Source organism: Trachymyrmex cornetzi, unplaced genomic scaffold (genome assembly GCF_001594075.2).
Source record: "Trachymyrmex cornetzi isolate Tcor2-1 unplaced genomic scaffold, Tcor1.1 scaffold82, whole genome shotgun sequence".
Lineage (NCBI taxonomy): Eukaryota > Metazoa > Arthropoda > Insecta > Hymenoptera > Formicidae > Trachymyrmex > Trachymyrmex cornetzi.
This window is the reverse complement of record NW_017300158.1, coordinates 451002-523090: the sequence shown is the minus strand read 5'-3', so window position 1 is coordinate 523090 and position 72089 is coordinate 451002. Positions and strand designations below refer to the sequence as shown.

The following is a 72089-nucleotide window of genomic DNA, read 5'->3' as shown; positions in this document are numbered from 1 at the left end:
ACATTTATAGCGGTCGAACAACAAATTGTAATAGAGTTACATTTCACGGTATAAATAAATTAAAACAATTATATATTCATAAAAGTTTACAAAGATCCTAAAATGATGAAAAGGAATGTTGTTTACAAAATTAATTGTTCTGATTGCGATGCATCCTATGTGGGCCAGACAGGCAGAAAATTAAAAACTAGAATATTGGAACATAAGAAAAATATTATTGGAGCAACATCTTCTCATTCGGTTATTACGGAACATAGGCTGCATTATGATCACGACTTTGATTAGGACGATATTGAGATTTTGGATGTGGAAGGTTTTTGCCATAAACGTATAACATCGGAAATGTTACATATAAAAAGACAGGTTAATGGTTTATATTTGCAAACGGATACTTTAGCCTTGAGTAACGCTTACATGGAAATCCTCAACAAAGTTTAGATGTTTTGTTGTTCGCTATAAATGTGCACACGTATCTTAATGTATAGAAGCGTAATACTGTACTTGCGAGACTCACTTGCTTCTATTTTAATTGTGTAATTTAAAATCAAAAGATAGCGATGTGTTCCACTGTGAAATATTGTATAAAATGGATTCGGATTGTTGCGAGTTGCTTGGTTTCGTGAGGTAGAGTTTTTGTAGTTCTATTTTGTGTTAATTTCTTTACTGTTTTAAAATTTTAGTTTGAGTTATTATTGCCATTCAGCCAACCAACTGTAATGGATACTCACGATCTCACGAAATTATGGTAACCGCACATATGGAAAATTGCAAAGATTGGGATATTGACTACGATTTATAATATGCTGTATATTTTGTTGCGGTATTGCTGAGGATGACTCAAAATTGGAGTCGAAACGTACGAAGTTAGATGATATTTTTACTATAATAAACTTGAAATTTTAACAACCAAAGGTAGACTCCTATTGCCTTTTTACTAATCTTGTTTTATTGATTGATTTAAGGAATTGCTAACTTGTTTTAATTATTATTTTATTATTATTATTAAATAAATATGTAAAGATAGGCATGACTCGCCTATTCAGCTCTATCCATTTTATCTAAAAAATAAATAATTCTTTTAGAAAAAAATTTTTTAAATAAAAACACATTAATTTATATTGAAAATAGAATACTTATAATGATTTAGACACAATTTTTATTTTTCACAAAAAGCACCCTTTGTATACTTACGGGGGTCACTAGCGTCTCACGTCAACTTGAAATACCAGTCACAGGCAGATTGACGGGGTCGTCCCGCCGCACACAGATCTCCCCCACCACAAACTTTTTTTAGCGGGAGATAACAAGCGTCGGATTCATCGAGCTTGCGAAAAACTTGCACGAACAGGAATCGCTCCGTCGCTAGTGACCCTCTCTTGTATAGTAAGGATTAATTATTGAGTCATATCACTTTTGAAGTAAGAAAACGGTATTTTGAAATATTTGGAAATTATGCTATTACAAATATCAATATTTAGAATATACAAAAACGCTAAGTTATTTTAATTATTTAGCTTTAATTATTGAAATAAATTTGTAATAGTAAAACATATATATGTTAAATATATAACTTATATGTTAAATATATAACTTAATTTATTATGCAAAAATTTTTAATAAATTAAAGAGTAGATTACATTTTTTACATATATAACTTTAAACACAAATTTTAGAAAAGTGATTTATATTATCACTGTTATCAATTCTGATAAAAATAAATACGTTGTGTCCCAAGCAAATTGATTAAATAGATTTTCCATCGAGAAACTGTTTGTTCATTCTCTTCCTTCCGCAGAAGATAACCGTGTTATCAATACGATCACTTAATGATTATTAATAAATCGTCATCTCTCAAGGTTTAGCATTTCTAAATATAACTATAGGTGTATAGGTATATAGGATAGAACATTCCATGAACATTCCAGGTAACTATCACTAGTACACCGAAATGCCTTATATATGTTTCGAAATGCGCTACGCGACATTGCGTTGTAATTTGCGTTGTTTAGACACGACGGATATCGCACTCGTAAAGATTCGCAGTCTGATATGACTACACATTACATTTTCCTTAATGGCTTTACAAATGAATTCGTGATTATAAAATATTTGTGCTTCAAATTATTCTGATATTACGGAAGGCTTTATACATAATGATATCTGCATATCGAAACCAGACACTTCAAATATTATGAGTTTTATGCATCCCAATGCATTAAATATCTGAAATATGTGAAAATATTACAATAATATTTCGAATCAATAATTTATATTAATGATAATATAAAATCTCATAATGAATACTCGACATTAGCGTTTCTTTTATTCATAAATTTTTAATACATAATACTTAAGTATATGATTGTGTTAAACATAAAAATAAATTATTTTATTTCATGTTTAGTCGAACACAATTTTATTGTAACTTTTTGTTCCACAAAATTTTTCTTAAAAAGTATACTTTTTAGTATATATAATTTTATTATTAAACGCCTCTTGAGGTAAAACATTAACGATAAAACGATGCAGAGCGCCGTTAAGAGCTCTCTTGTTAGCCGTAACGCAAACGATAAAAGCGTGAATTACGTCATCCTGCGACCTTTTTACGCTCTTGTTTCAATATAACCCAAAGTTAACAAATACGTGTATACATGGTAACAAGTTTTTCGCTTGCCAGGCAAAATATATTAGAGTTCCAGGACAAAAGATCTCATTAAACAAATAATCGATGAATTGTGTAGGATTTTGTAGAATTTTGTAAAATAAAAAGCCGTATATGACTCATGAAATTTTTTCAAGTTGAGAAAATACGCGTCTAAACCTAAAGCTTCTTATATTTCCCGTGTTTTAAAGATACTTATTTCTTAATGCAATATAAATATTTATATAAAATTAATATTAATATATAAATATACATATAAAATTAAAATTAATATATAAATATTTGTAAATAATAAAGTAATAACGCTTCCTGTGATAAATAATACGATTTCCATATTGGCTTTTTAACTGCATCAGCATTTCGCGCATAGGATACCTTGATGTGCACAGTGACAACATGATACAACACACCGGTGTAAAATATTATGAAAATACATAATATCTGAGGATGGTTAAGCCGCGGATACGAGACCGTCGTGCTGCTGGGTATTGCCACCCGCCCGCCACCCACTAGGAAACAGGCTTTTATGGGGTTTTTATAACGTCGTGTTACTGCGTAGATGGTACGAGCTCGTGCATAACATTTGGCCCACCATGATCCCGGACCAAAGAGCAAAAAGGTGTAATAAAAAATGGCAGTACTGTGGTTTGAAATGCTTGCATTATGAACTGTATCTAAAATGGGTCTCTCGCCAGCGCCTGTCATTCACCTCGTTTTAGGGGTGCAAATACGTATACCGGCGCAGCGAGATAAAACGTACGTGACTTTTACATGAAAAGTGCACGCACATATCCTTTTTGAGGCTCGGTTCGTTTTTAAATTCATCCGAGTAATATTCCGGTCGCAAGCGCTTCATTAGCTTACAGATATGTTAAACGTGTAAAATTATCATATATCATCTACCTTGACATTTCATTTTTAAAGATAGAAAATTGTGGTGTACAAAATTGTGATTGGCACAGGCCCATCGTCAATCGAATTAATAATTAGTGCTAATGAGACATATATCTCGAAATAAATTGCATACGCGATTACAATCGATATTAAAATGAAATTATACATCCAATAATAATTACTAATACCAAGTTTAACTGTAATAACAAGGAAATGACGTAATGTAAAATTATGTTGTTTACGAAATAATTCCTGTCATAACCAGTATCTTCATTTGATAGTATTGATCGCACCGCGTATTCTATGCAATTCAGCAAGGTGTGCTATGTTGCCCTGCAAACGTGCGCCAATTAAATTCCAAAGTAATGGCTCGCAACAAGCTATCCATACGGTTTTCGTACATGCTGGATACGACGCAAGCAAGACAATGCACGCGACACGATACGTTATATGCCAATTAGAGGCCGGGGTAATTGCTTGCGAGAGATTGTGTGCTTTTTATGCACAAAACTAGGCACGTACGATTGGATTTCATGTTGTAACGATACTAATGTATGAAATGCACGGGGACGAAAATTACCGCAAGTCGAAACGTTGGAGATGTTGGAACTGCAAAACCATCGCGATATTTGGAGAAAAGAATATAATTATTGCAACCACGACGCGACTAAACGAATCCGATACAAATCTAATTAAAATTTCCACAGTTTATCTCGCATGAGAATTCTATGCAAAATCCATAATCAGATTGCATCGATATAACTTATACAAAGATTTAATAATCCCAAAGCTCAGTAGAAATAGATGAATACATTATAATATATCGAAATAAAAGTCTGACATTATTTTATTGTTTCCTTATTTCAAAAGTGATATAACTAAAAAAATTCAATTTTTCAGAAAAAGGGAAAAACTATTTTTCATCTTAATAGAAAATTATTTTCTAATTGATAATATTGTCAAGAATATATTCTTAGAAACACGATCAAATGTCATTTTTTGTTAATTATCGTTTTACAACCCTAAAAAAACGACTCTTTTTAAATTGCGATGATTTTGATATCTTAAAAACTTATAACAAATCTCCAGAATAATTGATCAAGAGTGATATAACTCGAAATATCGCGAACAGTTTATATAGTATATTTATCTTGATTAGCCAAAAATAATTGGCTAAATTTGAAATAAAACAATTTCTTTTATCAGATTTTGATCATTAAACTATTTTAATTTTAAATATTCTCTGTAAAAAACCGTTTTTTTTTTATTTATAAAATGTAAAAATGTAAATACTTTTGTATAAGGCATTATGATCTCTTTAAAAACGACGGAAATGGAATTTAATAGACAGATTGTGAATTTAAGTTAGGTTATCTTCGATGATCGCTAAAGTAATTTTTACTTAATTTATTTATGGTAATAATTTGAAAATTATATTTTTTTAGTTACGTCACTTTTAAAATAAGAGAACGATATATTGAATACATATCACACTTTATGCTTACTTATTTAAGAATTTAACTAAGACATACACTCTTCTTATTGATTAAAATCGTGTTTTTCACGTTTCAAAGATTTTAGAAGTTCTTAAGTACTTTTATTACCGTGCCAAAACTATTCATTTTTATTACATCATTTTCTTAAAATAATTTAAAAAGTAATTAAAAGTAACATATTGTAATTGGTACAAAAAAAGATTTCTAATTGTAAATTAAAAATATATTCACGTCTCCATTATTAAAAATAATTGTTTAATATATTTAACTTTTGTGTAAAAAGAGTTGAATAAAAAATCTAACTGCGCATAACGTAGATGTGCAAGTTCGTATATTTCGATCAAAGTAAAAATACTGTAAAGACCGAATCGTGGACGCTACAAACCTGTCGGTACCGATAAAAGTATCGTCGTTTTTTTTATCCTGCCTTTCCCTTACCCACACCTTCACGCTCGTCGATCCACGCAACATCTTCCTGCCGCTCCAGGAAGGCTCTGTAACAACCCTACCCCTGCCCGCTCTCCACTATCCTCGAAATCTAAATGATTCGGTTATTTCTGGAAGGTTGCTCGAGGCGCTTCTCTTCCATCGACCTCATTGCAAAGTGATTTTCCTCGTACCTGTAATCCTAAATTCGATCGATCGTGTTCCCCATGTCGAGATAAGTAGTGCGGAACGCAGATAGAGAGAGAGAGAGAGAGAGAGAGAGAATACTTACAAAAAGAGTAAGAAAATGTTTCGATTGCATTCGTAAAACAAGAGTATGGATTAACGCGTAAATCCATCAACGTTTGCAAGTTCTAATAGTTTTTAGTTCTAAATATCTTGTTTTTCTTGTTAGCAATTAAACTAGTGAGACAATGTAAATAGCGAATAGTAAATACAAAAAATATTGTACAAATTAAATGTAGAAATCTTGTAATAAATAAATTTACGAAAAATTAAGTATTTGTGGTTAAGTAACATGTACGATTTTTTATGTCTGAATCAATTCTTAAACTACTGTATCATGTAATATTGTCAATATAAATTTATTTAGTATATAATAATTATTCACACATAAATACATAATACACTTGTTATATATACATGTACATTTATTAATATAATGAATCCTGATCTTTCTCACAATCCACCAGAATCGCACCAGAAGTCTAAATAACTAAGTCTTATGTTTTTGACAAATATATATATATATATATATATAAATCAAGCAACTATGTCCCGTATAAATTATATTTCCAAGCGCATAGCTGTCACAAGCAGGAAAGGTCGATTATAAGAGAAATTTAAATTGTGAGAATGGAATAAAATAAAGAAGAGCATTAGGAAACAAGAATATTTATTTGCTTAACATTTAATTGCTATATTCTTTAACACGCGGCATCGACGCCTAATATCCTGAGTTTAAAAAAATGAATATCGTTTCAGTTTTAATGTGTCATTTGCTGTGCTCAGCTTACACCTATCCATCGTATCTATTGCCAGAAGTACAAATCGCAGGTGGATTGCGAGATCCTGATATATGTATGCATATATGTATATGTATATAGATATATATGCATTTTTTAGGCAGAGTCCAGTTAAATGCCTAGAATTGCCTCGCCTCTTCCATGTTGGTGTCCACTGCGATTCATTACCTCTCTATTCATCGACAGTACCGACGCAACATTCTGCCGGGCCCTCGAAAACCGACCTGTGTCTACTCCCGCTGCCTTTCGCCTCTCTTTGTCCTTTAACACCAGCCCTATATCACGTCCTTCAACATCACTTCTATCGCTTATATCATCTATTCAAATGCAGAGAGCTATTGACCTGTGGCAATATCCTTGAAACTTTACCTTGTTGCAAACAAGTACTTAACTTTGAGACTAAACGATTTCAAAATAATTAACGTGAAGGCAACCGTCTCCTCCTTTTTTACGTGAAAATATTAATTAATCGATGATTGCATATAAAATATATTAATTGAGTATTTTTCTCAAGCCACGTAATATATATTCTCTAGTTCACCGTATTGCGTCTTTTAATTATTCCCTCGGGACTGTCGAAATATATCACCAGCAATCATCCAGCGCTTACGGCGGAATAAAAGTACTAATCTTCCATCTCGTGAAAGAACGACGCCTTTAGCGAGAAACTTGAATAATAAGCAATTGTAAGCAAGGATGTTTTTTGCTTCTCCTGCAATATCCTATGCGGATCCGCATGTCTTTTTCGTCCTTGTCGAGACAATACAATAAACAAATATTAAAAACTATGAATTTATTCGTTTCTCTTCGCGGACTTTCTCTTTCCCTCTCTTTCTCTTTCTTTCTTTATTCGTTCGCTGCTTTTAATGAAATTCACACCAGCGCGCAGCAGATCGGCTGTCTACTACCCCTATAGCTCCTAACAACAATCCGCCCTTACTTACTTCCAAAAGCCTTTTCACGCAAATGAAAGTTTTTCGTCTTGAAATTACCTCGAATTATTCAGCGTTTAACCATGCTCTCTCATTTATGCATTTATTCAGTGTTCTGATATGGTTTACTTTGCGATGAATTTTGATATGTATTCCCTTTATTCGAACGCGTATATTTCTTCCTTTTTGACGCTTGTAAAACAAACGTTATCTTTATTAGCAAAATGAAAGCAAATTTAATATTTATTTAATCTAGCTTATTATTTTATAAAGTATTATTTTATATCTGCTTAACAATATAAAGAGCATAATTTATGATGTTCAATATCTCTCTCTCTCTCTCTCTCTCTCTCTCTCTCATTTCATTATAACAATTTATTATATTATTAAATTACTATCAATAAATATTATATATGTAAACAAATATTAATATGTATTACAATTTTCTAAGTAATTTAATTTAAAAACGTGTGTTAGCAGATTGTATTAAAAAAAAAGATAATACACAGCGATCGCTTTCTACCGATTTAGACGATTGTATATGTCTGTGCCATACGATTATTTATCGTGTCTTTTTCATCGATGAAAATAGAAAATATGTTTAAAAGAGAGAAAACGAGAAGATGCGGAGGCAAACGTGTGCAATATACATTCGTACTTGCGGTAGGTATACTTAAAATCTCATTTATATTGCTTTCACTATCTGATAGTACATAAATTCCCCGATTTGAAGGGGATTTTATGTGTTGTATGAATGCACCCGATCTATCTAAACTGGTAGTAACGCAAAGGAGAGAGAGAGAGAGAGAGAGAGAGAGAGAACATTCAAGCAGAAGAGAAAATTATTTATCCGTAATGAAATCATAAGTGAATGATTTTAATTTAAATTAATATTTATATATATACATTTTATTAAAATTATAAAATATTTATTATATGTAAACTTATACAAAATGAGACTGTTTTTGCACAAAGAAAAGCTACTTTTTTAATATAAATCGGAAAGGAAGGGATTTAAGGCATAAACTGTAATACGAAGTATCGAAATAAATAAAGGAAACCAATTCAACGCGCGTGTGGGGTAACGAGCCAGTCTGAGATAGTTTAAAACAAGGTTGGCTGCTTCGGGTTCAGGTGCTGTTGCAACTAATATCGTAAATCCAGATCGAGTTCGAGGAGAGAAGAGCTCCGTCGCCCTTTCCTTTACAGCCCTTGCGCTGCTAGTTCCATCTTTTGCATCTGCGCAATATCTTTATAAAGTAAAGCAATAGGATTATGAGCGCGGATTCCATGCGAATGGCAAAAGTGAAAACAGCCTCTGAATACTAAAGTGCTAACTTAATTCTAGAATATCGAAAGAAAATTTCAAGTATTCAGTACCAATCTTATTTGCAATGTCGATATGAAAATATCACTTTCATGGCGATTGAGCGTATTACGCATAAGTATACAGCTGTGTTAAAAGCAATCATAATAATACAAATAGTGAAGAAATTAATTAAGTGAAATAAAGTTTAAACTATAATATTATATAGACGTTAAAATACACAGCAAAACAAAAAAAAAACATAAAATTGCCAATTTCTAATATTTTATTTTAATTTAAATAAACATATTTAGGTTGCGAAATTTATAATCGTAAATAGTTTTTAATCTTTGATTGAGAGCATATTTAATTACATATTTATGTTTTAGATTATTATTTTACAGGTTTCTGTTTTACGAATCTATATTTGAAAAATTGTTATTTTTTATTTACGACTCATAGTCTCTAATCTTCGATTATTAGCTCAAATAATTATAGATTTACCAAGTAAAAACCTGTTATAATGGGATACAGTAATTATTAAAAAATATATTTATCCAAAATCAAATTATTTAATAATTTATTATAAATGATTATAATTATTATATATATGATTGAAGATGTGTTAGGAGAAGGAGATGACAACATGCTGAATACTTATACAATTCTCTACGTACATAAAGTTTATCATTTAAATAAATAATAATTAAAATCTACCATTTATCAGTTTAAGATTATCGAAATAACAAATAATTCGTAAATTATCGTTTCATGAATTAAAGAATATTTGAAAATTATGTATCCTTATAAAAATTAAATGTATATAAATTAACGAATAATCAGGGATTTATGAAATTATAATGTTTTTGTCAAATAATAATCAATTATAAATATCGGGCTTAATAATTTTTCATAAGTAATTATATTTTCAGTTAATCATTTGTAATTATTTACAAAACTTGGTTAAGATAACAATGCTTATGTCATTTGTACAAAATGCGTAATGTATAAAATTGTTTTGGAAGAACATATTAATATCTGATATCATATCTGTCGATCAATCGTTTCAATAATCTGCTGGATTGTTATCAGCACCGTACATAAATTGGAATATCACACGACGTACCGACGTTAACCGATCGAATTTTAATCGGGGTCTCCACAGAATAGTTGACGTGTGATCTCCTCGAAAATTCCGAGTAAAATACGATATACCAGAAATCAATTCCACAAACGTCATTATTAACATTTGTCTCATAATACTAATTATATTATCTATATAAGTAATAAAAACAAACTAGGCAAGATATTTATTTGTTCACTTATACAAATTAATGAAGAAAACGGGCAAAAATAAGAGTAAATAACTGCGTGGTTATTGGTGCGCTATCATAAAATTAAATTACATTTAAAAACAGTCACTATATATAAGTGTATAAGATATGTAAAATTTTAGTCACTTACATCGTGACTGTTTTTAAATGTAATATAATTTTATGATATCGCACCGATAACCGCGCAATTATTTACTCTCATTTGCCTATTTTCTTCATTAATTTGTTTAAATTTCGAGAGATTTCAAATTGTTCATTTATTATTGCTCACTTATGTTTAAATGCTAAAATAAATAGTATTATTATTAATTTTTATTTAATTATTCATTTTTAATGTATTGTTATAATAAGAATATTCTACAAATTAATACTTTAAAACTGTTTTATATTTTAAATAATTAATATCAAATTAACTTTAAATTCGGTATTCTTACTCTTTAAATTTTTTTAAATAAAGGTAATGTTTCTAGAAGAATGTATTGAGCTGACCAACGTCGCTGCGAGTTTACGCCGTGATCTTCAGACCGAGAAAATTGTTTTCGGTCAAACGAAACATTTATAAGCCATAAAAAGCCTGCCGTTGCATTGGGGCCGAACGATCTATTAAATTTTTATGAGCTTTTTGTCGGAAACCTCGCAGAGTGTCCGAGCAGCGTGCTGAGAACCGCCGTTAGCTCTAGATTTCCAGCCATGCCTGCATACAAAGGGTGTTATATAAAAAAGCTGATACACGAAAGTCGTATAAAGTTAATCCCTATCTGATTGAAATAAAATAGTCGTATTTTATGTACAATTTCTCATCGTTCTCATCAGTGATGAAATATTCCAATACCTCAACGGCAGCGCATTAAGATATCAAAGATCTAAGAAATTAAAAGAAGATGTCCCACTATATAATTCAAGATCTTATCAAACCGAACTAACATTATCGTTAATTTAAAGCATCCAATTAAAAATCTGATTAGATAAAATTCGATTGATGATTTAAAGAATGATTTCATTCTCTTTATCTCAATAAATGTCAAAATGCGCGATAGCGGCAAGTATAAATAAAAACTTTTTTGTAACCAATAATAAAGTATATTAAGTAAATAGTTTTTCTCTAATTAGAATTAATAATACCCAAAAGAAAGAGAAATAAATATCTATTTATAATATTAAATCATATTTTTAATTTCGAAAATTATAACAGGTTTTTAGTAAAATTAGTAAATTATTAGTTTCGTAATATTTACTGATGTTTTATAATAAAGAGAAATACTAACACAAATTATTCCTGTTGAAATCGATAATACATGGTAATAGAATTTCATGAAAGAATGATACCTCAATTTTTGTACAATAATCGAACAATGATGAACAAATATTTCATAATCCGTTTCTTCATTCTCAACTTCATCCATGTCTTGTAACGGATACTATGATTTGTATTGATCTTATCTATTATGCAATCAGATATTTGTGCGTAACTATTGTACTCAATGAGAATTTATATTCACGTGAGAAATGATATTTGTATATTAATTGCTAAAATAAAAAATTCAATATTTACTTGCGTTGTAAGCAGAAGGATACCCTGTGGAACTAAGTCTATTTCGAAAATGTTTACTTGTGTTAGAGGAACGAGAAAGTAAAGACAAGAGGCAAAGAGCGAGAGGATGAGGAGGAACGGGGAAGAGGGTGAATGCATCCAACTCCGCTTGTAATGAACTTGTGAATATTTAGTGGGGTAATTGCCCTTCGTAGCGAGTCTCGCTTGCGTCTACCGCTGTAAGGGGTGTCCGCCAAATCCGGAAGCAAAACCAATATCAGTCGGCCACCTGTGCTCTCAGCTTGCACTTCGTCATATATACGTTACGTGTGCACATCGGTTCCACATATATCGATAATTTGATTTCCTCGGGGACATCGCAGGACGACTGCCAGCCGTTCAGCTGACTCTACCCTACTTTTTCATTCCGTAATATGCCAAACAAAAAGATATCTGCACTTTTCACAGAGCTTCAGCGACGTTACTGAAGAAACACACACCAAATTTTCATAATCTTATATGGAGGTTTAAAATATAAGAGTGCTCGATTAAATATCCGTATTTTTCCGATACACATAAGACAATTTTTTTAATAATAGAACCGAAAAGAAATGAAAATTTATTATAATATGTGCTAGAGAGCACGTAGTTATATTGTATAGAACAGGAAAATAGAATTTCTTGCTATTTCCGTAAAATTGGATCTTTCGAAAAACAATAGTTTTGACAAGTTTATTTTACTAAAGGATTCTAGAAAAGCGGTCCTGTCACGGAAATTGCCTAGAAATTCCATCTACAAAACTCATATCTCAAAACTCATAGGAAAGGATCGCTTATCTTAATAGTTTTGAACTGATATAAATTGCTATGTAACATTGTTGTCAGAAAGTTAAAAAAGATAGCTATAAAATTTCTTATTTATGTCATTTGCACAAACATACTATAGATATACAATTTAAACATAGATTGTGTTGTTAAAGTGTTATTTCATTTGAACAAACCTATGACGTGATGTGTTAAATTCTCGCATTGTTTTCAATACGTTCTTTTTTCAGAATATGTTACTTCGCAAAAATCTAGATTTATGGTATCGTTTCTTAACTTCTCTACGCTTCGTAAATTCTAGACGCATATACTATAAATAAAATGCGAATACGATCTTAACGGTACAAGTGTGCATTATGTATTCTGATAACCGATTACTTCATGTTTCGTGCCAAATTGCTTCCGGTACACTGCAGTAAATATGATTTGTTATTATTTATCGAAAAGATTATGTCGCAGTTCTGTAACGCAATATTTTGTAAATCAGTATAATACGAAAGTAATGATTACAATTTTCAATTTTTCTATTATTTAATCGTAATTTTTAATTCATTGCTTTTAATATTAAAAAATACAATTAAAAAAAGCAATGGTTAACATCAGCAATTTAATATCAGCAATTGAAAAGCGATAACTCTATTCAATAAAACATGCCAGTAACTCATGTAATAAATGTACAAGTCCAAAGAGAGACATGCAACAAGACTGTAATCTGCCGACGAAGCCTAAGCTTACTGCACGTCTCGTGCAAAAGAGGCTTCCGCGTTCTTTGCACGCCATCTGAACGTTTTATAATCACTGCTTCTCTCTTTCTCTTTCGTTATCCCTCCTTACTTTTGCATTCTCTATCTTTCTTACTTAGAAAAATGTCTGGCTATTAATTCACCCTCGCCTCCTGCCGCGCATAACGCCTTGACGGAACGTACCACCTGGTAAAACAAGCTACATAAATTAAATGGTGGATTATGTATCCGAAATTTTCTTTATTTTCCGAACAACGGAGAAGAACGGCGCAAATGAGTAAAGGTTAAATACAGTTCGTGTTAAAATACAAAATTGTAATTATAAACTACGTCTGCATTTTGTGAGAAAGATAAATGCGATTTGATGAGAATTTATATTTAGCAGCTTTTTAAAAACATGATAATGATACAGAAGTGTTTCAAAATTATATTATACAGTAATATTTAAATTTATCTTTTGATTTCTCAATTAATAATACTTTTGTACATTTAGATAAACCAACAATCGATAACCACAAAAGTAGTATATCTATAGATATTTATTTTACATTTGTCAACACGATTAAAAAATAGTACCTTGGCAATTATAGGTTTTTTCGCCTCGGTAAAATTAACAAATGATGAAACGCTACCAGATCGATCATCGATACACACCTATCTCGCGGCGCATCTTATGACAACGACGGCAACCAATCGGTTTCCAATTTGATACAGAATAGAATCCATTAACGGCGTCCTCCACTGACGCTTCCACCGACCGGATACATTTCGGCGAGTGTCAAGGTGGGAAATGGCAGAAGTAAAGCGAGAAGCCGGTACGGAAGTGACGGAAGAAAAAAGGTATTGCGGGTGAGAGAGCGCGACGAGGGTACAAGAGAGAGAAACGAGGGATGAAAAGGAACATACGAGATGCGCGTAAGCGAGCTGGCTGGCAGCCGGTAGCTGACTCGTACCGATAAGAAGTCTCGATCCGCGTTCTCTCCCGCAGTTCTCTGTCCAACGCTTCGTTCGTACCTTTCCTTTCACGCGCTTCTTTCTCCAGTTCTCCTTTTTGCAAGGAGAATACGACATTAACTGACGGACGAAGAGCGACGTCGGCGCGACATGATCTAGCACGGAGAGCGGTAGCGGCGTAGGCGATGTAGCCGACAAACCCTATCGGAGTATTGAGCTCAAAACGAAATGGGGAATTTAAGTGTCGCTGTTCAATGATGAGATCTTTCCTAGTATCTGTTATCTCTCACTATTCTTCTTTTATCTTCAGTTTGTCATTTTTTACTTCTATATTATTTACATTTGAATTATTTCAAGAATTATGTGTGTGACGTTTACTTAATTTATATAACAATTACTGATGTATCAACTTTTATAGGAAAAATATTACATATATACGTTAATAAATACGATTTAACGATTTATGATAGATTTAGTGTATCCATATTGTGAACAATTCATATAAAGCATATAAAGAATGGAAATGTAGAAATAATTTACGTTTTTTACGGATATACGTGAAATAAAATAGATGTTATGTTTCCAAGTCAAGACAAGAAAAAGAAGTATTTAAAGGCTTGTAACCTATATAATTTAAGGTACTTATTTTTTAAATGATCATTGTTGTGCAGAAGATTTGTGCTAAATGTAGCAATTCCGGAAAAGTGTGATTAAGTAGTAAATTTTTTATGGTTGACCTATTCTCATTTATATAGGCGCAATTACTACTCTAAGTTTATTCGCTGCTGCCCGTTACATTTTCTGCACTTACATGTGCCAGTGCCAGTTTGATAATACAGACTACCTATTAAACTGTTGATGTTAAAATGCAGCAAAATGTTCGCATAACGCGAAGATTTCTATCATTTGATACGAGATATCTTGAACTACACGCTCATCTTTGATTTTAAAATACGTCGAAATTATTTCTTTATTACGATCGTATTACTTAGCGTATACGTTCAGTAAGTCTAACGTATACTTCTACAATACGAAGATTATAGGTACTGTAAAAGTAAATTAACTCTTATGTTCAAGCACTTTTACAAGTTTCTTCGATAACGATACTTATTGTGATAACTACACTTATTCATGTTTACTATACGTAAATAAATAATATCTAATATTTTATAATTTATTATTCTATTTTACAATAAATAATTAGAAAAAATATAAGATAAAGGAGACGATAATAATCTGACACACTTACACACAGATGGAATAAAGAATATGAAAAACGTCGAAATATAATTTTAAGCTTGCAAATTATAGTTTTAATTTTTTAAAAAAGAAAACATTAAGAAATTACAATAGTCTGTATTTACAAGATTAAATTTAAAGTAGAAAAAGTAAATTTAAGTAATTCTCTCTCTCTCTCTCTCTCTCTCTCTCAACACTTGAGCTGTGTTAGAAAAAAGTAATAAATATCTCATAATTTGTAATATATTCTGATGTAATTCATATTTCATTTCTTTATAAATTTTTGAATTTTGCATGAAAAATAATCTATGTATTAATAACGTAATGCCAAACAAAATATATCAGCTAGCAAAATTAGAACATGTAGACTTCGAGATAGACTGGTCTATCACGAACACTTGTTATCATTATTATCGAGCAATCTTCATCAAATGGTACAGATATCGCCTGCTATTTACTAATTAATCAATTAAATTAAATAGACTTATATATACATGCAATAAGTGTAATGGATAATTTATTTATAATTTATTAGAAGAGATATGTATAATATAATGTCATATAAACCATGTAGTGATAATATAATACAACAATTTAATACAGTAGTAGTCCACATATCGTTATAGTAATATGTAATTAAGTCGTTACAGATATAAACTGATTATTGAGCCGTGCATCCAGCTTTGAATGGAAAATCGCAGACTTGTTTTTCGGGATTGAAGTGTAAGTCTTCAGGACACTTCATTACAATCGGTCGGCCATAGTCACAAACGAAGTAGTGATTGCAGTTGGTGGGATGAGGAATAAAAATGATATCGTCTCCTTCTCTTGGTATTGGGCAACGAATTTCTTGTGCTTGGACATAAAATACACCCAACAGGCACATCAAAAGTGCAACGGAGAATATGGCTAAAATATATTAAATCAATGAGAAAATGTAATGTGTGTGATAAGTAATTGTTTTATAAAATATCTTGAATTATTACAATTTTGTGCTAAGTACAAAAATGAAAACGCGCGTGATATCAAATGTATATAGTGATATTATTAAATGTTTTTATTACAAGTTATATGAATTTAAAAAAATGTAAATTTACAAGGAAGTATAATAAAAATTTCTTAGTCTAAATTATATATACCTATAATTTTATTTAGATTATAACTCTTTTCATGAAATTTGCTATATATATTTTAGAAATATTTCAAGGTAGTTCTCTACCCGAGTTGGAATATCAATTCATTTACGATATTTACAGAAAATATGTTCTACGTTTATTATGATACATTTTGAAGTACTTTATACAATAATAATTATATTTACTCATGAATTTAAAACTTTTAAACATTAATTATCACTTGAACAACAGACTTACCTTTCATTTTGCTGCTTGTTATTCTTTATTTTACTCTTTATGCGAATGTTACTCTTACGCGAATTTACACTTGATTGTATATTCGACTATCTGAAGCCTCTTTATATATCCGATCAATAGATCCTTTTTATCAGTCTGGATCACTTAATCGTTCTGAGATTCAAATCCTTATCAGATACGCGTAATGATATCATGACAAACCTGCGACTTAATATTTCACACAATCGTGAATAGCGACAGTTTCGTTAAATCACATCTAGGTTTGTTGTACATCATACCCAGTCAAAATGTTAAGAAGACGAAGGTCGAGGTAAGCAAGTAAATGAGAAAAGAAGGGATTTATGAAGAGTGAAACGAAATGAACGAAATGTAGGATGAGTGCGAGAGAGTAACGGAGAATGAGAGGAAGCGAGAAAGGAGAAGGATGCTAGCTGACACTCGGACAATGCTGGCGTGGTGCTGTCGCGTTCGGTTCCTGGTTATGGCGGGTGCACAATGCCTATTGTCGGGCAACCCACCATACAAACGTGTGTGCTGACGCTTTCACACAACGGCCAGCTCTAGCTCTCTACCTCTATCTCCTCTATCTCATCCGTTCGCTCTCTCCGTCGCCGTACTTTCGTTTCTGCCAAAGACGAACACAAAATCTTCCTCCTCGTCATTTCCTCATAAACTCGCGGCTTTCGGCAAGACCAATAATATATGTAAAGAATAATATACATTTTTTCGAATAATATCGTAGAAGTAGTGTAAAATGAGTTCAAAACGATAAAGTAGAAAGATGTGAAGATAGGAAAATTATATTTGATAGTCGTCGCTTCCACGACACTGCATCTAAAATATCGTCGCAAAATTGCGGGTGACATATATTCCAGTTCTTGCTGTTGCTATGATATAAAAATGTAAAGAATTATACGAATTGCTTAATATATTTATAACTTTTTATTTTATTATTTAAAAAGTGCATTAATTAGCTATAAATAAATTTATATAAATTTATATTATGTACTCTGATAATATAATCTAATATAAATAAAATTAAAAATTTTTTTAATTTTTGATAAAACACTACAAATTTTTCATGGAAATTATATTTTTATTAAATAACTTTTCCTTTCTAGCGTAACTAAATTACTAATTATTGATTTAATTTATACAAAATATCTGAATACATATATTGACAGTCTAAGATAACAATGTCGATTAAACTGATATCGTTATCTTAAGAATTAATGTCAATTTGATGTACTATATATCTACACATCTATATAGAATAATCGCATTATCAATACTCTTACTCTCTCAGTATGATTACTTTATTTACTTTAATTAAGTTAGTCGTATTTTAAAAATTATTTTCTATCTGACACATTCAATTTTATAAATTCTGTTTTAAATATACTAATACAATTTTAATAATTCACTATTATTGATTTAAATTAATTATTATTGACGTTATTTACTGCAACATATTGCAAATACGTATTGTTGTTATAATACATAAATATTAGAATAAGATGAGTTATGCACAGAAAAATAAAAAATGAACTTATAATTTCGTCATAATGCTTTGAATTGATAATCGATTGTTCGCATAGAAGTAGACAATTTTTAACAATAAATTGTTATATCTGTACGCTGAAATAATACGATATCCAAGAAATAAAGAAAAAAATCTTTTCATACGACAAATAAGAGGAAGAGCGGATTTCCGTTCTGTCACTTCGACAAGATGTCTATAATTTGAATTCAATCGTTTGCAAATCACGATCTCGTTCACGTCTTACTCTCAATTGTTCGGAACTGCGCGGAAATTGGGTTTCCTTTAGGAAATGAGACATTTCAGTCGACACGGAGGAACGATTGTTCGAAAATGGTTGGACGCCTACAAACGAAAAATATATCGTTTTCTTGAGACGTGCCAAAATTTTGATTAACTCTCAGTCATAAAGCTAGTTTAACGTATAAAAGTATATATTGCTTTGTTCGTGTTTAGACTTTAGATCAATTTTTATCGTTACTGAAAGAATAGTTACTGCAAATAATCTAATAAATATATTTAATAAATATATATTATACAGCCGTCAATATTCATATATAAGATAAGTGTTAAAATAATTATAAGGTTATTAATCGCTACGTTGCTGTCGATCATAATGTTTAAAAATATTATGGCATGTGAAAATGTTAGCGTTAATATTTCTATTCTCTATCGGCTGGGCAAAGAAGAAAGAAAGAGAAGAAGAGAACTCGGTCTCCTATACTCGCCGTATTGGCATACACGCCGCCTGCGTTTTACGGCCATATTCAGCGATTTTGCATATCGAGGCCAGACGTGTGTATGTGCGTACATTATAGGGCTGGGAAAAAAGGAAGAAAGAAGGAAGAGGAGAGACCCATCGCCGTCCTTTCTTCTCCAATGCCATCAGAACTGCTGCAAGCCCATTCACCTTTTCCACATCGATTCACATATATACGGCAATCGCAGACCTTCTTGAGAGCTCAATTTATCGCGGAACGGCCTCCGCTGCCGCATCGGTACAAAGCATGCTGGTGTGCAGGACGTATACCCTCCTTCGGATCAAATTGTCATAATTGAATAACCAAAGAGATAAGCGAGCTCCGCTTTGACTATAAGTGCGCTCGCGTAACTTTGGCAACGACCTCATATACGGGTCGATTCATTTAACCCTGGAGTACTTCGAGTCCACTTGGTGTTCAATTCTAAATTCTCCCTCTCGTATCATGCCTACACGAATTCCTTTTTACGATTAAGTCGATTAAACTGACCTATATGTTACATTCGGCATTCCATTTATTTTAATATATTGATACTTAATATATTGAAATTGATTATATGGGAATTTAAAAAAATGATTTTAATTATCAATGGTATCTTACAATAATTGAATATGAAATTACACATATTAAATATTAAACTAAAAGACTAATTAGTATTTAAAATTTATGTAGTAAAATTTTATCAATTATAATTTAAAACAATATTTAAAAGACTGTTACTTTATATACAACTTTATATACAATATGTAACAAGAATATTCTCAGAGGATAAAGCAGGGATAAGACAACCCTAAAATTGTACGATTCATTCCGGCGATCAGAAAAGAAAGGCGGTTCAAAAGAAACACTTGATGAAGCTGATGGAAAAGGTTGATACGAAATAAACGAGATCGGATGGAAGCGTAGGATGCGGATATCGGGGATAGCTTTAACGGTCTTCTGTTTAGCTGACTTCGCCATTTGCCGGCATGTCGATAATTGCCACAATGCAAGGATGAAAAGCTAGAAAAAGTACGGTGCAGCTAAAAATCGGAGAAAATAGCTAATCGAATGATGAGTTGATCACTAATTTTACCTTTAAGACTTGTATATATACTCATTACACACGCGAAGCAAAGTTATATACTTCAATATCATTATTTTTATTTCCAACTTTCTCTAGAATAGTTATAGGTATATATAACAAAGGAGGAGAATTTTATCAGAAACTCGATAATTTTTATTTTATTAGAGATATAAGTATAAATAATATGAATTGTTTTCTCTATTAATAATTATTCAATGAAAGATCCGAATTGGAACTAAGTACGTATTGGCAATCGTATTAGACAACCAGTTAGAAACTTGTTGCTGTGATTTATAATCATGGGGCAGGCAAATTGGGGAGCAGTCGAGTATATGTCATAGATTTGTGCCTATGAGAAGTGGTATTGCGGACACAATTGCTTCTGGCGCGAGGAACGTAACATGTGGTCACGCAATACCATTTCGATTGCGCTCATTATGGATTTATTAGATTCCATCATTCTCTTTTACTTAATGCAATATAAAAAGCAAAAATATTAAATCCTTTCGTATACAAAGTATACAAAGTATACAAAAAAATTATAAAATATTTTTAAAATATATACAAGACAACTATAATATTTTAAATAAATTATTACATTTTTTAAACAAATAAACTTTTTAAGTTTTACAAAAATAAATCACTGATAAATACGTACCTCTTTATTTAGAAAAGTTTTATCTGCAAATATATTTTTTGTTGTAATTATTATTACAACTGTAAATAAATAATTACGCTTTTGATTTTATAAAAAAATTTATTGTCTTATATTCGCATGTGAAATTAATTTCCCGTTTGCGATCTAGATCTTTTTGGCACAATTACGAACTTTCTCTAATTAGATTTTATTTTTTCGAAATTAAAAGGTAAAATCAGCTTCGTCTTCTTAAAATGTCCTGTTAGTAGTAGGTCTTATTTCAAGTATTATCAAAACATTACAGGTAAATATAATAGAGATATTGGAAAGTAACCTGAATTTTTTTGAAAGTTAGAATAATAAAAAAAAACTTGGACTGTATAAAAAGGAACCAAATTACAGACAGAAAGAGTAAAAATATGATTGTAGACGGAGGGTTAAATAACGCTAAAATTTTTATCTTAATTTCTATCCTTCAAACAATTTTCTTTTTAGAAGATCACAGACGGTAAAAGATTATAGCAATAATATTTTATTTCGTAGAACATGGACTTTCTGTGATCGTCTGATATTTACGAAGAAACGTGAGTACGAAAACCGCATCCAATAAATTATAGAGCATGTTTTGTATTATAGTATTGTACAATAAAATGTTTGCAATTTAAATCAGAGAGAAATAACAAAAATGTGTATTTCTTTACCATTGTACGAAAATAATAAGAAATAATAACGATATAGACACAAAATCTATAAAAAGTACGATCTACGATTGTAATTTTGAATTTTGAATATGAAAGATAAATATAATTTTAAATAATATGTTATTAAACGTGTAATAATATAAATATGCGACGACATTGTAATTAGAATTCCAAAATTTTTAATGAATGGTTTACCTTTGATGTTTTGATACTTGAAAATATTATGATTACAATTTATGATGATGACAAAGGTTACTCATTGATACAAGACAAATATAATCAAATATTAAAGGAAATTAATGTAACAATGAACATTTTAATTCTATATCTACGATCGAGTTTTTATTGTATAATTAAAAATGTCACTGGCAGTGCTCTCCGCTCTTACAATCTCAAGTGGAGGAGGTCTCTCTTAAAATTTGCATAACTGCTTCAACGATAGGAGCTTGCTTGAAATATGGCGTTTTATTATTTTCAAGGCACTTCACTTGGTTAAATGTAGGCAACGGACTAAAAGGTGAACACAAAAGGATTGGAAACTATAAGAAGATAAGTTTGTTTAGAAATGCTGTAGTACATCCAATTAATTTAATAAAAATTAAATAGCTTTAATTTTATCAAATTGTATTGATTAATTTTTTATAGATTTAATATCATTTCTCATATAAATACTGATATGGAATAAGTTCTTTTGAAATCAAATTAAATTTGGTGAATCTCTTAACACGTTATTTTTTCAAAATTAAAAAAAGTATATTTTGGATAAAATAATAAAAAATAGTAGATATTATTTATTAATACAAGTAAATATTAAAAAACCCGCCAAATACGGTAGAGATTAAATATTGGTGCCTAATATAATATTTCTAAATTTTAAATGTCTTTTAGTTATATAAAGTACTTAATTACTTATTACAAATTATAAATTTACAAAATTCATAAAAATTTATAAAATGTAAATATATATAAAAAATATTTTAAGTAGTTAATCAAGAATAATTTTAAGGTATAAAATTTTACAATATATTTTCTCATGTAACACACAAAACAATATGTCTAAATTTTATTATATTTTATTTTCTTAAGATTACTATGCAGAAAAATGAACAATGGAAATTGAACGTGCCAATATGCGAGATATTGGCTGACTAAGGTAGAAGATACTACTGTTATACTAGTAGTGCTGCTGGTGCAGCAGATATAAAACAGGATTCTTGATAAAGCGACAGACGGACGACGTGACGTTTAGCGCACGTGTTCCACATGTTGGCATGATTTCGAAAAAATAGCACCAATGTTTCTTATAAATCGTATTGTTTCTTATATATTGTTTCTTATATACACAAAAATATATACATGTGTTCTGTAAACGTCATCTCACGAAAATATTTATTTATAGAAATCATATTACTGCATTTGCAAATGCCAATTAATATTTTGCGTAAAATATTATTTATTTTATCGGCAATGTAATTTAGGTAAATCTATTAATTACATTCAAATTACACATACTAACGTAATGCTAATTAATCATGGCAATCGGCAAATACATTAGTCAGGAAAAGTCACACATATTGAAGATTCTGGTCATGTCCGTGGCATTCATTTATTACACAAATATACCGTCGCGCAAGTAAGTGTAATTACACGAATAATTATTTCTTTGCCGTCTCGCGGAGGGAATTATCTCGTAAGAACGATATGCGGTCGCATTCTCGACGAGGTATACGCTAAATGTCAGTGCGAGCACTTTCTATGTCACAATGAGTTTCTTACGGCGGCATTAATAAATATTAAAACCATTTTATTGCATAGCAATTTATTAGTATTTATTCAGTCTTCAAGATTAGTTTACGAATCATTCTTATTTCTTACTCTCCTCATCTGACAAATTTCCGCAATATTCTCGCTAATCATTATCGTGCACTCCGAAGTTTCAAAGAGAAATGAACTATTCATTGCGGTCGACCTTTACGACTCTCGTAACCTCTACATTTCTTACTTACTTATTCTCCTTTCCGCGTTACTGAAAGTGATCTCTCTCAATTCCAGAGTTATTGCCCTATTTCTCTTACTTACTGTTTCAATACCCGATTATGTTTGTTCTATATTATAGTTTTAACCTTTTTATAATATTTCAGAAGAAGTAAATTTAATATGTAATAGTGTCGCCTCTATATACTGTTTTTAAATGCATGTAATTACGTTTGGTTACAATATTAAATAATTCAATTTAATTAACTTGCCTTTTGTTTTACGAGATTGGCTTTTGAATAGATGTAATCTATCTATTATTTATTACATTTTCTGCGTTAAAATATGCAGCTGGTATTGTACATGTATAGTTATTATTAAATGATTTTAATTTTTTTGTTTGTAATTTAACTGTTATTTTATAATAAACAAATTTTGCATAAAGTAACAATAAAATTGTGAAAGGAATTCTAAACGCAGTTTACTGTGCGAAAATATTTAATATCATAAAATATGTATTTATTGAATCTATATAAATTTAAATGAAGATGCTATAAAAAATGAACATTTTGTCTCTTCGGTTTATCTTTATCATAAAACAATATGTACAGATTTAAAATTTTGCATATTACAATATCATCTATCATTAATTATAATTAGATACATCGATTAGATATTGAATTGATATTTAAAGTCAATATTACAATAATGATTTTATATGGTGCAAAAAAATTGTATATGGCACAAGAAACTTTGTAATGTATCTTAATAACAGTTTAATAAATTTATTCAAAATATATCATGCGTTGTGTAAAGTTTTGAATTTAATAATGTATTTTCTGCTACACCGAAATTGATTCAATAATTACGACATACTGCATAACGAAGAGAACAATTATTGTATATTTCATTTGATTAATGATGATCTCTATAATAAAACTGGCGTATATTACATACGTATTTCAATAAAATAATAAAAAGTACGTACATATTAAACAAAATAATCTCATTTGCCATACGATAGTCAAAGTGAAAGAAATGCACATTTTCTTCATCAACATTGATCAACAATTAAGATAAGAAGGCATACTAATATATTTAAATGTGAAATATTTACAACAATCTGCGCAATTTAATTATAAATACAAACTTGACTTGTATTGCCTCCGTATAGATAGGTATTCCATTACCTGTCTAAATATAGTAGGTAAATGCTTGTGTTATAAAATATATTCTAGTTATTAAAGTACTAAAACAAAGTTATTATTTTATAAATGTTCGAAAAAATTGTTATAAATTTTATACTGTGTTAATTATAATTGTTAATATTAAAATTTTCTTTAAACTTAATTTAATTACTTACTTTTAAATATAATTAAATTAAAAAAATATTTACAATAGATAGATCGTTGATATTCATGTTCAATGGCAATGGTGTCCGGAGCCCCGGAAATCATCTAAGCTTCATTAGAGTTAGATATCGATCCTCATTATGATATCACGAAACCGTCACGATGCACCTACAAACTGGATCTGAACACCTGAGGAAGATTCATCGAGTTTCTCCATTTGCATCGGGCATGACCTATTTCCATAACATTATCGTAATACTAGCATAAGCGCTCCTGGATTGCATGATGTAGGAACGACATCGTCGTTTCTGTGATCAGCTCTGTTACTAGTGTACAGAAATTATAGACGAATATGAGAGTTGTGTGACACTTATGTTATTAAAAATATAGTTTATCGTTAAACTTAGAAATGCAAGACATTCTGATTTTTTACACAGCTGCTGTTTATTAATGAAATACATTGAGATTAGAGTATTTTTATAAAAAGAAGGGCAACATGTTTATAAAAATAATAATCTAAACGAATAAACATTTTAATTACGCAAGTAATAATTACTAATATACAAAATATATCATTGCTTTAGAAAGTTTATGATATTGATAAAGCTTATTATAAAAGTTAAATTAATATCGTTTAAAATAATCAATTCACAAGCATATATTTTTCTTATGAGATTTTTTCAAGATAATATATGTATATTACCAAGTACCTTACAATTTTTTAATAATGTAATTATAATATAATATAATTTAATTTTCCAATAATTTTTCTCTCAGAACAAAAACTATGTCTCGAAAAGATATTTATAAAAGACGACAATTAAAAAATGCTGATTTATAGCCATCTGCACTCTCCAACAAAATACATGTTTTACACGAATTTTTCTCGTCGAATGTTGAAATTTTACCTATCATTCCTGTCGCAACCCTGCAGAAACTAAGTGGCAGCGTATTTTCCGGACCGGCCGCGAGGAGGAACAATGAAATGAGCAAATAACTAGATTCTCACGCGCAACGGAACAATAATGGCACCGGGGGAAATTTTTCACGGACCCGTGGGCAAAATAATTTGGCAACAGATGCGTCGCGTCGCGTTTTCCGAGCCACCCGACCAAGAATAACGGAGCAGAGCGGAGTGGAGCGGAAAGGGTGGAAGGGCGATATAAGCGACGGGGGTGCTTCGTGCACCGGGGACGCCACATCGAGGTGACACATTTTCGAGGTCTGCAATTGCAGACATTCTTATTATCGCAAAAAAAAAACACGAGATAATATTAAAAGAACTAAAAAATATATGTTCAGTTTAAATAAAATTGTAAATTTGTAAAGGTTATTTTTTAAGAATTATATTATGTACATATTTTCAATCAGTTTAATGAAGAAATAACTCTTTTAGTGAGATTATAATATATTTAGTGAGATTATATAACTTTTATAACGTATGAATAATAAGATATTAATTCGGATATAGATAAAAATGTATGTGGATAACCCACGTTATAAAAGAAAACAAAGTATTTTGTTTTACTCTTATGCTGTAAAAATAAATGTTACAAATATTAGAAGGGATAGAACATTTTTTAACAATCTTAAAGCTTCTTAGTAAAATTCTAGATAAAATAATAATCAAATATGCATTACAAAATTTGATATGCATCTTTAAGAATTTTCTTTTACACTTAAAGTTTTTAGTTTTTAACTAATAGCATATACCTTCACGAAGCATAGCGAAAAACGATTCGACCCTCGCAAGATTGAAGGCTGATACGTCGTGAGGATGGAAAAGACCACAGACGAAGGAGTGGAAAGAAGCCAAGAAGGGAGATGGGATACAACTTAGAAATAACAAGGCCGAATGACAAGAAAACAGAGAAGAAGTTCAAGCTGGGGAGGTAGCGGCCCGTTCTGTTAGAGAAAGAAAATGCCTCGTGGCGGAATAAGGAGAGAAAGAGGGATAGGGGAAGAGAATCGCTCTGAGAACGCGGAGGGAAGGAGCGGAGGCAGGGTGTAAAGATAAGAGCGTTACGTGAGCGACTCATTAAGGGATGCAAATTAACCGGTGCCAACGACGTTACCTAGCTCCCTCGAAACTTCGGGCCTAGACCAACCACCGACACTACCTACGGTAGTCGCAGTTTGTCAGAAGTGCAACGTGCTTCGAAGCCCTATTCGGACACCTTTCATGCATAGTACCTATCACCCGCGTGTTTGGTGACGTTTTCGCGAGTAGAAGCTGAACGAATGATACGGTGGCGGTACTCGAAGCACCGCATCCGCAAAGAAACACAGATTTATCCAAGTGCGGGAAAATGGAAAGACCCACCAAATGGTTGTTGTCTCACGTTTTATCGTGCACCATGCTGTGCGCGACTGCGCATCCGTTTCACAACGGGCGATTCTCGGTGATACTCTGTTTCACAACGCAGCGGTAACAGAACGTATTATGAAAGTTATTTCGATATTTACTATGTCATATTTTCAACGACAGCTTGCGACTTTTTTTTATCAAAAATATCTATTTCAGAAAATTATTTTTTATTATATAAATCGTAGTTCCGATTAACAATCATAGAATAATAATTATATATAGATTATTTATAGAATAATGGTAATTAACGAAGAAATTTATGTGACATAGTATACAAAAAATTAATTTTGTAATAATTTCATTAATCAAATATACAGAAATCAGGCTGTAAAGGAAAGATAGAGTTTTTTTTAGTATCCAAGTGTGTATGTGTTATTGAAGTCATTTTCAGGTTATTTAGAAACAAAGAATAGGGAAAGGCAAAAGCATCCAAGTAATACGTCACTCGTAACTTGATGAATCCGCAATCAACGCCTGTAAACAGCTTGCTTCTGCAGAATTCCGTAAAAAGTTAAAAGCAAGGAAACATAAAGTTTTAGTCGTAAAGAACAGAGTTTCTATTTGGCTCGCACTATCTTTTTCTCTTTTTTTTGTACATATAGTATTTTTCCTACTAAAACAACTAAATATAATTTTGAGATTAAACCATCGGTTTGTGTTTACTTATTGAATGTACGGTATATATTTAATGCATATTTCAAACATATTATATCTGTTAATTTTCGAAAGTCCTAATTTTTAATCGTAATTTTGTCCATTCAAATCTTTTCGTGAAACTCTCTTTTTATGATCCGAGATAACTTCGAGAGTTCGAAAGGCTCCCTTATAAATGACTGTCCAGCTACCCTATGATTTATAACAGCTTTTAGCTTGCACGGTCGCAAAAAATTACGTCCGAGCAGAAATATACTCGCGAGCGGAGGCAAACTTTTCATGAGAGACACGATATCTACCACTGCAAAAGAGAATACTAAATTGAAAGATTTTAACATTAGGGGCAGACTCTCGGGCTGCAAATGTCGAGTAGTGAAAATCCATTTGCTGTCATCAACTACATAAATTTCATGCATTACGCATTGAACGAAATAAATTCTAATTGTTACATAAATGAAATGATTACACATGTACAATAAAGCATGGATTCGTGAAATTATAATAATGCATACTGTATTGTATTATTATTTGAAGTGCTTACGCAGATAACAATTATTGGTTACTATTTGTTGTAATTACGTTTCAATCATTGTCATCATTATCATGAGTTATTAATAATCAATCCGTTTGTCATAATGTACATAAATTTATTTGCTTTAAATAGCATTTATTACCACTAACATGTTTACTCGGGATAAATTCTTAGATCGAAAAAACGATGTTTATTTTAATCAATTGAATTAACTGTATTTGCAAATACGAGTAAATTATGTTTTACAAGGAAGCCTAATCAAGAAGGAATGCATTCGATGTTAGTTTGCAGCACGAGTTGATGGGGAACGACGTTCCACATAGCTGCTGCCAGGCGTTCTTAGGGAGTATTAGTGACCACTCTCGAGATCACCCAAGGGCCTACCCTACGAATTTCCTGTCTGAACTACTCAGTTCATTCTCCCAGTTCCCACCTCTCGTCGTTAATTCATCCCCAGTAGATTGACTAAAGATACGAGGGATTCGTCAACTAATGCGCGCGTTCGACTGTGTAAAGGGAAGGTAATTTACGTACATTTAGTGGCTCCATTGTCTATCGCCCGCCGACACGATAAACGTGACATCTCCTACATGAGAGATGCCACGCAAGGAAACACGTGTACATCAAAAGTTTAGGATGTCAAAGTTTAAATTAGTTTAAATTACCACTCGTCTTAAATCTTACGAGGTCAACATATCAGAATAGTATGAATCCTTCAATTCAGATCTGCAAATAGAGCTAATTGTCTTCAGTTCGAGAAATATCAATTGTAAAAAATATTATGTCGTTTGCTTTATAAAAAACATTAATAACACATTAAAAAATAATTTTCTCGTCTACTTTTAACTCTGAAAATATTAATAATTTTTATTTACTAAAAGAACCAAGCAAATTAATTACTATGAAAATAAAGAAAGTAATATAAACCAAATATTTCATCAATATAAAAGACACAATTATTAAAAAGTTAAAAAATTTAAAGAATCTTCTTTTTTATACAAGAAATGTAATAATGTAAAAAATAGAAATGGCTAATAAAGACGGCTTGATACTTTTAATGTTAGTATATTTTAAAATTTTACATAACACATGAAAATTCTTTTAAAAATATAAATCGTTAAGTAGTATAACAGATGTTCCAAAGTTTCCAGAGACAAGACTATTGGATCGTCAACGCGGCATCAGATCGCGCTAAAGGAGATCATTCGTCTGGTAAAGAACGCTGATGGAAAATGACATTATCTTTTGGTATAAGTCAGTCGAGTCACTGGGGGAACGATTCGTAATTGCTTAAGTTAAGGAATGCGCACCGCGCTTGGACGTATAGCGACGAAAGCGAGACGAGATGAAGGGACGAGAGAAAAAGATGGGATGAGTGGAAGAGAGAAACGAGGATGAAAGTACGGGTGGAAGAGTATGCCGAGGGTAAGTTCAAGACCGTGGGGTGGCTATGAATTTAAATTTCTCTAATTAGGACGCGCGGGAGACGCAGTGACGCTGTTGGTAGCTTTCCCTTCGGATACCTCACTTCCCTCTCTATCTCCGTTTCTTCTTCTTCGTCCATCTTCTATCCGCTTATATTCTCGCTTCTTCGTCAAGTCTCTTATTCTCTCTCTCGCGCGCGCACGATCCTTATCTCTGTCATTCTCTCGGTCCCTCCTTCGTATTCTCTTTCACTCTCAGAGTCTCGCCATAATACTATACTAGCCACAAAACCCCCGCGCTGAAGTAACTCAAGTAAGAGGTGGCTCGCATTCGCCGCAGTTGACACCACCTGACTCAGATTTGTTGCTTCTCACGTTCTAACCGAAATTTATTTGAAGCCCGCTAGCGTGGGTTAATTAACGTCTCCCCGGGGGTAGAGTTAGTCGGTCCGTGCCGGAGAGGCGTGCAAGAGGAAATCGCGAGTGCATACAAAAGCGAAACAATCGAACATACCTGCGGTGTGTCGTGTGAGTAATTGAATGGCGAGTGGTATAACTCAGCGTATGAGCGACCGATGTCTGAATCGAGATTGCTTGTATAGTCCCGGCGCGACAATTTCTCTTTTATCTTTCACGCTGTTTCATTTTATCCCAAAAAAGCCGCATTTACAGGAATTATTTATCTGTTTATGACATAAGTATTTTTTATGTTAGCATTATATATTTTTATATTTATCTAAAATGGAAAATAAATTATGTTTAATAATTAATATTAGAAGTATAAAAATGCTATCTAATTTTTATGTAATTTTGCTATCTAATTTTATATAATTTTGTTTATAGTAAGCCATAATATGGTCAAGAAAAAGAACGGAATACGAGAAATGAAACGAGAAAAGAGAGAGAGAGGGAGAGAGAGAGAGAAAGCAAGAGTAAGAGACAATTTCCAGAATAATTTCGATAGCAGAGGCCAATGCTCATCTTCTGTTATCCATCTGGGTGAATAACCTGAGCAGCAGTAAGAAATTTTCAGGGAATTTCAGCAACCATTAGCGAGAAAGGGACTAAGTCGACGATTTAAAAAAAGTTTTCCGTGGTGCATACATTAACTCGCGTGAGTGTGTCCTCTTCAGTCGGTGTGTACGAATCTTAATTCTTTCTTTGTTATCTCCTTTTACTAATTCACGAAGAAGGAGAAACAACGAAGAAAAAAAAGAAGGGAATAAAGTTAAAGCCACAGTAGCAGCCAACACTTTTCGTCGCCTTTGTCTTGAAAGATTAAAGGCTTAGAATGTTCACAATTATCCTGTGCAATTTACTATCGACTAAGCATTCTATTTTTCAACTTTACTAATAATTTATTAAAAATCATATCAACTGCACAAAAAGGATGTATATGTAATATCATTCCTGTGGATATTTACACTCTCTGGATATTACAAACTCATTATTAAAAAAGACGCCCGATAAAGTTCGTTTGTAATCATGAACTTTAAATATTGTCCTTAATAAAAAAATATAATGAGAAACTAATAAATTGTTATAAAATGTGATGCAAATTGACTTATATAATATAAACTGATTGGCAATTATTGTTAGATAAATAATCCATAAAATATATCGAAATTAGTCAAAGCACGACCGAGACAGTTTGCCGATTTTAAATTCAATTAAAAGGTAGCTACAGTCGAATTCATAAAAATATGATAATTAAAAATATTGATTATCGGAAAGTGGGCGGTGCTATTGAGAGTAGTCCCGTACATCTGTTCATTAGATAATGAACTTATTAAATCAGAGAAGCGCGATGTGGCGGGGAATTTTACCCTACTATTCGTACCATCTCCCTTCGCTCGTTATTCGTTTAATTACCTGGAAACACTGCAAAGGTTAATTGTAATTGGAAATAATAACAAGTAGAGTTTTTTCAGCGAACGCAATTACTCATCGATTAAAAAATGTAGCATTTGAAATAACACTTAAAATATGAAACGGATCATGGAACCGTTCTATTAACTTGCTTGATTGTTATTTGTATAAGGAAACAGGAATTTGTAAAATATGTGCAGCCTATCATACAACGATGTAATGTAAACATTGAGTTGCAAATGACTGATTATTGTATAAACATTTGTCTGGCATAAGCAATTTATTATTCTTCTGTGTATAATAATGTGTTGAATTATTAGTTTATAAATGTGATATTTTGATTATGTGTTGTGCGATGACAATTTTCAAGTGAAATGAACCGATTCTTTGATCATCTTGCTAAATTGATCGAGTTAATTAAATGCTTCTATACAAGAGATAACAATTTGCTGTAATTGGAATTTTATAAGATGCGCGATTACCAACTAATTTTTATTAAAACTTTATTTATTAAACATAGATTTAGTTAATTTATATTAAAAACATGCGTTGCAAATTGTGTAATTTGACTTCAATGAATAAATGTATGTGTGTATTGCTACTCTGGAAAAAACAAATTTATTTATTAATACATATTTAAATTTAATGTAATATAATTATTATTCCAATTTAAATCTAAACTAATAAAAAAAGATTGATAGAATATGAATAGATGTCTGTTGATAGGTCTCATTAAAATGATAATATCAATAAACATTTTTATATTATACAAAAAAATATGAATTAATTTTGATAATGTTTGTTACATTACGTATTACTAATCTATATAATGAGATTAAATAATTTTTCCCAAATAATCTTTCTAAAATTCAGTTGGTGATTTCACCAGCTTCACGCCATAACAGCAAAGAGATCCTTGAATATCTAACCCGCATAACCGAATTAACGCGGAGAAACGTTCGTGGTACAGGTTTACCTTACTACAGTTTAATCCCACGTTCCAAGTCGCCTCCAAAATGAAGCGGTAGTGTTGGTGCACGCGAGGGCAAGGAGTGACGTAAAATTTAAGAACCACCCGCATTAAAATCACTGCCTCTGCCAGTATTTCAGCGACTCCTTCCTCGTCGTTCCTTCTCGCGCGGGAGTTCCTTCTCTCGCTTCTACGCGTTCTCTTCAGTTTTCGCCAAGGAAGCGACGAAAGAGAGATAGAGACAGAGAAAGAGCAAGAGAGAGAAGGGTAGATGGCAGCGGCAGTATATAAAGGGTTCGCAAAGTGACTCGAATTGCCGCACAGTCGACTTTACGAGACGGGGTATTGCTAATATCAGAGCATAAGGACCATCCCCGTCCTCTCCCTTTCGATCCGGCAACCACCTTCCTCTCGAGCCCTTTACCACTGGCAAAAGCCGGCAGCACGACGGTTCTGCCGAGACTCCTTAACCATTCGACCCTCCGCGACATTTTTAGTGGCCATCAAAAACCGACGGCGGCTTAATTATTAGGGCAAGAGCGCAGGAACCGGCGCCCTACCTTCTCGCCACCATCTCACAACTGCTACTTCTGCCGTTTTGCCGTGCCATTCGTTCATTCGTTCTTCGATTACATTCTCGATAGTCCTTCAAGGCACAACTACGTGAACGGCTTAGTGAATCTTTTCTTCTTTAAAGGCTCTTTAAAAGTGTACAGAAACTAAGGAAACGAGAAGTAGAATACACGAAGAGTACTTTCAATTATTAGTATATTTTGTGTTTTACCAAAGAATGTTCAATTGATAGTTTAAATGTAATAGACCAGTCAAGTGCACTTTCTCAATGGTTACAACGCAGTGGAAAAAATTATTTTAATACCTGCTTTTTTTTAAATATTTTCCTTTACTTTAGTAATAAAATTAATGAACAATTAAAATACATTTTAACGATTACTTTAAATTTATATAGCTATCGCGTACGCGCGATAGCTACAAAATATGATTTAGAAATTAGAAAGGAAGAATTTTTCGTATGAAAAATTGCATTACTTAATTAATTAACAAACGCTAATATTAGCATTTTACATTTAATAAGGACATTAACGTGTAATTTACAGATAAACGAGTGTAATTTAAGAGATAATCTCGCTCTTGCAGTTGGAAAGTAACACAAACGAATAAGCAATTTGAGCGGAATGATTCCTCTTTAATTGCATATGGCGAGATCAGCCATTAGCGCAATGCTTTCCTCTTTCGTTCTCTCTGAGTCCTCACAAAGCTTTTCTGCCATTGCGAAATCGGTTGGTGTTCTGCATCATCATTTCGCCCTCGGCACGAATTATAAAGGGGATCAACATCATGTAAAACGTTGCGACGACACCCTTCGGCAACCCTCTGTTCTGCGGATGGTCAATAAAAGAAGTTCTTGTACAGGGCTGTCCAAGCTGCCGATCAAACTGCCATTACAATAAAAAATCACATCACCCTTAGAAACATGTACTTTTTTCAATTTCAAATTTTTCTCAACAAAAATCTGATCACGTGTTATTCTTTTTTGCAACTGTTTAACATCAAGCTGTGAATATTTACGCAATTCAGACTTACATTAAAATTCTTGTAGTTAAATTAATATCTAATGAAAGAAAAAGTGTATTTTAGCTTGCTTGCTCTTTTATGTCTGTTGAAACTGATACTAGCAACAAACAGTTGGCTGTGTACAAAAATCGAGCAATTAGTTACCTTCTAACAAATAGAGAATGACAAAAGGACAAAGCGTTGAAAATAATGAATGACCCTTAGCGCGCGTTATACCATACCGTGGCATATAAAGCTTGCAAACGATGCAGGACCTCGTACGTGCTCTCGACACCACTGTAGAAACAAACGACTGAGCACACCCAAATGAAAGATCGTTTTTCAACTATTGAGGCTAATAAGGCTATGACGAAATGACGACGAGTGTCGCTCTTGAGCGACGGGTTACGACAAGGGGAATTTTATCTGCCATTTCGCAAATATACATGCTCGTACTGGACGCGACTTGTAGGGAAAGATCTTCTTCGTAATAGAGCGACAGGTCTCGGAGTCGGAGATAAGAGCCCGGGAAACGCTACTGGAACACTTGCGCACGCCCGCGTGCGTGCATATTGCGGGAAAAATAGCTTAGTTTCGCCGTAGGAGCGAAATTAGATTTCGTTCGAGAAGACTTTCCGAATGTTCGCTCTCTAACCTTCCTTTCTTTTTATCTGTCCTACGCCGCCTCTCTCCTTGAGATACCCCGCCAACCACCCACCTCTGCCTTCATTCTTTTGCGTCTCCCTCTTCACTCTGGATCGCCACGTTCTTCCTCCATCAGGTTTCCCCGCTTTTTCTTCTTCCTTCATGCTGAGATTCCGGTTTCCCCGGAGACGCTCGACGACGTCGCGACGCTTCCCCACGTTCCGCGGTACTATGCATATTTCACCGATTTTTATGGAATTTCTCGTAGATTTCTCTTTCTTACTCCTCTTCTCTCTTTCTCTATTTCGATTATAAACAGTATTTCATTCTGTTTTTCAGTCGTTTAGCTTTTTTCTCTCACTTCTATTTTCCTTTAATTTTCTTATTGGTTCGTTTCGCATCTATAACTTCTTTGATAATTATTTGTAAATGTGTAGTACATTATATATCTTATCTATGTCACGTTCTTAAAGTAAAATCATAGGATTAAAGGGATTGCAAATAAAAATGTTCCTAAATTATTTCCTTTAAACATGTATTTAAAACAAATGTATTAAGATCTTAATTCAAAGGAAACTTATTTCTTTTCTATATATAATCTATATATGTATGCATAAATCTGCATTTTGCGATAGAAAAAATATTATCCTTGTGTAAATTAATAATTAATTTTAATATAATTTAATCGCCTATTTTTGATTAATTTTTTGAAAGATTTTGAAAGTTAAATATTAAATGTTAAAAATTAAATTGTGTAAAATACGTTTATCAATACTTTGTTACATGATGCGGTGATCATATATTAATGTCATTTTATAAAAAGAATCTGGTTGCATATATTGCCACTTAGCAAGATTTCAACATTTGCGTATAAATCGCGTAGGCGTGGGTCGTTACCTTTTAAGCAGTGCTGCGTGGAATACGTAATCACACGTCATCGTTGTTCACTCTCACGCATGAAGGCTAATACGTCAATAAATTGATTATACGAGCGAAACTGCACGTCACTAATCTAGCTAACCAAATTAGGAGATGTGCAAATAGTGTGGAAAGGTGTTATTTTGTCATATCTATAAATATATGTTATCTTTTGCAATCACAAGCGATCATAAATGTGCCAATATAAATGCCTATGCTGATAACATATTTGATTAAAACTTTTTATTACAAATTTTGAATAACTTGCGACATAAAAACTATGCATGTAAGCGTAAAGTCTACAAAGATTATTATTCTATGCAACATTTTCATATTTAAATAAATTATTATAAGAACAAAGGACGCTTAATTCAAACAACAATATCAAGAGTGTACAGGGCACTTAAGAGTCAAATATAAAAAGAAAATAAATAAATATATATAAAGACTCTTGTTATCAAATAAAAATAAAAATTAAGTAAAGGGTATATAAGAGTCAATAATCAGTAGAACTTAAAAATAAAATAAAGACATATAATATAATTTCTTGATATCAATCCTTACAATATCTTGGTGGTATAATGTCTCGATTGTCTAACAATTACATGTTTCGGCTTCTTGATCGAGTCATCCTCAGATTTACAAATTTTGTAGTCGTAAAACGCAGTAAATGAGTGAATAGAAAAAACCATGCTATGAATAGTTAAGTTAGCGATCTCCGATGGATTGTACGTCGGTAGACAAAAATTTTTTCCAAACAGTTGATAGACTGAATGTTGAAATTTCAATTAAACTGTGAAATAATATGAAAAATTGAGAACAATCTAAAAGATCAAATTAATTACCCTTAAATTGTCAATCAAAATAAACTCACCGGAGAAGTCACAATGTATGATAAAAAGTTAAAACGTGTGTCCAATAATGGTCAAAAACGTTCTTTCGTAGAAAGTGAGTCAATCACATAATAATTCAAACTAGATGACAAAATTAACGCATGTGAACGTAACAAAAGTCAAGCGACGAACAATTTAACGCAGTAACGGTAATGTAAAGTCACATAACGTTTATTATTGGTAAATATGACTTGTGAAAACCTATAGTGTCGGTCTGTAGATTTAAACTATTTTTCTATTTTTTGATATTAATCATTTCAGAAATTAGACGTTTACTATAGCATGGTTCTTCATCTAAAATTAAAATGTTATCCCAGTCAAAGTCATATTTAAATTGTAGTCTATGTGCAGTTATAACCGAATGATTGAAAGTTTTCCAATTAATATGATTGCGATGTTCTGCGATTCTCGTCTTAAGTTGTCTTCCGGACTGGCCAACGTAAGACGCATCACAATCCTTACAATTGATTTTATACACCACATTACTTTTGTTGAATTGTGGGCAAGGATCTTTCTGAGCTTTAATAAATTTTTTAAATTTATTTGTGCTATAAAACGATACTTTTGTGTCCTTACTGTTAAACCTATTGAATTTTTCCGTGATCGATGGTATGTATGGTACCGTAAACCAAGCTGTTCGTTCAGGTGAATCATCAATATTAGATAATTCTTAAAAAGCCTGTTTTTTTCTTTAAATGGTATTGAATTATATCATTAATCGTATCAAAAATAAAATAGTAGATAGTCGTTATCAAGTAAAATCGTTATTACCGATTTTAAATTATGTGATACTTTTCATCTGACAACAACAAAACCCTATCTACCAATCCTATAATAGTACCTCTTTTTTGAAATATTAGATGGTTAGAGAAAAAATTAAGATATCTACCAGAATAGCTCTGCTTACGATACCAATCAACTCTAACGAATCATCGACCTTTTTGACGGTATAATATCTAAAAAATTCAATGTATTGTTTCCGATTTCAATTGTATATTGCAATCTAGGATGGAAGGAATTAAAACAATCCAAAATATGTTTTATCTGAGTGACAGGAACCGTAGTACAAATGTCATCGACATAGCGATAATAAAACGGAAAGAGGATCGCCATATTGCAACAATGCGCTTCGCTCTAGTCTTTGCATCACCAGATCAGCTAATGATGGGCGACAACGGAGACCCCATAGGCACACTAAAATTCTATTTGTAAATATTGTCAAACGTGAAGTAGGTTGAATCTAAAATAAACCTAACTGCCAATATGAAATATGAATTCTTTTTTCGGCAAATTACATTTCTTTGTAATATGTAGCCAATTATCGTTAATGCAATCTATTGTTATGTCAATGAAGATGTTAGTAAAAAGTGAAGTGACATCCAATGAAACCAACTTATAATCCGCATCAATCTTAATTCCTTTAAGGACCGATTGTTCTACTTTTTGGAAAATTTTACCTGTTGATTAAGTAGCAAGATTATCCAATCACATGCGTGGATTGCCAGATTTACCTCGCAAAATTTACCAAAAGATGGAACAACCGACTCTAAGTTTATTAACCAATTGAAAACTGTTTCTTATAAAACTGCTAGCTTCTGGAATTGTTTTAAATAAGATTTTTCATATTATTTCACAGTTTAATTGAAATTTCAACATTCAGCCTACCAACTGTTTGGGAAAAATTTTTCTCTATCGACGTACAATCCATCGGAGATCGCTAACTTAACTATTCATAGCATGATTTTTTCTATTCACTCGTTTACTGCGTTTTACGACTACAAAATTTGTAAATCTGAGGATGGCTCGATCAAGGAGTCGAAACATGTATTATAATTGTTAGACAATCGAGACATTATACCGCCAAGATATTGTAAGGATTGATATCAAGAAATTATATTATATGTCTTTATTTTATTTTTAAGTTCTACTGATTATTGACTCTTATATGCCCTTTACTTAATTTTTATTTTTATATGAAGAGAAAATTATTTAAAACATAAAAACTCAAACCAGAAGTATATTTAATATAATATTCTATAAATAATTAAAAGTTCTATATATATATATTTCATTACATGTTTCGGTCTCAGGATTGAGCCATTTTTCAGATGTGATAGTCGTATATGAACAGGTGATGTTATATTGGTTAAACGCAATCGAAGAAATAGATAAAATTATGAACATGTTAATGAAAACCAGAGAGATGATTTTGTAGAGAGACGGAAATTACTCGCAAAACGACCGAACGACCGGTTATTTAGAATTTCCCGATATTCTGGTGAAAAGATAGATATAATTAAAAGAAAACGAAAAAGAATTCGAGCAAAAGCGTCACTCTAGTAAAATAACTCATCTAACCATATATTTAAATTTCGCATGTCGAAAAGAAAAAGCACGTCAATTATTAAATCCTTCAGCGTCAGTGTGTTAGTTTGCGATGAAATAAATACTAATATCGCAGTGGAAAATTATTGTCACAATATAAAATTAACATTGTTAATTAACGTTGTTAATTAACATTGTTAATGTATAAAGATAAAAATTCATATACCAAAAAATATTTAAAAATATTAAAAAAAAGATCCGTGTTAAGCATGTACGAGTATGTACTTTCTCGACAAACGAACACTGACTGACGAATAATCAAATCATGTTGATATTGCAATGTCAGATTTTGTTTATTAGCATTATGTAAGCTTTATGTAGGCCCTCAGTATCTGTTTGTAAATTTAGACTATTTCTTTGTTTTCGAATGTTTAACATTTTTGAGATTAAGCGTTTACTATAACAATGTTCTTCGTCTAAAATTTTTATATTGTCTCAATCAAAGTCATGATCATGCTGCAATCTATGTTTGGTTATCACTGATCGGGCAGACGTGTTCCATCGAATGTGATTTTTGTGTTCATTAACTCTTGTTTTAAGTTTTCTGCCGGTCTGTCCCACATATGTTGCATCACAATCATTACAGCTGATTTTATACACAACATTATTTTTTGATAAGTAGTATTGAGGGTCTTTATATACTTTGATATATTTACGTAATTTGTTTGAACTATAGAAACACCCTGATGTCGTCAATATTCAATTTTATGAATTTATCTGTCAAAGATGGAATGAAAGGTACAGTGAACCATGATGGAGACATGATGATTCATATTTCTTTTCTAAGTATTGTGTGAAACATGTAATGAAATATATATATAGAACTTTTAATTATTTTATTGTATATGAAATATGTAATAAAATATATATATAGAACTTTTAGTTATTTATAGAATATTATATTAAATATACTTCTGATTTGAGAGTTTATATGTTTCAAATAATTCTCTCTTTATATTCGACACTAAATGTCCTGTACACTATTGATATTTTCATTTAAAAAAATTTACGCGTAAAATTATTCTATTTTTTTACTAGTTAGTAATACTTTCTCCCTTTTATTATGTATATACGTTTATTTCTGATTTCCGGTATTAATAATGCGCATATCGGTATTATAACTTTAATCTTCAAATATAATTAACTTAGAAAAATATAAAGACAAAAAATAATATCTTGTTTGTTAACAAAATATAGATTCAATCATGTGGAGACTTTCACTGAAAACATATTAATATTGATAATGAAAGTACAATATTTCTATTATTTTCTTAATTAAGATTTAATATGATAATATTATTAATATGAGACCTTTCTTCTCTTATTCATTTTATAAAGTAGAGTATTAAGCGTCTCTTCATTATACTTTCTTTTTCTTATGCCAATGAAATTTCTTGTGGAGAAAGATCAAATCACTCACAGGAGATCGTCCAAATCCGCTCGATACACATCGCCTATCACCTTTCTCCGCTCACTATAAATTATTACGCCCTCTTTCCATAAAATATAGGCTGTCAAATAGAAAATGCAATAAACATAAATACAAATATTGACACTTCATTTCATTTTTTTACATCTAGCGATTACATTTTTCAATAAATATTAGTATTTACAGTTATTCTAATAAATAAAAAAATATTTATTGGAATTGGATAAAGTTAAACAAAATATTAGTTAAGCTAAGCAGATTTTAATATATAAAATATGCTAGCTCCGCCACGTTTCTTCTTGCCATACGGACTATGTGATTGCAAATAAAGAACAATCTTTTAATTAAAATTGTTTAAGTTTTATACTAAAAAAATGGTTTTTGCTACATTATTAAAAAATTTAATTATACTGAAAATAATGATGTTATATCAACAATATTATTTTAATTAAAAATAATTTTGTTAATTCACTATTAATATCGCTATTAATAAAACAAATTTTAAAGCAAGAGCATGACGTATTTGTTTTGTTAATAATATTATTTAATTAACAAAATTATGTTCATTTAAAATAATGCTGTTGATATAACATTATTTTTTTCAGTAGATACAAATATAAAAATAATTTTATTTGGACCATCAAAATAATTATATAGGATGATGAAACTGATTGCTAGAATGTTAAAATCTTTTACAGCATTATCATTAACGTTTATATTCTACATAATTTTAATGATCCAACAGAATTAATTGTAGATTTATATCTAGCTAAATTTTTAGATACTTCTCTAGATATTTTTTCTATATTTTGTACTATTTTAATTTATAAATTGATTATACTAAAATATTGAAAAAAAATTGTTTAATATTACAAGAAGTGACATATAATTTTTCTACAATCAAAACTACAGAAAGAAATTATCTGCATATTTATTTAAAAACAATTAAAAATTTTCTTAACAATAATGATCTATGATATATATATAAACTACATAATTATTTGTGATACTTACATCGTCTGCAAAAAAATTGTCCTAAAGACCCACTTTATCCAAATGCGGATACGGAAGAAAAAACATGAGAATGTTCCTAATTTGATGATTGTAATTACATGGTATGTATTGTTTTAAATCGCGACCACACGTAGCACACGTTCCAAAGCACGTAAGATTAATGAGTAAACGCAACTGCGTCTTCCGGTTTGACATGAAAAGGATTTTTAGCGCTTACACAAAAGGTATTATTCTAATTAGGACAAGCACTGGCGAAAAGTTAAAGAAAATATCCTTAGAACGGTTTAAGAATCGTTATTTTCCAAACGTTCTCTAAAATCTCGTGAAAGAAGATTTTCTTTTTTTAGGATCTCGCTCTCTCTCAGCAACTATTTGCTATTCACAGGAAAGACAATTTTGCCTTCGACGATGGGGCTATGCCGGGCATACCGGCAACGATACATCCGAGACTCCGCCTGTCGGCTTGCCTTATATTCCGTATATATCGCCCAAGAGGCAACAACGTGCCTCTTGAGATCAGTATGACTGTCGGTGTGTACAGATACGACGTCAGTATGGAAATAAAGCACTTCCGAGCCCCGCGAAAAATGCATACGTTCCCGCTGGCTAACCCTTGAAACCTTCCTTCGAGATCCCTTCCAATCCCTCCTCGTCACCAGCTCGTCCCGAAAAACCGGTAACACCACGCGATATAGCGTACGATTAGGACTACATGAGAAGGAAGTCGTTACGCGTCTTCGAGATCATTTGAAGGCTGATAAAATTCACTTCGTCTTTGTAGGCATCAACTCTTTTCCTGGTAGCAAATTCTAACGTCTCATGCGGGTTTGATGAATTTTAACAAGTTCAGGAAGTTATCATTAACCGCTAAATATATTCATCCCTGTAATATCTGTTGTAATCCATCTATCAATTTAACTAAAAACAAGATAATTTTGTTATAATCGTGATAATAATTATAATCTCTTTTATTTTATTTTATTATAACAAATTGGATCGATCACAAGATTGTAAAAAAATATTTCAATTTTTTTAAATAACATATAAAAATACGGCAATTACATCTTTATTTCCTTTTTCATTAAATAATAATATAATTATTTTATTTATTATGTAACTAAAGAAAAACAAATTTTTTTTTAATTATGTGTGTAAATTGAAGCTATGTCTAATAATAATATATTATTCAAAGGCAGAAGATTGTTATTATAAACAATTTTTAAAATTTAACAATATATAATTACATTGAGATTTTATAAAAAACATTAAAACGGTATTAACATTTTAATATTTTAAACTAGCTATTAATCTAGCATTTTTGGAAGATTCAATAAAATTATGTCTCTTACATTGGTGTATCGTCAATTAGTTTACTCAACGTGACCCACTGGTTTAACGCGAACAAGCTCGTCTTTATATCAGAAAACGTGTGAATATTCTCATAGCTTCAGTTTCAGATTACACAGGAAGTTTCATGATCGTATTGTCTGGTAACACGAAACAGTAAGTAGTGGAGAATAAGAGAAGAAACGTGCATGAAACAACGTAGATACTGAGAAACGAAGCCGATGAATACTGACGGCGAATGGATTCGCGTGGAAAATGTGCGAGTAACGATTTTAGCACGAAAATCTGGATACTAACCATTCCTAACCGAAGACGAAGTGATAGCGTTTCATTTACATAACCGTAATTCTACTTAGTGGCGGATACCTAATTCCCTCATACGTTTCCGTTTCTCCACCGTGCCAGAATTCGTGGTATTTAGGCGACCGCCGATTTAGCTGAGTACTTTCTCGAGACAAACACTTTCAGATGTGCAAACTTGTAATCCACATTACGGCGGGCCAATCTCTGCAAATGGACTCGAAAACAACGTGTAATATCCTACACTGTTAATACCAATATTTACGGCTGGTCTTGGTATAGCGCACAGCTGCAAATAGAGAGTGAATCACATAACACACGAATGACATAGAAAGAAAAAACCGTGTATTATATAAGAATTACCTTTGCAATTTTTATTATTACATTTATTATCTCATCATGTCTCATATAATAAATTAGAATAGGATAAAGATGAAAGAGGGAACAGAAATAAAAATTAAGCTCTATTTACAAAGTATTTATATATTTACATGAGGAGTGTATATTAAGAATACAGGCTAATAAGATTGTTATATCCTGCGAGTAACGCATTGATTACTCATGGGATATAAAATTCTACGTATATAAAATATAAATTAAAATTCTAATAAAATGTATATAAATTAAGATTCTAAAAAAAAAGGTGGATATGGGTTAGGAGCAAGTGGATGCGTTTTATGGCTTGGCAGTATCGTCACTGCGTACTTTGTAACAATGAGCGTCTCTTAAAACTATACGCTCTACTTATTTTACGTATCTGCAATACACCAAGTTATGCATAACCGTTTGCCAGGCGAAAGGGCATAAAAATACAAGAATTTTAAGATTATGCCACACTCGGGATTTTAACGATGTGCTTTCACGACAGGCGCTCATTTTCAACTTATGCGCAGAACTGCGAATCCTGAGTCGCGTAAAAATTGTTAATACGCAAGCGGCGGAAGGAAGTAACGTACATCGTTTGCATTCTCTCGTGTCCAATAGTAATCGATGTTTTGAGGTTGCTCCGCGTTTCCGTCGTATACGCATCCTAAGCACGTGTACCGCATGAGTGTATTTCTTCGCACGCATCTAACAGCGGACTAGAAGATAGACGGTAGAAGATAGATCCGCATCCGCCGGTTATCGTCACAAAGGCATGTAAAACCAAACATAACGCGCTTGCACGTCCGCAGAGACGAGCAATGCGCGTTTCATTCGGAACAAGATTCTCATAGGAACCGGGTTCTATTCCACCTGATCATTAAATGTGAGGTTCTGAACTTTCACCTCGATAAAGGTTAAAATTGCAAAAGATATATGAGGCCGTCGATCAATCCATCTGGCGGACGACCAAGTGACTTTACGCGGGTACATCATATCGTTAACTGTAGACTTCGCGAGAGAGGTGCCGTAACCCATTGACCTACATAAGTGTTAATAAACGTCGCGTAATACTCGTCGTACCGCTTTTAATGTTTTCATGCATTGTGCGAGACCAGCGAATGCCAGACTTTGCCACCTTTTTTTAATTGGACCATGATGGCATTGATTATCCATAATCCGACAAAAATCTTGTTCGATATTAAATAATTCCCTCGTACCTCGTTCTCGAAAGAACTATCGAGTCAACGAGATTTCCATGAACGAGGTAAGATAAGCCGCTGACGCGAGGACACGGAAAAGTCGGAGAGTTCTGGATCCTTGGTTGGATCTTAACAAACGTTTGATAAAAAGGATCAGCACTCATGGAAGTGAAATCTTCTCGCACGATAATAATGCCATTGATACTCGCGTCTCTTCCTACAATCACTCCGATAATCTTGGTGAGAGGCGAAAGGTTCAGCGGATGATTCGTCCAATAGAACGTTATCGATACTGGCCAATAAATAATTATCACTTTCGCTTGCTTGGATGAAAATAAGATAAAAAGGATTGCATAAACTTTCGTTTTATGCTCGTGCCTTTCATACCTTCTAATTCCGGTTTCCAGTCGATCAGATATTTTAAGTGTTTCTTGAGCATTCTGCTATCACAATTACGTAATCTCATATCTTCGCTCGAACAATTTTTAGAAAGAAACAATCAGACGAGTTATTAGAAAGTTTCAGTATTGAATTGCGAAAAATTAATTTATCGCAACTTAAAAAAAAAATAGAAATCGTAATATATTAATACATGGAAAAATAATCGTTTGTGCTTGTGGTCATACATTTAAAAGAAAAAATACCAAAGAACTTGTAATGTGAAAATTATATGTTCTTATCAAGAAACACGGCTGCATTTCACGTCAAGTATATTTTTTGTAATGTATTTAATATACAGAAATATTTGAAATTGTGTCGCAGATATTACAACACAATTTTAATAAAAGATCGATATTTTACCGATAGATTTTGATGATCACTTACAAGCAAAGAAAGTAAATGGCATCACGTTAGCAGCGTATCTGTTTTTTCTCGTCGGAAGTGGAAATCGACAAATCTCTGCAGAAAATCAGGGCGATTGTAAGGCAGTATTAAGAAAAATATTTTTAAAAGACACACACTTATGAATTAATTTACGAGGATTTGGTTTTATTATTGCTCTGCTTGTTTTCTCTCATGACTTGCGTCTCATTTTTCGACACCGACCTAATCTCTTTTTTCACTTGTCCGTATTTAGTATCAAAGAATAAAGCTACTGATGATCGATTGTTTAAATCTTTCCTATCTTCATCTCTATCGCTAACTTTTTCGATTCGATTTTGTAGTCCCTTGTTTTGCGCTTGACTATCCACAGTGATAAAGTGATCAGTAACACCAGTTTCTTGTGGCAAATCAGGACCGTAAACTTTATTCAACTTTTGAGCCTGTGGTAAACCTTGAAATTGTGTAACGCTATTTTCCTCTATGGGTTGCTCTATGGCAGCTAGTATGTTCTGAAGAAGACCATTGGACAACACCTGATCGTGTCTGATGCTGCCATCCGAGTTTTCAGTGCCTAATCCTCCATCCGCTGGTTGTATCTGTAATTTATAAGTGCCTTTGGAACCGTGAATCTCAAATCCGTCGGCATTGTCAGCTGTCAATTTCTGGGCTAGAGACAATGCCTCGCTACCCTCGCTTGTTTTTAGAAATTGACTAGCGTCCACCTCATTCGATTCGATATTTTTTTCTTGATTGAAGCTTTGCGAGGTCCAACGTGCTATCAGCGCTTCAGCTGAAAGTCCTGAATCGTGTTCAAGCAACGCTGCTGCAGGATAGGTGTTACGAGACTGACTAGGCAAATGCGTGGAAAGCTCGTTCGAAACATCTGCGATAGATGTTTGAACAGCTCTAGTATCACTCGCTTCGTTGGACGAATCGTAAGTTAGTCCTATAGGATTACCATAGCTGTCTTTTAAATTAATCTTCGGCTGTTCATTATGTTCCAAATCCAGCGTGCTCACTGGAGGTCCCCCCAGAAAATTATCGAGTGGTTTTTCAAGTGGCAGTATATTATCTGCAAAAATGGAATTTTGATTGTTGACATCGGATAAATCATTTCCCGTAAAAACTGGATTGTGATTGTCCACATTTCCAGCGGGAGTTCCTGCATTTTCAAAACCGTGTTGTAGGTTACCGCTAGAATGCGCGGGTAATACGCTACCTAACGATAGCTCCTCGCTCGAGGGCGCTCCACCACCTGAAGATAAGCCTCCACTCGAGTGTAGCTCTCCGCTGGAATGCAATTCTCCGCCTGAAGGTAAACTACCGCTTAAAGGTAGCTCTCCGGTTGCGGACGGTCCTCTACTCGAATACGCCCCGTTCACGGGCAAGAGTGGCTGCAAGGAATTGCAATCGTAACTGCCACCGATTGATAATGGCGCGTTTACTACTGGTGTGCCGTAAGTTGTCAGTGTATTACTAATTCCGTTGTAGAGATTACCAAATCCGGAAGATGTTGAAACAAAAGAAGGCGATGGGCCAAAATTAGGTGCTCCATAAGTTAAGTGTGGTGCTGGTGTATTAAAATCGTTGAATGATAATGGTGTTCCGTATTGAACATGAGGCGCGGCAATTGGTGAATTTAAATTGTGTACGTTAAATGAACCAGACGGTCCAAAAGAGCCTGAAAATAAATTGCTCGGTCCCGGTGTGTGGCGGAAAGATACTGGCACGTGAAGATTCGGTAATTGCTGCTTTGCAGGTGGCGGTAAATATCGATTAATATTTGACAATAGTCCCGTTGGTATTGGTTCTCTGAATTTAATCGGTTCTCGATTTCGTGGTGGTATCAAAGAACCAATAGGAATTGACGGTGGCCTGAATGGACCATGAAGCCGATGAGAATGCAAGCTCGGCTTGTGGAAAGAGCCTCCGAATGTTCCGAATGATGAAAACAATGAACCTCGTCCACCATGTGCCGCAGGATATGGACCATTAGGCGAGTAAGAGGAAAGAGGTGGCGCACTATAAGAATTTAAAGGTGGAGGAGAAAGCAAAGGTATTCTTGGTATATTATCAGGCTTTCCAAAGGTGGCAGTTAAAGGCGGACCATAATCATTCGATGGCGTCTGCTGCGGAAGTTGCTGCAAGGATAGATCGTTCCCTATATTTCGAAATCCGTGAGAATCTCCACCACCGCTTAAAGCATCAACGTGGGATCCGCCACTGTTTGCTGTCAACTCTAACCCCGAATGAAGTGGCGCAGAATTAACCGAATTTGAGATATGATTAAACGATGAGATATCAGAAGTACCATCTGATAAACCTGAGAGATCCGTATTCAAAGCACCAGTTGTAGGCAACAATTCAACTCCTACTGAGTTTACAATGGACACGAGCTCGACATCCGGCGCTCCGTACTGCGAGTTGAATTGTTGTCGACCAAATTGGTGGTCGGATTGACTGGTTGTAGTAATAACACCTGGACCTTGATTATTGTGCAGGGGTTCGTTCTGTGGCAACGGCGGCGGCGGTAATCCGTTACTCTCTGAGGAAGCCGAGGACTCGTGCACAGATGTCTTTAGATTTTGATCTTCGGGGTTTTGTAATGGTACACCGTAAGAATCGCTAGGCACATTCGCATTCATTGAGGCGCTCAATGAAGCGTGAGATAATTGCGATCCTGACGAACTGTCAGCATGATTATGCTTCGCCTCGAGAGGAGGACCATATGTATCTGTCGGAGGACCACTTTGATTAGGGGTGGTAGCCGATCCCGCGATGGGCTGCCATCCATCGTACTTTATGTCAGGGGGTGTGGGTGGCGCTGGAACTCCTGGCGGAGGTGCTGGCGGTGGAGGTCCGTATAAATCACTAGCTGGTGGACCGTATTGCGGTTGCGGCACAGATACGGGCGGTGGTCCGTACTCGTCATTGGGCAGAGGATTAAACTGAATAGCTAATTTCGGAGGTGGTGGACCGTAAGTCTCGAGCGATATAGGAATAGGTGGTCCGTGACCTGGCTTGGGCGGCGGTACATATTGCTGATTCGATGTAGCGACGAGCTTCAATGGTGGACCGTACTGAGGTTTTGGTGACCTGAACGGTAGAAATGAAAACGACGGCGGCGTGAAATGTTGTTTTGGCAGTCCATAATGAAGTTTGGGCGGGCCGTAAATAGGTTTAGAAAAAAGAGACGTTGCCAAACCGAAATTTTGTTTCGGCAGCCCATATTGCTGTTTGATATTTCGTGGTGGTCCGTAAGAAATGGCCAAAGGATCAAATATAGGTGGCGGCACTTCCGGAGGCGGCAGTGGATAAATAGGCGTCGGTCCAAGATTGCCGACTAATTCTGGTGGCCCATATACTGGCGCTGGTCCTTTAAAACCAGTTCCCAAAGGTAGCCCATATTCGTGAGATGGAAAATCAAAAGTATTCATTATTCGGTCTTCAGCTTTAACCTTGGATTTTTCTTCTTCCTTGGTTAACGGTACTTGCGAGGTCGCCTTGTTGACTACCGCTTGTACATGATGTCCAATTAACAGGACGCAGAACAGCGCGAATAGCATCTAAAAGCAGAACGGGATGACTAGAATCGAAGAAAGTGAATCGGCTTCATAGCTATTGCAATTAGTACTGTTTTTTTTATTTTCCACGCTGATTATGTATGATTATATTGAAAATAAAGTCGTGGGATAAAGTTAACTTATGTACAAATAATAATATATTATGTTCAAGATCTCGGAAGTTTTAAATGCAGTAGAAACATTACTATTTTGTATAATAAAGCTAACATAATTTTACATATTTTACACTCTTTTAATTTCTTATACTTATTTAAACAACTTTACTCTATATTTTAATGTAGAATATGTATATATACATATATGTAAAAATTAATTAAATAATAATTCATGATTTAATACTATAAACATTGCAATTTATACAAATTTAATTATTGCAATTCTTAAGTCATCTTTCAATACTATATTAAAATTATTAATTTTTATTTTTATACTTTTTCCGCTTTTTATTTTTTTACGTATCTATAATCAAATGCATGTTACATAGGTAAGCACTATATTTTATGAACACCATATTCCTTTGTGTAAATAGCACATAAATGCTATATTTGTATAAACACGTATTCCTTTGTGTTATTATTGAAAATGAAAGACTAATAATTACGTCTTGCACGTATTCATTCAAACATCCGAAACGCCGTACTATACGTGTTCTAATTAGTTCGTTGGGCGCTTAAGAATAGTTTCGCAGAACACATGAAGATCACCCATGCTCGCTATTGTACTGTAGCCATATTGGAGGCCGTGAGAACTCGTTATTCGCTTAAGCCCGGGAAGTCATCTCAACGTATGTGAAAATTATGTAAAGCCACGTTTACACATTCTGGGTATTAGGGAAGCGTGCACGCGTGAGTGAATAATTACGTCAATTGTAAGCGGAATAGCAGGTGTTGCATGAAGAGGAATTACGAAAAATGAATAAATCAGATTTCTTTTGAGGTGTTAACTTTGCCTATTTTTAATACAAAGCGGCTATTTTTAGAACAAAGAACTGTTATATATATGTTAGTAATTTAGAAAAAAAATACACATAATTGCATGTTTTATAAAAAAAAAGTATTCTACAAAAACTATTTCTCTTGATCGATTGTTATCGTTAAAAGTTAAAACGATTACTGAAATATTCTTTCCATGACACATAAAACTAGAACGCGCAAAATTTGTATATATTTTCGTCATAAATATCTGTTACAAAAGAAACTATTATTTATGCTACGTATTATGTGAAGTAATCGGCATTAGATTACTACTATACTAGTAAATATATCCGCGCTACAATAAAATTTCAAAGTTCCTAATTCTATTGCAATATATAGAAAAAAATTGAGTATTAGATAATATTATATACATATATTTTTAAACTATGCTTATTAAAATACTATACTTGCAATTACATTTTGTACGATTAATTATCGCACAGTAGCATTTTGTCCAACGACAATATTATGACAAATTATATATAATACAATTTTCTGCAACAATTATAATAGTTGATAGCATTTCTATATTTCTTTTATAAAATATTAGGCCGATAAGAAGAAGCGGTGAGAACATACAAGCTCACCGTCTGTCAATGCCGGTAAGAAACTATTGGCTTCTTTTAAGTAGCACGATGGCCGAGATGCAAGGCTAACATAATCAACCGTACTTTCTCCAAAGACCACGGGAAATGTTTGCAACCCGGCAATGTATTGCAATGATTGCCGCTTCAAATAATTGCGTTTTTGAAGATACTAATACAATCTCATTTCTTATTATGATATTTCATTATTTATTCACAAAATGTGTTTCAAGTCAGCTCAAAATTTAAGGATTTGTGGCTAAAAAAAAAGTATGAGAAAATGAAATTTTATTAATACCTGCGGTTCCTCTCGTAGGTACATATATGGTAAATAATTATACTTTTTAATATACTCGCAATTTTTTCAAGTTTTTTAGATTTATTATTATGATTTGTTTTATAATCAGTTATAATATAATTATTTACTTAATACAAAAAGTTATAATAATTATAATTGATATGTGTTACATGCAACTAATTTTTCATGCAATTTATATCCTGTCGATGGCCGATTAAATTTATTTATCAGTAATTTTCTAGAAGAGACCATAAAAATAATAAAATTAATTTAATTAATAACATTAATGCAAATTATTTTGTCGAAATTTATTAATTGCTTACCTTTAATATTCACAATGTTATTAAAAGAATTTTTATTTTTTGAACAAGCATAATCTTGAGAAATAATTTGATCACATAATAAGTTTAAACGCACAAACTTAATGCACAGTTATGAGACAATACTAATAATTACAACGAAACTTCTCTTTTCACTTTCTGCAATCCCCAATCTACAATCATCAAAATAAATTAAATCAAAATAATATTACTGGATTAGGCCAAGACGGTACAGGACTTACAAGATAGCACACACGCAATCCATCAATGTAAACGAGGTCAATAAAAGAAAGTTCAATCAACCGGGATATGTTTGTCCGAAATATGTTGTATATTTTCACATTTCTTGAATTATATCATATAAATGGGATAGAACATTTTTTAGTCATCAGCTATATAAAGTCCAAAATTAATGATATGGCTATATTTTGAAAAAAATTTTACTCGTTTTTATATTATATTTTGCTTTCTCATAGATTACATTTTGTTGTTGAATGCTTGACAAAGTGACTCGATAGCATACGCTGCATACAGCACGCGTAAATAGGAAGTAATAAACAAATCGAATCTGCATTTACATTGAAATTCAAATATGCGCCATAATCATAAACATCGATTACACGTACGTAATTAATGAAAATGTGCTATCTCCATAATATAAAAGACATTTGTTTTATTTTCTTTGACATTTGTTTTATTTTCTTTTGTGGTTGTAAATAGCCACTTTCATACCTAGATTACTTTTGCATAAGGATGCACTTTTTACTGCCCGTATGAAAACGCGTGTATCTCACGCGACTCTCGTTTTCACGCACATTGTGATGCACATAGGTGCAATGACCTATATACTTTAGACAGTATACAATTAACTTTTATTTAATCCTTTATTATATTTTTACACTTTCTATGCATAATATATGCAAAAAATTCTCGAGGATTTAAAGTAGAAGGACTAACTTGTTCAGCAAAAAATAAATTTGATCAGTACTTTAGATTAGCCGTTATCACCGACAAGAAACCGCCAATTACTTAATTTCTAGTTGGAAATAGTCTCAGTAGAATTATCGATAATGCGTACACCTAAGACCCTATCGTGCACTCCTTTCATAATGCATACGTCCTTCCTTATTAGTACGGAAATTTATTCACATCGAGGGTGCAACGCTATTTCAGTCGTAGAGATTTCTGAATACTAAAGTGTGTGTTCTGTTCTTTCTTTCATGCCTTGATAAGATTGACGTAATACATATACATATACATATACATATACATATTTAAAAAATCGATTAATTAAAACACGGAAGTCAGTAACGTCTATTTTATAGATATATATTGCATATACGAATAATTTAAATCAATGTGAAACATGAAATAATTATAAGCTTAAATTACAACATTTAATTTTATCAAATCAAATTAAATATCCAATAAAATTTAATTTAAATTAGTTATAAGAAATTACTATTTAAAACTGAAAAATATTAGTTTTTATTAAATAATTTTTGAAAATAAAAATTTTTTAATTTTTTAAGTAATCAATAACACTTAAGTTTTTAGTTAACAATAATCACAATTAAAATAATTTATTACAATTCATTAGAAAATATTACTCAAGTATTACTTAAATATAGAAAATATATTAACATTTTCTATTAAATAAATCGAAATAAATAGAAAATATTACTTAAATAAGTATAAATAAAACAATAATGACTTTATAATTGATCGACATATGAATAATATTTATGAATAATTTGATGTATGATCAAAATAAATGTAAATATTATTAATTAAAATGTTAAGAGCATTATATACAATATAAAAAATTCAATTCTATTAATAAAAATGCAATTAGATACATTATTTTCTCGAGAAAATTTGTTATTTGCTAAAATCAATATTTTTAAATGTCTTTTCTAAATTAATATATATTAAAAATAACAATGAATTTTTTAATAGTAGTAGCTTTAATTTAAAAAAAGGAATATGTATGAATTTAGTTAAGCTGATAAAATTTGTAACATATTCAAAATTTCCAGATCTTCCAAGAGAAATGACGTATTTTAATATAAATCAGAATTAAGAATTAAAAAAATATTATGCAAAATTAAAACACTTTATTGTTTAGTAAAGCTATATGTATTAATTACATTTCATATTTGTATTAATTCCTTGAAATGATAAACACTCTGACTAAACAAAGCACAATTCAGACGCTCTGCGACCTACCTTGAATTTAATCATGATACACGCACGTAAACCGCAGTCTTGGCACTTGTACACACAGATTATCCGACACTACGTAGATCTCCTTACTCTAGAAGCGTTTCTTCAGCTTTTCTCGCCACCGCACTTTAAGGGAAGTCGCGCCTAACCGGAGCTTGTCGTATGTGATTTAACGGTAGCTTTTCGTGTAACACATCGCGCGCACCATACTGGCATTCGTCGGCCCGCAGCCTCTTTGACAAGCGAGCACTACGACTCGCCAATACTAACACAAAAAATGTTCAGTCTCGTATGAAGACTCCGCTTATATAGACTCCGAGAAGACTACCAGTTGGAGGAGTTGTCGACTGAAGTTGCCGGGTGAATCGTGGAAAGGAGACCCGGGAAGAGGAGAGAGTGAGCGCGCCTAAGGGTACTGAGGGAAGAGAGAGGAATAAGGAGAGAGAGAGAGTGAGAGAGAGAGAGTGAGAAAAAGAAAGACAGAGAAAGAGGGCGTACAGAGAGATGATGTGGGGAAGAGCGCGAGAAGAGACAGCCCTCCTCATACGCCGTTTAAAAATTCTCTTTGTAGAGAAAGTAGGCTAGCCTTGCCTCGCCGAAGAAGACGAAGATGCGCCGTCGTACGTGTAGTCTCCGATCCCCAGTGACTACGTCCGTTACGTGAAACTGGTTATAAATCTTTCCGCACAAAAGATGGTTCGGAAGGATTGGTCAATCGAATCCTTCACCCTGTACTCGACAATAAGAACCGATGTAAATTATTGGTAACGCGTCTACTCGCGTCTGGTGGAGACTGAAAAAGTGCAGTAAGACCATGATTTGCATAAAAATTGCAAGAGAAATTTATGTTAAATTGTCTGTATACTTTATGTAAAAGACATTTATTTCGGCAGGTCCTGCTGATATTGGCCAATAACTGAACACCAACAGATATACGCGGCGTTTGAAATTCATTACGATTCTGTATTAGCCGGCCGCGCTTAATTTAAGGATTGATCAAGAATCAGAAATACATGATCGTTAAGTCTTGAAGGATGTCCATCAAGAGAGTTGCAATGCATGCATAAGAAATCTTACGCAACGCGTAATAATGTAATTATTGTAGATTGATGTAATCTTCAATCGCGTACTAATTAATTATCGCAATGTGATATCGGTGACTTCAATGCAATACAGGAAAACAGGTTGCTCTTTACTAAATAAGACCTGTCTTTCATTAGAAATGTCATATGTATTGCTTGTATCTTTATGGAATTAGTTTATAAAGAAAAACAACCGTGAAGTAATTATAAGTGCTCAAAAGCGAAAGGTGTTTGTTAATAATAAAATAAAGTTAATGTTAAAATTATTATTGTATTTTTGTAACCTTTTTGGTATTTACATAAATAATTTATATAAATAATGTGTTATGCAACTGATTGGATTCTTAATAATTTATAAATAATTCAAATTGTAATTTAAAATTTTAAAAACTGGAAAGCAACATCTAAAGATATATATATATATATATATAAGTGCTTTTACGTAATCTTTACGCAGAATACTGTTAGAATATTTTAAAACTTTTAATCACGCTCAAGATTGTATTCTAATAAAAATAAAAAAATGGGAAGTAATAGTTTACGTACTCGTGTATATCAGATGTACACTGACATATAATATATACACACATGCCCTACCCTATTGAGATCCATTACGTTGTCATCAATAATTCAGCAAAAAAGTGCCGCCCCTCATGGTTTGGCTTTGCTTGTCTGTCGACAGTACCATCTATCGCTGACGCTGTTGCTGCCGCAAAAATCTCGGAATAACGAGAGACCCGCAAACAAAATTGTTTCGTCCAAAAGTCTGTGTGGCACAGAAGAGCGGTGAAGGTAACTAGTTGCGGTACGCGCTGGAATTAATTGTCCAACGACACCGTTCATCGGAATTTTTTCCAACTCCTCTTTATTCACCGATTTCTGCGGCTTGAGTTTCCACCACATCGTTAAAACGACCACCAGTGTATCGTCATCATAGGAATTTATTCTAAAAAACTTTCAAGCTAATTTTTTTTATTTAGACATATTTATAGTATATTAATTAAATAGTAGAAAATCGTTTTGTTATGCTGTCCCATAAATATTGTATTACTTTAATATAATATTAATTTATACTAAATATATATAATATTGATAATAATTATCGTACTATATTGTCAATATTTCTTAATGTAATTTAACGTTAATAATCGATTTAGGATAATATTATATTGTTGTTTATAATATATATGTTACTTCGGTAAAATATATTAAATATTTTTGTAATTTTTGATACCTTAATGTAACACATTTTTAATATTATTAGTTTAGTTTATGATTATTATAAATTACGATAATCAATTGTAAAGTGAATTTGGGTTACGCTACCTAAATTTATGAATTTGACATTTATACACATACTATACAAGATAATATAAAATGATTTTGTTGCATACCTTCATTTCCGATTATTGCAATTTATCATTTGATGAGATATTTTAGTCAGAATATATAGTCATCTGAAATCGAATTAGCAGATATTTCTTGTTCAATATATCTAATTCTTTGGAAAACCATAATTGTGACGATAATGTCAGAGAAATTGGTAATGTTAGCTTTGTCTTTAATCTCATCTTTTATACGCTTGGCTGACATTTATATTATAAATAATATGCGCACTCACAGAGAATTTTCTAATTTAATTAAACTATCAAACTTGTATTACTAAAGTTATAGTTCCATGCATTACACCCGTTTCTCCTCTAACATAAGTTCTTGTGTGTATTTTGTAAAAAAAATAGTATATTTCTGAAATTATGTAATATATAGACACACATTTTTTAATAAAATTTTAATATTTTAATAAAATTTACTTTAAAATTAATATATATTTATGAATGTAATTAATAATTATGTAATTAAAATTAGTATATATCTATGAAAATGTAATAATATTATAATTAAACAAATTTTCTCTATTATACTATATTAAAAATAACTTTCTAAAACATTTTTGATAAGCCAGTTCTAATAAGTTATTTCAGAAAATATTTTAAAAGATGGATTTTTGAGTGTAGATGCACAAATCCGCAAGAATTGCAATGTTTTATTCATTTCAAACCAAGTGTGATATTAATCTGATAGTTGACTTTGTTTTTATGCAGTGAATAGTTAACCATGAAAGGGAAGCTATATCAGTTACAGCAGGATCCATGGTCAAGGTGAATGATCGACGGGCATTGAAGTTTTAGGGTCACGTCAACTGGAATGCGCGCAGGTGCGGCAACATCTCGTATTGCCAGGTAAGACTTTCTTCTTTCTTTCACTCGAGGTCATCGTAGTGAGATACGTTGAGAGAAATCAACGATCGAAACGCTCTTCCAATGACATTTCTAAACTACAAATATTTTTGAAATAAAATTTTTTATTAGCTTTAGTTACTATGTTAGAAGTAAAAGTATACTTTCTTCATTATACAAATACTGATAACCACTAACGCAGCATGCTAAAAGCAAAATTTTGACACTTCTGATGTCTTTGATATAAATCAAACTTTTAAAGCTTACACCTCTCTTGTATCAAATCAAATATTTTCTATTCACAAATACAGAAATTATCATACACTACATTTATTTGAGTAATGGTTTTTTATTTGTATTCTTTTGTACAAATCAAGTTTATTTTTTTATTTAATCTATCATAATATACTTAATTTTATTTGAATTCAAAATAAACATATAAGAATTCATAATATATAAATTTATGAAGTAATAGCTCAAACGAGTTAAAAATGATAAAGAGCAATACAAAGCATTAAATGTAAGCATGATACTAGTTCCTCCAATGACTATTCCAATGTTCACTTCATATATTAAGGGTTAATACCCATAGGCAAATGGTAACAATATTGGAAAATCTAGTAAGTGTCGATCCGTACAATTTATCAGCCCCAACTGGCTTGTCACACCTGATCTCCTGCTAAATCGTCTGCACATCCGGCAATCTACATATAGCACAGCTGGTTCGATTTGCAACGAACAACCAGAAGTGACTCAATAAATTAATATTTGGTGTATATATATATATTTGCTCATAAAAGAATAAACAAATCAATTTGTAATAACAAAGTTATGTCTTTTATAACCATATTTATATATTGCATTTTATAATTTAAATTAAAGTGTTTGTGTAACTTTGATTATTATGACAAAGAAATCAAACTTTATTCATAATATACGCATGTACAGCATTGTGATTTTATAGTAACGCTCAATACTAACAGATATAATTACAAAAATCGAAGATTATCTTAAGAATATCTCCAAAGAAAGAACATAAAAGTGTTTATCAGCTATACAAAGAATAATCGGTCCTTTGAAATAAATTTATTCAAATGAATGCAAGACGAGAATGTACAGAATGGGCTTTCCTTTCAATCGACTGATGACTCCTTTTCCAATCGATGAACTGACTTTACAAACCTCACTTATATAATTAAGAATGTCTTCAATGCAAAATGCTCGACCCTCCATTCTTACAATATGTAGATGTTGTTTCACCAATGACATCTATTATATTGTGACGAACGTTTTCACTAATACATAGTAATCGTGACGAACTGACGCCAATCTTCCGCACGCATCTCCTGTGACGAAACTTAGTACTTATTCAAGCTACAAGACATGTCCCAATATACATGTTACACGTCTAATTGCACAAGCTATGTTTCCAACATCGATGTAAATTACATATCTTTATGTTGTCATAAATGTAACAAAAATTCAAATGCGTTTAAATTTCCATATCAACAAATTATCATATTCTTTTGGAAATAAACGTTTTAAAAAATTTATAAAATAATTGAGTAATAATTTGTGTTACTATTGTAAAAATTATTATAATTTGTTTGAAAATTTATCGTTATATATTCAAAATTATACAGGAAGTTTGTAAGTAACATTTGATAGAATGGACTTCGTTTTTAACAATTTATAAAATAATAAAATTTATCGTACGTGAATATCTTATTTTTATTGTATATTCCCAATTACAATAATAAAAATATGAGTAGAGATAATAACCCGAAGTGAGATCCATTAAATCGAAACATAGTTAAATGCACGTGCGCCTGGTATAAAATTTAAAATTAATTTTCTCGAAAATAAGGAAAAATAAAACAAAATTTGATTCTACGTTTTTTATTAATTTTTTTTCATGTGGAATTACCTCTCTCCTAGTTTGTACCATATAATACATTAGTATAATATACATCAGTATAATACTTTTACTAACACAACCTGTAAATATCATATTTTTATTTATTATTTTTAATATATGTGTTGATTTTTAAAATTTATATTAAAATAAAAAAAATGACAATTTTTGACAATTGTACATTAATCAACCGCAGATCAATAAAAATTTCTTGATTATATAAATATAAACAAACATATAATCAGAAAATAAAATAGTTAAAAACACGAAATAAATAAAAGCACGTGCGCGTATTGCTTTGCTGAGGGAGCGAATACGAAATAGGAAGCGATCATGCTCTTACGTTGAATGAGAAAGAAAACACACACGTCAGACATTTTTCTCCCATAAATCCGTCGTCGTAAAAAGGAACGAGCGAATTTTCGTAATACGGTTGCTTCCGTAACTGGTCGGTGAAATAAAGTTCGCGCGAACATCATAATACAAACGCTGAGAATTCGGTACTTTGAGTGCTCGCTTTTTATCTCGCATTTTACTTGCGCTGATCTTGGCGTGTCGTAAGCCTGACAAATACTAGGAAACCGCTTACGCATGTTCGAACAATTCATTTGCGGGCATATCAGTATTCCATCCGCATCCTCGGGAAAACGAAAATATAAGGAACTCTTCCTTTCCCAGAACTGCCTGATTACAATCGCTTAATTATGAAAAAAAAAAAACAATTGATTAGAAATATTGGCGAATAGCATCCGATGTGAAGAACGGTGTTTGCAGCATAAGGAACGTCCAACCGTGACGAGAAATCAAAAAATTTCTACCGCAAAAGTTTGGCCGGTTTCTCGAGGTGTGTCGTAATTGCATTTTCCCTTACAAAGTCATCCCACCGAATCGATGACTAGAAGCTTACCTTCTCGCCGCGTTCTCTACTCTTTTTCTGTCCCCTCGCCGTCGCCAACGGTATATCAGGTAATGACGCGGGCGCGAAATTGGTTTGATGTCGGCCATTATCGGAGAAAGTTTACAGCGTTCGTGTTTTACCGGAGTTTATCATCTCAGTTTCTCCCCCTTCTACGTGGGGCTATCACCGTCTACTTGCTTTGGCTCAGGTAGTCGCGAATTAGGATACTCCTGCGCGCCGAAATGTTCCTCGATCATCAAAATTTATCTACCCTCTAGTTTACAGCATGTAGTTCCATGCCAAAAAAATTGTAATACTTCACGTTTCAACTTATTCATTCTTGCATTTAATTTTTGCCACAATAATGTTGTTCCTCTACATATTAGATCTATTAAATAAGAAATGTGTAAGATGTGTTTTTAAAATAAGACATTTTTTCTACATTAAATTAGACTTTATCAATAAATATATCATTATTTAAGATTTAATACAATTGGAAAGAGATATTGAAGCACTGATCTTGATATTTCAGAAGAATGTTTTACTAATTAATATGTTATCTTGCGATATAATAAACAATTTGTGTAATTCTTAATTGCATTGGGAAATTGCTATCTGCTTTTGATGTTGTTAAAATCGTGTGATAAGATACGCATTTGAGAATATTGAAATTGAAACATACTTTTTCTGTTATAACATATTAATTTAAATAGAGATAAAGCAAATAATTAGATAAATTACATTTAAAATAATTATAATGATTAAAAGTTATTCGAGCGATAAAGTAGGACACTGCGGAGGAATTGAACTACAATGAATTCGTCAATGCATGCGAAAGACCTATTTGTTTATTTTACGCATCATAATAGCGGCCGACGAATGCACGAATCATTCGTTTCTCGTGCTGTTAACCAATAATAGAACTCATGCTACCGCTTGTTGAAAACGAGTCTGTAATCAGGTTTCACTGTATATATAACTTTGCTTCCACCTATCAGAACCTCATTCTTCTGATTACAGGTATCACGAAAATCGTCGTTCCCAGCAATAATACTAGAATCACGTTCATTCTTTTCGAAGTCCCGGCAATCAAGTGTCGCATGAGATTGGTACATTTTTTAGTTCTATATGAATAAAAAGTTCTATGTCTCGTACCTTTAACTACGCGTTATAAAAAATATTTTAATATATTTTCCTTAAAATGTTACAGTATTATCGATAATCTTCATAAGAATACAAATAAATATATTTCTAATTATTATAATACATACTAATATGTATTATATACAACTTTTTATAAATCTCTTGTAACCGATTAAAAATTCTTAGGAAAATGTATGTTATTATGTAAACTTCCTAACTACAGAATTTTAGTTCTGATGAAAGCAGTAAGGAAGGAATTAACAGACGTAAATATTACTCTCACTTAAGCATACATTTCTTGGAGAAATTATCGCGATTACTATGTTAACGGTCTTTTTAGTCCATCATCTTCGACGCCTGTTGCCGACGTAATATACATCATGTAATAAGTGATCGTTGCAACGGAACTGTAACTGCAGCGAATTGTTACTCACGCCATTCACAATGAATATGTCCCAAGGGGAACTTTCCTTATAAATATCAATTTGACAGATCGATATATAAAGAGATTTCATGACAAATATAAATCTTGTAAGTCATGCACGGTCAATTTGGTGTCATACATCGATGTCATTGTGTATCACGTCGCGCAGTTCTTATCCGACGGTTGTGGGTCAGATCCTTAATCGGATGTGCATACAGAATGGGCGGAATCGGAATCTGCAATTTAAACGGAGTACGTCAGAGTTTTCACTCGGATGAATCACCAAGTGAAATCACGTATCTCCGCGTTCCAACGGTGCTACGTACTTAGGGACTCCAAAAATACGTAACATATGAAAATCCTGCTTTCATTCTTGCTATCTATAGACCCGAATGAATCTCGAAAATTCATACATTACTTTATGACAGAATTAAAAATCTCTTTCCGTTGTATGTGTGTAAAATTAGATTTACATCACATACTGAATAAATTCGAATTCGTCAAATTTTATTTGAAAAATGGAAAAACGAAATAGATATCCTAATATTTTAAATAACAAAATAGCTTTTAATAATTTGAAAAGTTAATGTTGAAATGTTCAGCGTGATAGATTAATTGGAAGCTAAATGTAGCTTAATTCGTTATCAGAGAGCCATTGTGAATACCTATCATATATCTCAGAAGACATTCTCTTAAAAATTCCTTCATTTTTAAGGAATCTCTATAAAATTCCGAACGTAGCACGACATACGTTGACGAAGCATATCCGTCATGCTCTTCCTATATTTTTACGAAGCGACCATTCACAGCAGGTCATTAACATACATTCCTGTGGGTAGGCTTAATTCATCTTCAGGGCCGTTGAATCTGTACTTTCTCCTGAGACAAAATTTCGAACGTGGGATTTCGGGTCGACCACTTTAAATCCGTTTCTTCATGCATGGCCGCATAAAAAGAGTACAGATGCTATTAATCTTCTTTGATCGTTAATTTCGTGATTGTTAATAACGAAATGTGCTTCTCACATTACGACGCGTTTCAAAGACATGGAAATAGGATTTCGCAAAGTCACGATAGAAGACGACAGAGAATGGAAAGTGGATTAATGAATGTTCCATTCATACAATCTGTTACAAAAATTTACCATATACTAAATCATGTGAAGACAATATCATGTACAAACGTATTTAAACTGTATCATTTTTTGTACAATTTGTTCAGTTTTACGCGTATTTGAATATAAGTGTTTTATAGATATTACACAATTATAAATTAATCTGAACTATTTATGCTTTAATCTGAGTGATAAACGAGCGAAATTACAGATATTGATAATACATGTTTATATCTGTCCATGATAATTGCTTCAAATAATTAAATTTAGAATATTCACATTTATTTAAATATGAAACACGTTAAGCTTTCCATTGTAGTAATAGAACGTGACTCCGTCATATGAATGTGTTTCATGCAGCCACTAAAGAGTAGAAGATTGTGACACAATAACATAAAGTTGCTAAGGCCGTCAGAGTCTCGTGAAAGCGTCCTTGCCGCTTGAACTTGTGCAGCACCTGTTATGCATCATGCTCGATGATTATTAACGAAGTGAAGCAATATGACGTATCACTCATCAATACGTGGCTAAATTGAAATTTAACAAAATATCTTGTCCCCAGAATAAATATATTATTTGTTAAATTATATAATGCATCAACAAATAAATTTCTTATTTACACTTCTAACGTAATCAAATATCCCATGGATAAAAATAATATTTAACTTGCAATAATAATAAAACTATTTAAATAATAAACCTCACATACACAAAACTCTAAATTTTTTATTATTAGAGGAAAAGGATAATATAGATTTGTTTCATTTCCTTATAAATATAATTTTTTATTTCATTAAAATAAAAAATTATAATTATAAGGAAATATCAAACATTAAAATAAACGATATCGTAAACGATAATTTATTAATCTAAGTTTAATATAAAACACATTTAAGGCTCCTGAGTATTCACTTTATCCCCCCCAGCCATATTGAATCGTGACCTTATAAACGAGAAATGTATCATAAGCGACACGTTGATTTTTCTTGCATACCATTTGTAAATAAAGAGAATTTGGATGAAACGAAATGATGAGATCGCTTTAAAACACTTCCAAAAATGGACGAAAACTATCCTTATCTCCTTTAACAGTCAGTAAGTAGTAAAAGGCACGTAAAGTTTAGTAGTTTTTCACTCAATGCTCATGCGTAGCCTATTTTCACTTTACGAGCCTTTTTCGACTCTTTACTATCAGGAGAGATAGAGGAGAGTTTTCGTCCATTTTTACAAGTGTTTTAAAGCGATCTCATCATTTCGTTTTATCCAAATTCTCTTTATTTACAAATGGTATGCAAGAAAAATCAACGTGTCATTTCTCGCTTATGACGTCACGATTCAATATAGCTAAAGTGACTATTCAGGAGCCTTAAGACAAATAAGCCAGTTCACAAAACAGAAAAAATTATTTAAATAAAAAGGAACACCATGATGTGACTATATAATTTTTTATTAAAATAGGTCCTTCCTATATTTTTACAAAATGTGGTTCCTTGAGGTCTATTTGAACTTGTCATGAAGTCCAAATAACTTGGACTCATAAAAAATTCTGAATGTTGAGATATTATCAGATTCAGAAGTTTCTTTTCATGAATACATTCTCCTTGCGTTGATCCTGTCTTTGTGAATGTTTGCCACTAATTTCCCGCTTTGCAAATACTTCCAGAGACTTCTTAAAATCATTTTAAAATTATAACCACGAAGACTTTTTAATGAAAAACAACTCTCTGCAATGTTTTTCGTCAAAAGTCTTAGAGTTACATTATTTACTTGTTAAGAGGCCCGATATAGAAATATTAACAAAATTTATATTTAATGATGTCCCAATGAAAATATTAATAAGTTATTCACTTATCTTCTCAAAGTATCAGAGTAACACCTTAAGAATTACTTTAAGATATAAATTTGTTAGTTATAAATTTTAAACAACTTTAAACTTGACATTGAAAAGCATATAAAAAAATTTTAATATGTCTTGTAGTAGTTAAACATCAATTGTCAACAAAGAGGTCATGGCAATAGTTGTTTCACAACTTTGATATCCATCTAATTGTAAGAACAAGTTAAAAACTTGTTTGAAAGATGGTGCTAATTGTAATACAACAGAATTTTAAGTAAGGCCCATATTACCAAAGCAAATGTAATAATCATATTAACACCTTTTCCTCTACATTTTTATTTCACTTATTTTTTACTTTTTATGAATTTCTGTTTCTTTGTTCTTAAAAAATTCTTTTCCTTGATGACTAGTATAGACACTTCCATACTGACTTTTGATATTTCCTTCGTAGTAAAGCAACTTTGCCATCATACCGTACGACATTTCGCGATAACGTGAACAATGTCAACGATCCTCAAAGCCCACGGCAATATTTCCTAACCAACCGTAACTATCGGCAAGAAATATCATTGCATAAGCCTTTCGTAGAAGCGAGCTGCAACGAGAAATCTAGAAGGCCAGACGTGCAAAGAAGGGCGCAACTTCCGTCAGAAGTGGGCAGGAACGATGGAGCGCGATACGTCGACGTGTCAACTTGTCGCGAGGGCGATCCGTGCCGCCAAGTGGAAAAAGAAGTCAGACTGCAAGAGTGCGGTTGCACTTTCTAAGGCAGGCGCGTGGTAAATCTCTGATCGGTAAATCGCCGAGTGATTACGAGGCGTGGAAGCCGTCGCGGCGAGCTCATGGCACGGTGCGCTGCGTGCAGGAGGCGATTCGTTCCGGTTCGTAGACGAAGGCGCCGGTAGTAGTAGTAGTAGCAGTTCCCTTCTCCGGAAAATCCGGTCGCCCGACAATTGTGACCTCTCGTCGCGGGAAGGAAACCCTAAACGAGGAGGCAAGAGGAACAGAGCGAGAGAGGAGGAAGAAGAGGAGAAAGGTCGAGAGACAGTACCCGAGAATACTACTTGTTCCGATACCACGAATCTTCTCCAAGGTGCATTTGGGACTAGCTGCGTTAATTCGGAATATAAATTAGTCTGTCGTGTAGCACTGGAAATTATGTCGTTTCTCCGTAAAGGAACACTTACGTTAATTAGTATGTTAACTCAGAAAGTAGCAAATAAGAATTGCGATTTTTATTTGTAATCCGTTTAATATTTGTACTATAACTTTATTAGTATAAAAACACATGTTAATGCATTGAAACGGAACATAAATATTTTATCATTTATATTTTTTAAATTATAATGAATAAAAATGTTGCAGTTTATAAATTTAAAGATTACATGTTAATTATGTATAATATTATATTTTTATAATTTAAAGTATTTCATTTTTATGTTATTTTATGTTATCTTTTATGAGAAAATACGAATTCAAATTTACAATATCGCCGATCAAACATAATGGACTAATTCTATGATATTAAATTTTATTGTCGTGTCATGCAAGATCGACGAGAGTGATTCAAGATACCTAAGAAGAATTAACATTCACCATAAACGACCAAGCGCCATTCAAATTGCTTAAGCTGTTCAAATTAAGTTATGCAATTAATCATTGCGAGAGTAAGATGGTAGGATATCATGTAAATAAATGTAAATTGGTTAGCACGCGACTACAATTGCATAGCGTAAGTCTACAAGATTTGATCATAGATTAAATGAAATTCTTATTAAGATGAAAGGATATTTTAGCAAAGCGTTCGAAAATCACAATAATTAACATGAATAATGATTCGACAGGTCATATATATCAGATAGAGTTTATCCCACTGGTCGTGATAAAAATGCATATATATGTGCAACATCGTTGAAGAATCTGGTTATCTGGTAATACGAGTACTCGTCACGAAAAGGAAATGCCGACGAATGAGGAGATACGAAATGGAAGACGGAAGAATGGGTAGTCACCTCGATAAGAGAGACCTGCAGGTTCGTCCTTCTAGTCGCAAACTTGTTTGAATGCATTGCTTCCGAATGCAAATTGCAATTTGCCGCTGACGAGAAGAGAAACGGAAGTAACCCGGTGACGCAAAAGCGAAGAACGTTTCTTTAGGCGGTTTATGGTGTTCATTAGAGTTCGAGATCGTAGAACTTAATTTTATCGCTAGTTGTTTGATCATGGTTAGCAATGTTGATTACAGTTTATCATTCATTCACAGCTAAATTTTTTTTACTTTAGCGAAGAAAAGATGTACTATTTCGCTTCTTTAAGTAGCAAAAAAGACACCTCTTTGCAAACAGTACGTTAATTTTATTTTAGCTAAAAATAAATCTAGTTAAGTTACTGGAAAACTATTAAACTTGTAACGTAAACGTAAATTAAATATTTATGTATTATAAACACTAGCCGCGAAAGAAGGCATTACGAAAATTTCGAAAGTGTAATAGTAAAACGACTAAAGAAATAACGCAACCATCCAGATAGAGAAACCTCTATTTTTGCCCGTAGGGAAAACCTTCACTGTTTCCTTTGCTACATCTCTCTTGAATACATTGATTTCTATTACATATCTTGATTTACTGACAACGAAACGCGAAAGAAGATTATTTTATCTGTTTAAAGAATTGATCTTAGATATTTTATTGTTTTCTAAAACATCAGGAAATTATTATATAAGCAATTCTATTATTTATTACTTATCGTCTATTACATATATTATCTATTATATTATTATTTTCAATTATATATTATCTATTATTTTATTTATTTATTATCTATTCAAGTTGCATATAATAAATTATAATATAATTATAATTTAATATATGAATTATAAGCCACCTCATGTATCAAATTATCTCTCGATCGTGACAAGTGTCAGGACGTGGCAAATGTAGTCGTTTGCTTCGAACTTTTGAAGAGTTTGTCAGTTTAGATGATTAATCGATTCCTGACTAACGACTCGTAAGCATGTCGAAGTAACGGATATTTATTAAAATAAACATTTCGCATAATTTATTCATTTAAAACAGGCATTAATGCAATACTCGAAGTTTTTTTCAACGTGCATATATCATAAGTTTAAGTAAAAAAGAATAAGAAATATTTCGTAGTCAAACAGCACATTTCAACTAAGTTATCCAATTAATTAATGATACTTGTTCTTATAATTCATATATCCTATCTGGCTTATTCATCTATACTTATTGATGGCTTATGACTTTTATCACTTAAAGCAAAATAAAATGACATGTGAAGTATAATGAATATTTCTTTACTGGTTTAAAAAACTTCGCTGGTTTTAAAAAACTTAACATTGATGCGTATTAGAGAATATATATTAATAACTTCTACTTTCATTTAAATATTATATTATGACATATTTGACGTAAAATTGCACGAATATTGCAACCATTAATCTTATACGAGTCGAAAGAACAAATATAATATCGACACTATCTGTCGCAATTTGAACGACGAAGTCAACATAGTGCGAAACGAACATAACTTATTAGCGTCTGACGCGTGCGTGCATTCGTACACATTAGAATTGCGTAGTACATTAGAATAACTGGCGCATCCATGGAATTTGGTATCAGAGAAATTCTGCCGATCGATGATAGGAGCGCGGTGCGCGCTAGTCGAACTTTCGTTTCAACTAGTTCTCTATCCCTCGTTGAATCGGCAATATCTTCCTGAATTATACGACTGTGCATTGCTATGCATTCTGTGCGACCGTTGATGCAACGCCAATGTGAGAATGCACGAGAAGGCGCGTAGGGCGTGTATTTCACGTAGCAATTGAATCGTCTCGTTGACGCCAAATAATAAGACTGTTCTGAATTTTCCGCGATATTGCAAACTATTAACTTGTATGAAAATCAGAAAAAATAATAAAAGTTACAACGAATTAATTATTCGATTATTAAATAGTAAAATAACAAATCAAACACTTACACATTACAAAAAAAACATGTAATTAAAAATATCTTTAAAAACAATAAAATTATGTTATATATTAGTATCATATTCCTAGTAATGACAACATTCATATATTTAATGTTTTATAAGGATAATAGAATTATAGAAAGTATGTATATGTAGGAGGTTAAAAAATTTATATTGTAATTATAATGTGTTCAAACGTAATATAGGAAAAAAATAATCGGATATAATTACATCATATATAATTAACCTAGATATAATATAATCAAGAGATATTTTTAAATAATTTTATAGCTTTGAATTAAAGGTAGTATGCATATCTAACGTATTTGAATAATTAATACACAAAAAAACCTTTTTTGTCCATTTACATAAATAAAAAAGATCCGGATCTTAAATTATATCTTTCACGAATGTACGTGTCAAAATTAAATGGAGATATTATCTTGCTCTGTTGTCGTAAATGAATGAACTTTCTTCACTTGCAGAGGCCTTTGCTTCATGAGAAGCGAAATTTCTGACACACTCCTCGAGGCTTTTAATATCTGACTTATATATGCAATCAAAACCTCAATCCATTTTGTTAAATCAAGTATAACATTAATAACAATTGCGAATAAATAATCATATTATTTCCAACATTGTTCAATAAAATGTGATCCACATTTTATGCTAAATTAATCTATGGATATGAAGATGCCTTTCCGAGTCAAACACCGGTGATTAGTGTGTAAATGAGTTTATTCGACAATTTCGTTACCATATTTCTATCCTCGCTTCGGATCCTTATCAATGTATAAAATTCAACAACATATTATTGTTCTTCCCGGAACGTTAATTACAAACATACATACCTGAATTATTACATGTTAAAAAAGATATTTACCATAATAAAATTCAATAGTACAACAATCTCAAGCATATTACAAATGATAGTAATTATAATTTAGTAACTTACATGATAATGTTGAAATTTGTGTTTAGATGTGTTCCGTCATTTAACACAATAACTTATTATTTTCTAATTCAACATTATTATGTAAGTTACTAAATTATAATTACTATCATTTGTAATATGCTTGAGATTGTTGTATTATTGAATTTTATTATGATAAATATCTTTTTTAACATATAATAATTTAGGTATGTATATTTGTAATTAGCGTTCCGGGAAGAACAATGATATGTTGTTGAGTTTCATACATTGATAAGAATCTGAAACGAGGATCGAAACGTATAGTAACGAAGTTGTCGAATAAACTCATTTACACGCTAATCACCGGTGTTTGATTCGGAAAGGCATCTTCATAACCATAGAGTAATTTAGCATAAAATGTGGATCACATTTTATTGAACAATGTTGAAACAACAATTGAATATTTAAGTTATGTATTTTTAATAAGTGTATGTGTATTTATTAAACAATAATTTTTTTGCAAGCTAGATGTTTATACATCAATAAATACCTAAAATATTAAAAAATACTTTTGCTAGTTTTTAAATAGATAATGTTATAATTTTTATAATTACCAATATAATAAGTATAATATTGTATATAAGTTCCATATTTAGGACCATGAGATACATTTTTAAAAATTTATACTATATACAGATCCATCTTTATTATTATAATGAAGATTTCCTTGACGAATCAATTCGCTAAGCAAATCGATTTGAACATGATCTACGAATGTTACAGTCATGTAACAAGATGACAGTATAGAAGGCCAAGGTGTCGAGCTGTCTCATGTGGTTGAAAGCTTAACTGAACGTAACCGTAACCAGACAGTCCAGATTCCTATACCCTTCCGATATTCGATGATACGGAGCGTGAAATCGAGTTTGCGTCGTTGTAACGACAAGATCGACGTACAACAAAGCGATCAGTTCAATAACCTAAGTCAACGTAACAAGCTTTTATTTATGCTTATTTACTATCAATATTCGCGTCATAAAGTGAATAAAGAAATAGCTCTGATCAATAGGACAATATTCTTGACATATGTCCGTTTATATGCATAGATAAAGTAATCATCTCATACAATACACAAATATGTATCTTTTCTTATAAACACATATCTTTTCTTTAAATACGTTTCTTCTAAATTGTAGAACTAAACATTTTTTAACTTATTAATTTTAACAAAACGTATATATATAAAAGAAAATATTTTTTAGCGCGCAAAGTTACAAATCTATACACATGGAAATTTAAGAACTGAACAAATATGCTTTAAAATATTTATTAGAGACACGTACGAACAATTGTAAGTATGATATGCAGTCTGCTGTACATGCATTATCGCATTCAGATAAAGATGTACATTTGTAAAAGTAACGATGACGAAATTTCTTTAGAAAGTTACGGTTGTCACGTAAGTGAAGATATCTAGAGAGAAAAGTTAAATTTGTGTGGGACGATGGAGTGTTTTGAAGGAGAAAATCAGCAGCAAATGGTCCGAACAATATTGTAATGATAGGTATTCAACGTAGTAGAGAAGCGACTATGTATTCACGCAATATACGCTCCTTTATTTCATTTCGTAGATTTTCCGTTGGCAAATGCCTGACGCGCGCAACTAAACTTTATATTTCCTAAGATAAGAGAAAATAACCATTGATACTCCTTTGAATTTTATTTACGCTACATCTTCTAACACGTTCGGTATTCTCAAAATATCAACTATAAATCAATATGACAATTAAAAGGGCATAGAACCAATATTTAAACAAAACGTATTTAATTAAATCAAATTAAAATCTATAGATACAAACGTTTCGACTCCAATCGGGTCATTTTCAATGTTACAAATTTTGTCATGAATCTTAATTACCGTTATAATCTCTTAAATAGAAATAAATATGATTAAATAAGACATTACATAAAATCAACTATAAATGTTTCAATCGATTTTATTTCGTCCCGAAAAATCCTCATACAATTTCCTTAATCAATTTCCAAATTTGCACAATTATGCAAATGTAGTTATTTTGCAAATGACTGTAGATTATTGAGAAACACGCCGCCGCGACTAGAACTGTTCCCGGAACAGTTCAATATAATAGACTTTCAAGAAGAGAAGAGAGGTAAGTTTAATAATCAACGGTGTACTGAGTAAAAAAAAAGTACGATACCACAATCGACAGTATCTCATAAATTTGCATTGTACAATATTTCTTCCATTATTGTACTTATGCGTAAATTAAATTCGTAAATAAAAGAGTAAACATTGCAGTTAGTCATTATCCTTTGACCACAAATCGTTTACTTTGTGCTGGCGTTCCGGCTCGAGAAATAGAAGATTTCACATGAAATCCGAAACTCAACAACTGGAGAAAGTGTCTTATCGCCCTGAGCGATATCTCATGTTTACAAAAGTACAAATACGAAGTTTCGCAAATCATACGTTTGCATATTACGTAATCGAATCACATGGAGAAATATTAGAATAGGAGTTTATATGCTATAATATATAGCGATATTTGTAGAAACTGTTAATCGTTGTTGAAACGTTGTACATGTTTGGAAGCCGAAATGAGAATTAGATCATGCTACACTTTTCTCATCGCTTCGTGGATCAAAAGATACAATACAATACTGTTACTCTAGTCACGCGCAATCGGCACGCTACGCGCCAAAAATACGTCCGTAGACAATTTGAACTAATCATTGACGTAAAGTGAACCAATGGCCTGAAATAAGAAAAACGAGAAATCTATATACCAATTGCTCCCTTTAAAAGAGACATTCTAATTAAATTATAGAATAAGATAACAATTTATCAATAAAAATATCGTTATTTTTAGGTTCTTTAATTGTGATATCGTATTAGAAGCATAAATTTAGATCAAAATTTAATCACTCTAGAAAAGAAAAAATCTATATTTGATTAAAGCAAATCTTGGTGCTTAATATTCATATGTATATTTTCGAATACATTTTTTTCAGTTCTATAAACTACGC

The 72089-nt window shown here is 32.1% G+C and overlaps 2 protein-coding genes across 3 annotated transcripts in view; both read right to left on the bottom strand.

Annotated features, from left to right (window-relative positions):
- Positions 1-15977: 15977 nt before the first annotated feature.
- On the bottom strand, positions 15978-16845 carry LOC108768682 (peritrophin-1). Its single transcript, XM_018519204.1, has 2 exons — positions 16762-16845; positions 15978-16297 (listed from the first exon to the last, which is right to left on the bottom strand). The coding sequence occupies exons 1-2, from the start codon at positions 16766-16768 to the stop codon at positions 16050-16052; spliced, it is 255 nt and encodes an 84-aa protein (XP_018374706.1). The 5' UTR covers positions 16769-16845; the 3' UTR covers positions 15978-16049.
- Positions 16846-45440: 28595 nt separating this feature from the next.
- LOC108768681 (uncharacterized) overlaps positions 45441-72089 on the bottom strand; it is a 44957-nt gene continuing 18308 nt past the window's right edge. The window contains exons 1-2 of one of the 2 annotated variants that reach the window (XM_018519203.1): positions 53492-53745; positions 45441-49068 (exon numbers count right to left, since the gene is read on the bottom strand). In XM_018519203.1, coding sequence (XP_018374705.1) covers positions 45652-49068; positions 53492-53506 — 3432 coding nt within the window. In that variant the 5' untranslated portion in view covers positions 53507-53745 and the 3' untranslated portion in view covers positions 45441-45651. Of the gene's footprint in view, positions 49069-53491; positions 53746-72089 lie in introns of those variants that run through there. The other variant, XM_018519202.1, reaches the window with a different exon arrangement.